At 30.2% G+C, this 72089-nt stretch overlaps 1 protein-coding gene across 1 annotated transcript; it reads right to left on the bottom strand.

The window, feature by feature from the left end:
* Nucleotides 1-18220: 18220 nt before the first annotated feature.
* LOC145270317 (uncharacterized) lies at nt 18221-31175 on the bottom strand. The gene is made up of 4 exons (XM_080125964.1): nt 31062-31175; nt 28299-30543; nt 26583-27113; nt 18221-18234 (listed from the first exon to the last, which is right to left on the bottom strand). The coding sequence occupies exons 1-4, from the start codon at nt 31173-31175 to the stop codon at nt 18221-18223; spliced, it is 2904 nt and encodes a 967-aa protein (XP_079982090.1).
* Between the last annotated feature and the right edge of the window lie 40914 nt (nt 31176-72089).

The raw sequence follows: 72089 nt of genomic DNA on the forward strand, positions 1-72089 counted from the left end.
AGCAGTCTTGAGAAAACCAACATTTGTAAAGAAGGCTTTGTCATGTTCTCAATTTATGTATTTATTTATATTATAATAAATAATTTTTATATTCAGATGAATTAGAGGTCAACAGATATATTTCCTCAAACAATTCTTGGATCTAATAATATTATTGAAGAATTGAAAAATATATAAGATAAAAACAGTATAAATACAAAGTAACGTGTATCGAATTAACTGTAGCTTTTTCAACCAAATCAGTCTCCCAATAAACAAGCACATATTAAGAAAACATTGTCAATATTTTTGTATTATTTTTCATGTTCATGTATCAGTTATAGTATGTGCTTGAAGAATGCAAAAGACGTTTATGTATTAAATACCTTTTGATGGACTTATTGTAATTTATTCTCATTACTGCATATATATATATGTTGTAATATATTAATATATCTTGTAATATATTAATATATATATATATTTATATATGTATCGTTCTATATTTATAGATAAATATATTGTTATCTAATATACCTTAATTTTACAATAGTAGTAAATTACAATAAGTTCGTCAAAAAGTACTGAATACACGTTTTGTCTTATTATTCATTTATTTATGACATATATTTATATATATTGTAATATATTAATATATATTGTAATATATTAATATGTATTGTAATATATTAATATATATTGTAATATATTAATATATATTGTAATATAATATGATTCTCTTCTCATATCTAAATCATAAAAACGCTAGATAGAATTTCAACACGACTATGTCTTCAAATAACACCCGTATGGACAGTGCGTAACAATAAACAGACATAATACTAATATTTGAATGCAATATGTATAAATATAAATGCTCTCTTTCACTAGCATATTAATAAAAAATGCAATAATTATTTTCAACAAGACTATATCTGCCTCAACACTTCAATTGACATGTCAAGTTAGGAAATTAATTACAATTAATTTTTTTAGATAAAATTATTCTTGATATATGAGTTTAATCCAATAATATTAACAACAATAAACAAATATAATATTAATATATTGACTTTCCTATAATTTTACAGATGTTGCTGATTGGATGCCATTGTTAAATTTTAATGGAGTGACATTTTCCTAATCATCATCCTATGGACAATTATTGCTTCACTTGAAAGTGTACAACGAAATCTGTTGGAAGATTTATTATACTGGACATACTGTGAAGTATTTGGGTGTTCTTATCTGACAAATCAAATTCAGTGAAACATGAAAACTCACACTGGGGAAAAGCCATATATTTGTGAAGTGTGTGGATATTCTGTTTTTCGAAAGTCAGACTTAGTCAAACATAAGAGAGCTCATACTAGGAATAAGCCACATGCTTGTGAAGTGTGTGAATATGCTTTTTCAAAGAAATCAAGTTTAGTGAGACATATGAGAACTCACACTGGGGAAAGGCCACATACTTGTGAAGTGTGTGGATATTCTTGTTCTGATCAATCAAGGTTAGTAAAACATAGAAGAACTCACACTGGAGAAAAGCCACACACTTGTGAAGTGTGTGAATATTCTTGTTCTGAAAAATCAAATTTAGTGAGACATATGAGAACTCACACTGGGGAAAAGCCACATACTTGTCAAGTGTGTGGATATTCTTGTTCCAATAAATCAAATTTAATGAAACATATGAGAACTCACACTGGCGAAAAGCCACATACTTGTAAAGAATGCGGGTATTCTTGTTCTGAAAAGTCAAGTTTAGTAAAGCATATGAGAATTCACACTGGAGAAAAGCCACACACTTGTGAGGTGTGTGGATATTCTTGTTCTGAAAAAGCAAGGTTAGTAATACACATGAGAACTCACACTGGGGAAAGGCCACATTCTTGTGAAGTGTGTGGGCATTCTTGTTCTGAAAAGTTCAGATTAGTAATACATATGAGAACTCACACTGGGGAAAAGCCACATGGTTGTGAAGTGTGTGGATATTCTTTTTCTCACAAGTCAACTTTACTGAAGCACATGAGAACTCACACTGGGGGAAAGTCATATATTTGTCTAGTGTGTGGATATTCTTGTTTTGAAAAGTCAGACTTAGTCAAACATAAGAGAACTCATACTGGGGAAAAGCCACATGTTTCAAATAAATCCAATTTAGTGAGACATATGAGAACTCATACTGGGGAAAAGCCATATACTTGTGAGCTGTGTGGATATTCTTGTTCTGATCAATCAAGTTTAGTAAAACATGAGAACTCACACTCGAGAAAAGCCACACACTTGTGAAGTGTGTGAATATTCCTGTTCTAAAAAATCAAATTTAGTGAGACATATGAGAATCCACAATGGGGAAGACTCGAATGCCTACTAGACACTATCCTCGAGTGTCTAATGTCTCTCTCTACAGGGGTTTGTTAGAACAATCTGGCATGAGGATACTTTTTCCATAGAAGTAAACCCTGACCAAATATTAAAAATCGCATAGTATTCGCTGCCCAAATAAGATCTCCTCACTATGGCTAACCCATATTAGCTTTTACGAGCAATGGTGTACTTTCTCTAAGTGATGTTACCTCAAGTAACAGCACGAAGCTGGATACTCCACCAGACTAGATAAACTCTTGTCCTGGAATTCAGTAAGAGCAAGAGACCAAAATAAAAGATATACTACAATGTATAAAAATGGTAAATTGGGGAGAGGAAACTTATTTTCTGAACTTCTTTATTAACTCATTGTTTGAGAAATAAAGAACTTACGTAGAACATTCGAATATCTATGTATCTCATATTGACTTCAAGTGTTAGCCAATGGTTGTGGGCGCCTTGATTTCTGAGAACTTTGACTGAAGTAAAATAAAACAAAAAAGGGAAAGGCCACATACTTGTGAAGTGTGTGGATATTCTTGTTCTAATAAATCAAATTTAATGAAACATGAGAACTCACACTGGCGAAGGATCAAGACCATCATAATCCTGGAAACAAAATAACCCAGCAGGGAAGTTCCTAGAGAAGCTGAACCAGCAGTAAATAGACAAAGGTTCTTCACTTCACAAGGGTTGGAGGCTTCCATTTGATGAGGAAAGACTTATTGTAGCCGGGCAAGATCAGAGCTTACTTACAAATGGATTTAAAAAAATAGCTGGCCTACAAACAATTGGCAAGTGTAGGTTTAGTGATTGAAAGCGCAAGCCATCTAATATCTGCATGCCCAATCTTATTGGCAGATTGCCATTATACTGCTCGTCACAACAAAGTATGCAAGTACCTACATTAGAAGATCTGTGGAGAGATGCAACTTGACAGATCGCCAAACATTTGGGAACATGAACCACCACCAATAACATCAAACAGAAATGTGACTATGTTCTATGACACCGACATACAGGCAGGCAGATACATAAAAGACAAGGCCATTAAACCAGATATTGTAATATGGAACAAGCCTGAAAGAACTGCACTCATTGTCGATGTCACAGTCCCAAATGATTTCGGTCTTAACAGAGATGAACGGGAAAAGACATTATACCGGTTGTGATAGGAACAACTGGCTTAATAAAAAAGAATCTCCATAAATACTTAGAAGCAATCCCTGGAAGACCAAGCTGTAATGAAATACAGATAGCAGCCATAAAGGTAACAGTATCTAATCTGAAAAGAGCTTTCGGATATAAATTTAATAGAATCAAGTGTAAGCTCCAAGAAAGGGACCCCTTGATCGCTTCAAACTAACAAAAGTAAAAAAAAGGGAAAAGCCATATTCTTGTGACGTGTGTGTGTGTGTGTTCTTAAAATTTGTTCTAGAAAATACATTTGGTGATTGTAGATTAAAAAGAACAAGCAGGGTGCAGGAGAAAGTGGTTCTGCATCAACAACCAATTGTTGCTTTACAAGATTATCAACAACCAATTGTTGCTTTACAAGATTATCAACAACCAATTGTTGTTTTACAAGATTATCAACAACCAATTGTTGCTTTACAAGATTATCAACAACCAATTGTTGTTTTACAAGATTATCAACAACCAATTGTTGTTTTACAAGATTATCAACAACCAATTGTTGTTTTACAAGGTTATCAACAACCAATTGTTGCTTTACGAGATTATCAACAACCAATTGTTGCTTTACAAGATTATCAATAACCAATTGTTGCTTTACAAGATTATCAACAACCAATTGTTGCTTTACAAGATTATCAACAACCAATTGTTGCTTTACAAGATTATCAACAACCAATTGTTGCTTTACAAGATTATCAACAACCAATTGTTGCTTTACAAGATTATCAACAACCAATTGTTGCTTTACAAGATTATCAACAACCAATTGTTGCTTTACAAGATTATCAACAACCAATTGTTGCTTTACAAGATTATCAACAACCAATTGTTGCTTTACAAGATTATCAACAACCAATTGTTGCTTTACAAGATTATCAACAACCAATTGTTGCTTTACAAGATTATCAACAACCAATTGTTGCTTTACAAGATTATCAACAACCAATTGTTGCTTTACAAGATTATCAACAACCAATTGTTGCTTTACAAGATTATCAACAACCAATTGTTGCTTTACAAGATTATCAACAACCAATTGTTGCTTTACAAGATTATCAACAACCGATTGTTGCTTTACAAGATTATCAACAACCAATTGTTGCTTTACAAGATTATCAACAACCAATTGTTGTTTTACAAGATTATCAACAACCAATTGTTTCTTTACAAGATTATCAACAACCAATTGTTGCTTTACAAGATTATCAACAACCAATTGTTTCTTTACAAGATTATCCACAATCAATTGTTGCTTTACAAGATTATCAACAACCAATTGTTGTTTTACAAGATTATCAACCGCCACACACAAGCTGAGCTATTCAACTGTCAACAGAGTTAATCAGGTGTTCTATTGTGTGTAATGTTTGGGTGTCGGAAATTAAATAATAAGATTAAAAAATGCCTTAAATATCATTTAACTTATATAGACTATTATGACAATTTTTATTTAACAGCATGTGTTTAATATGACGAGAAAGTTTTAGCGGCTAAAACATCGTTCAGATATAAATTTAGAGAAAATCAAGTGCTACAGAGAAATTATATCTCGAAATGACTTAAAAACAGTAAATAAGAAAGTAATATAATTGTTGCCCTATTTTTTACAAATATTAAATATTATAAAATCTTTTCAAAACCAATTGTATCAAAACTTTGAAAATAGACTATACTATATGTTGTGTGTCTTGCCTATACTTAATAAAAATTATTTAACATATTGTATAAAAACTTTCTCATAAAATCTGTTATTCTATGTTTTAGTTATTGATGGATCAACTGAAGATAAACTTGATAAAGTTTTAATATTTTGTACAAGTTGATAGGGTCAGCTCTTTTTTATAGAGTGAATTGTAGAGTCTTTTTGTTTGGTTGTTTATGTTTTTTGTAGTGTTGCTTTTATTATGTAGTGGATGTTGATACAATACTTTGATCCAATGCTAAACTGTAAAGCATTCTTTCGTTTCTCAGGTTTTGCCACTCAGTAATTGACGGATCGATCTACCTAATGTCTGGATGTTCAATTTTATTAGCAGATGGACATTACACTGTCTGCCACACCACAGTATGTAAATGCATTCATTGGAATATTTGTGGAGAGATGCAACTTGACACGTCGTTGAACACGAAATGAAAACATGACAATGTTATATTATGAAGGCATAGTAGTATAATATGAATTGTGACATTAATATATATATTGTAGTATTGTATGCATAAATATGTTTTCCTTCACAATATGATGTTATAACTGTGTTATATTATAAAGACATACAGGCCGGCAGATGATTATAGCCTTAATATAGCTGTACGGGATTTTTTTTTAAATATTAGAATCTAAATAATGATTTTAAGACATGGTTTCTGAACACACATTTTCCAGTTTATATAAGAGCATAAGGAAATACTTGGTATGAATAGAAAATAACAAAATAGTCAAGAGATCAAGTAGATATTAAATATAACAAAAGCAAATCTAAATACCAGGAATAACACAGAATGTTGATGATATTATGGGATTTATTTATAAAGAAAATTTTGCATATAGTATCTACCAAATTTCTGGATAAAGAAGCAAGCATCATTTCATGGAAATTATATCAGTTTTTCATCAATTTGTAGGTTTGGTAAGCAAGCTACACAATTATGGTTCATAAAAGGCAACACAAGCCTCATCTCCATAACAGTGACGAACTATTCCCTAGAAACTGTAAAAAATCTCGGTTGGAATGTATAAGATAATAAAATAGTGATTATATCGTTGGATTGATTTACAGTATAAAATCGATGTATAAAATACCAAAGGTTGAAGATATCGTTTGATTGATTTACAGTATAAATATCGATGCATAGAATAAAATACAAAAAAAAACTCGATGCATAAAATACCTATAAATTCCTGGATGAATAACTGGCATCATTTCATAGCAATTGAATCGGTTTTTCATCAATTTGTCGATTGGAAGCAAACATGTCTCATAAAAGGTGACACAACCCTCATCGCCATAAAAGTGAGATAATACTACTTAACAATAACAGCCGAATCTCCTGCAATATAAAAGTTCTTCATTCTGTCTGGAGTGTAATATAAAACGAACAAGCAGAATGCAGGATAAATTGTTTTCGTACCAACAAGTTTCTGATTAGCAAGATCATCATTACGGGTAAAAGGAAACCACATAAAGATGAAATGCAAACACGTGTGGACAGATAGATAGAAGAAATCTTTATAGAGGCACAAAGAAAAGGGGATTTTGGGATTTTCACAATCAAAGGCAGATAATCATAAGATTTGTTATTAGAATTTCAACACGAGTTGTCGAACTTTTAACATTGATATTATATTCTTTTCAATATTTTAATTATACTTTCCGCAGGATATTTTTTATTCTTATTTTATTATGAATAAATTCTATTATTTTCATAATAGATTTATTTCTATTGTCATGAAATAATTTTCCATTGCTTATTTTTGTTTTTGCCAATTTTTAAAAATATTGATCGGAAAAATTTATTGTTTTCTTTACGGATTTCATTAAACGAATTGCATAATTTAAAACAAAAAAGTGGAAAATTAAACATTCATAATTCCGGTTTTCATTGTCTGAATTGGAAGATCTGCTTTTTTTCTACATTGCAGAAATAATGAAGAGTTTTAATTTCTTTTTTGCTTTTTGGTATTCGTCAAAGCATTCTCTATTTAATGGTATACTGTCAACATTGGCGTTCTAAAAGAAAAATCTGTTCATTTTTGTTTCGAGATTTGCCTTTGTTTTTTTTCTATTCTTTTAAGTGTTTCATTGAATGTGCATACATTGCACTCAGACTGTTCATTTAAAGATAGTAAAAACTATGAGTGACATTCATGAATGTTTATAATTCTTGACTTGTAAAGCATCAACTGTTTCTACTCATCAGCAATACTGGCAGTCACTATTCTCAGTAGTTGTTTTCAATATGGATATCGAAGTTAACTTTAAATGAACATCTACTAATATCAAATACATGTGTATCAAAAGAAGACCCACAAAACATATGTAAATCCTCTGCCATAATGTATTAGGATATCGTCAGCCATAAATTGGGGGTTTATTGTGTTACTTTGATTAAGCATACAGGTTTCACAAGTTTTGCCAAGTTTCTCAATATCAGCGGCTAAATTTGGCCACCACACATCGCTGCATTATCATCGAAGCCGAGACCAATAAGAACAATAATTTTTTTTTTTATTTATATGAAAAAAAAATGAAAACTGATAAATTTGTTATAGGTTTATTCTTTTTATGAAGAACTCACAAATTTGTTATGTGTCTGTCATGAATATTAACGAGTAACAAATTAAAAGGAAAACACTAAAAATCAGAGTAAAAATAAGGAAATATTTATTTTAACATTAAGAAAATATATATTTACTTAAATAAAATTAAAAGAAAACAAAAATTAATTTAAATTAGTGTTAAAATAAGCAAATATTTATTTAAACAGTAAGAAAATATAAAAAATCTTTGTCTTTACTTCAATAAAATTAAATTGGCATCTACTAATATCAAATACAAGAAGACCCACAAAACCTGTATAAATTATTTACCATAGTGTATTAAAATACCTCCAGCCATGGATGGGAGACTTGCTGAGTTATTTTGAAAAAAGCATGCACGTTTCGCAAGCTTTGGATATCTTCAGTCAACTTTTTCAATATCAACTGCTAAATTTGACCACCACACATAGCTGCAAGCCTATATCCGTACGATCGTTGTACGTATTTAATGTAGTTACTTTGTGTCAACTGCATTCCATTCTTAAAATACAGCTTCATTTTGATGTAGTTGTTCTAGACACTCATGATGTATTGCTGAACTCGACTCAAAGTAATTTCTCTATTTTCGTTGTTACAACCGCAAATGTTAGTGAAGCGTGAATAAAATTCAAATGTATTCTGTTACTGGTGTCTGTGTCATCCTCCTCCTGATGACGACTAAAACAATCTGCATTTATATTGAGATCATTTACGATACTCTAACTTATAATTGTTGAATACTAGTAATATTGCATAAAGTTGACCCCTGACTGCAGCAAAAGAAGGAATCAATCAGTGTTCAGCAAACAATAATGACTTCTGGTCTGTAAACAAGGAAAAGTCGTTCTCATATAAATATGAATGTAATTTTGATCGCAAAAAACTGGGGCACACCATTCTGCCCCAGAAAGAGTTCATAACATGTATCATACTGTTTTCTCTATCGAAACCTTCAGTTGTGGAAATTATTTCAATCATCTTCCTTTCTTTCTTCTTTTCCTCTTACTTTTTTGTTTCCTCCCTTCCTTCCTTCCTTCCTTCCTGCTCCTTCCCTAGCTTTTATGCTCTTTTCCCCCTTTTTACGTTACGTGACTGCCTTATGCCCGTTGATTGGAAGGGACGTTTTCTGCGTCAAATTGGAGCACGTGCAGGACCTTTGAATTAATATCATCAGTTGAAAAAGGACATCGTCAAGAGAACAAAAAACAACGAACAGGTAGAACAAGACAGAGAAACGTGAATTCAATTATCGAGAAAAATATAATTCAGGATTAAGAAAAAAATTTGTCTCGAGAAGGTTTTCAAAGAAACGTAAAGACTAAAATATTCTGCCTTCATTGAATTTTAACCTTCGTGAAAAAAGGAACACGGAACGAGCCTACAGGCTACAGTGACTGATAACTATTAAAATAAGGACGGTTATTATTTAAAAAAAAAACTCATATTATTTCATTTCGGATAAAACACGTAGAAGCTTCCAATAAGTGCACCCCTTTCTCTCTCTTGCTCTCTCCCTATCTCTCTTCCTCTTTCTTTCCCTTCATACTCTCCTTTCAACAGTTACTACTAAAAGAAACCTTGTAAGCCAGATGGACATTTTTTGGCAGCCCTATCAGGTGACAAACTTTTCTTTCTGTCATTATATTTAATAAAATAGATTTATCATTTCTCCTTTTTTGTTGTTTCTTCCTTAATTGTGTTATACCTAACTTGTATTTAGCTACGAAGAATTACCTTCCACGGGAAGAAGTGGATAAAAATTTCCTCATCGTTTATAAGATATCACATCTCCTATTCTATATGGAATATGCTTAGATGGATCAAAATGAGTTAATAAAAGTGTGGTTTCTTAAATCACTTCGTTTATCCAGCAGCCCACACCAACGGGGCAGCTTTCCTGATTAAACAGTGAAATTATTCTAGTATTGTCGATAAATGACTGTGAGATAAAGTTAGGATTTTAATTCATCTTTAATTTCTATCCATAACAGTAAAACCACTCCTTAGAATAAGATTTCATCCACACACACTTTGCAAAAGCGGATGCTTTCAACCTCTTGTTTATTTCCCTTTTAAAATATTCGGGTGGCAATGTGCACACCAAATTGTACTTTGTTCATCTGATATAATCCATGTGAATCCATTAAGTATAACCCATTACACCACATAAACGTTTCAAAGTTCATTACTCAGCATAGACATTTCTACGTTCATTAAACATAAACCTTTAAGTATAGACATTTCTAAGTTCATTATTATAAGCTTGCTAAAAAAAGGAAAGCCGGATTACCCTAAAAATTATTACGATTTAAACGTCTCTGAAATGAGGATACTTTTATGAACAAAAATAAATCTACTAGAAATAAACTAGAAAGGGATTTAATTTGAACTCTGAATATTGGACGTCTATTAAGAACTTTCTTTCCATATATATATATATATATATATACCTATATATCTATAAAAGTGAACGTGTCTGTCTGTCTGTATACATTTCCCTACGCAATAACTCTGTCAATTTTTAGTCTATAGACTCGAAATTTGAAATACCGGGTACTGAGATTTGGGAAAACGATGTGACGGGTGTCAGCCAGAAATTTGGCTGTTAAGGGGTCAAATTTCAACGATTTGACCTTTAAGAACTTTACCAAACTCCTCCGACAATTTTGGGTCTAGACACTTGAAATTTTAGATATAGGTTCCTTGAACCAGGATCTAATTTAATAAAGTAATTTGAGCCCGAAACAATAAATTTTAAGGGGTCATAATAGGGGTCAAATTAAAAAATTACTCTTTTTTTTTTTTGCTCAGCATACACCTCCAAACACTCGGGCAACTCCGGGCTGAAATGCTAGTATATATATATATATATATATATATATATATATATATATATATATATATTCATTTCAAAAATGCTAATTTATAAAGATTTTCTTTATGAAACAGATGGACATATCTTGGCAGCGAATTACTAATTTCGTTTTATTAACCTCCCTTTCTTGGACGCTAAGTCCATGTTTAAATTGTTGTTTCCATTTCTTTTCTTCTTTGCTTGTTTCTTTAATTTATCACAGTTGTCAAGTTAACATGCTAAGTGGAAATGCACTTCATTGCACATAACAGAAATCATTCATGCAAATAAAAGTTTGGAAACAAACAAAAAACAAATGCAAAAAACAATCTCTGGCCCCCCTCTAAAATCTTTCACGAAAAACAGCCGTCTAGCTGAATCCACTGTGAAAAATGTCCTCCACTCTTTATCTGTGCCTAAATCAAAACGTGGATTCTATGAACAAAGCTTCTTTCTTAGAATTGCACGCCTATGGAACTCTGTTCCGTCTGCCTGCTTCCCACCTGACTACAACTTAGATGTCTTCAAGTCCAACGTTAACAAATTCCTAATGAACCACCCCCCTTAAGTAAACACTTCATCAAATCTCCCACTGACGTACTGTACTTGCAATAACTCTTATCCCTGAGTGGCTTCCGAGCCTTGATAAGTGGTGACCTCCGTGTAAAAAAAATGCAATACGTTCCATGCATTTTTTTATTTTTGTTTTTTTATAAGATAAAATTATGTTTTAGACAGAATATCTTCAATAGTATTTTTTTATTTTTCTGTGATATGTTCAATTATGATATTCGATTCGTAGAGAAGTAGACTCCATCCTGTGAGTCCTTGATTTTTATTAATCATCTTTTGTTGAACAGTTAAATGATTATGGTCAGTCTAGATTGGAATACGATGCAAAGTTACGCTGAAATAAAAGTCAAAGGGTTGCAAGGTTGGTAGCATTGCCAAACATTCTATTTCGATAGTAGTTTTTTTGGTAAGTTATTCATTTTTTATAGAAACTAGCAGGGCTACCCGGCGTTGCCCGGGACCGTATAAACAATGAAAAAACAAAAGCAGATATTGAACATATGTTTTATTCTTAGGGGAGAGGAATCTTTCAGGGTGAGAGAGAGAGAAGATAAAGAGTGTGAGAGAGAGGCAGAAGAGAAAGTTGTTCCATCCTCTTTCCCAAATTTGAATACTGTGCACGTTTGAACTCTCATCGTCGAGTTGATCCTCGAGTTGCCTATTGGCCTTGATTAGTGCTAATATAGAGAGAAGAGAAACAGGGTGAGAGAGAAGATAAAGAGTGTGAGAGAGAGGCAGAAGAGAAAGTTGTTCCATCCTCTTTCCCAAATTTGAATACTGTGCACGTTTGAACTCTCATCGTCGAGTTGATCCTCGAGTTACCTATTGGCCTTGATAAGTGCTAATAAAGAGAGAAGAGAAACAGGGGTAGAGAGAGAGAAGATAAAGAGTGTGAGAGAGAGGCAGAAGAGAAAGTTGTTCTATCCTCTTTCCCAAATTTCACTACTGTGCACGTTTGAACTCTCATCCTCGAGTTTATCCTCGAGTTGCCTATTGGCCTTGATAAGTGCTAATATAGAGAGAAGAGAAACAGGAGTAGAGAGAGAGAGAGAGAGAGAAGATAAAGAGTGTGAGAGAGAGGCAGAAGAGAAAGTTGTTCCATCCTCTTTTCCAGATTTCACTACTGTGCACATTTGAACTCTAATCGTCGAGTTTATCCTCGAGTTGCCTATTGGCCTTGATAAGTGCTATAGAGAAGTAGACTCTATCCTGTGAGTTTTTGATTTTTATTAATCATCTTTTGTTGAAAAGTTAAATGATTATGGTCAGTCTAGATTGGAATAGGATGCAAAGTTACGCTGAAATAAAAGTCAAAGGGTTGCAAGGTTGGTAGCATCGCCAAACATTCTATTTCGATAGTTTTTTTGGTAAGTTATTCATTTTTTATAGAAATGTCCAATGCTTTTGTTGATGACTTTACCATTTACTTGGGCGGGGATTTCAGCCAATTTAACATCAATTACATCGACTTGTAATTTGCTTTAGAAAAGATTAGATTCGACTTCATTCTATTGAAATGCTCACTGTAAATTTTATTCCAATTATCGTTCACAGCTATTTTAGGAAATTAGTGAGAGGGCTTGGAAAAAAAACAAAAAACAAATGCAAAAAAAACCAGCCGTCTAGCTGAATCCACTGTGAAAATCTTCCCCCACTCTTTATCTGTGCCTAAATCAAAACGCGGATTCCATGAACAAAGCTTCTTTCTTAGAATTGCACGCCTATGGAACTCTGTTCCGTCTGCCTGCTTCCCACCTGACTACAACTTGGTTGTCTTCAAGTCCAACATAAACAAATTCCTAATGAACCGCCTCCTTAAGTAAACACTTCATCAAATCTCCACACTAACGCACTGTACTTGCAATAACCCTTATCCCTGAGTGGCTCCCGGGCCTTGATAAGTGGTGACTACCGTGTAGAAAAATGCAATACGTTTCATGCATTTTTTATTTTTGTATTTTTACAAGATAAAATTATGTTTTCGACAGAACATCTTCAATAGAATTCTTTATTTTTCTGTGATATGTTCAATTATAATATTCGATTCATAGAGAAGTAGACTCTATCCTGTGAGTCCTAGATTTTTATTAATCATCTTTTGCTGAAAAGTTAAATGATTATGGTCAGTCTAGATTGGAATAGGATGCAAAGTTACACTGAAATAAAAGTCAAAGGGTTGCAAGGTTGGTAGCATTGCCAAACATTCTATTTCGATAGTTTTTTTTGGTAAGTTATTCATTTTTTATAGAAATGTCCAATGCTTTTGTTGATGACTTTACCATTTACTTGGGCGGGGATTTCAGCCAATTTAACATCAATTACATCGACTTGTAATTTGCTTTAGAAAAGATTAGATTCGACTTGATTCTATTGAAATGCTCACTGTAAATTTTATTCCACTTATCGTTCACAGCTATTTTAGGAAATTAGTGAGAGGACTTGATATTGACAAGAAATTTTAACCAAACTTCGACAGAATCTTACCATGCCAAGAAATATCAGCAGCTGAGTTTTTATTACTAATGACAGTATCTTTTACAATAGCTTCCATTATTTGCCGAGATATGCTTCGTCCGTCCCTGGCATATAGTATAGCAGACGTAATCCACTTGACATATAGTATAGAAGACATAATCCACTTGGCAGAATTCACATTTGCTTAAATTTACATACAGCTTCCCACAAAATTGTTTAATGATGTTTAAATGTTCATTGAAAGTTCTGCTATATACAATTACATCGTCTATGTAAACTCATCATCACCATCATCACAATCAATTGCATCGTTTATGTAAACTCATCATCACCATCATCACAATCAATTACATCGGCTATGTAAACTTCACATCCTTTAATAGTATTTTAATAGGGGAAGCATCATTTTATGAAATTTGGCATGGAAAATGTTTTTTTCATTTAACCACTTGCTCCTATCACAACTTGTATAACATTGATTTATAAAGGGTTCATGCCGTTTTGAAATTAGCCCTGATATTTGTTATCTTTTTCCATTCGGGTATATTAAGGCCATATTCATCGATAATGAGATCCGTTCTTTCAGGCTAGTTCCATATGCAAGTCTGGTTTAATGGTTCCTTATGCCAGTCTGGTTTAATGATTTCATATGCAATGTCATGTTTAATTGTTTCATATGCAACGTCTGGTTTAATTGTTTAATATGCAACGTCTGGTTTAATTGTTTAATATGCAACGTCTGGTTTAATTGTTTAATATGCAACGTCTGGTTTAATTGTTTAATATGCAACGTCTGGTTTAATTGTTTAATATGCAACGTTTGGTTTAATTGTTTAATATGCAACGTTTGGTTTAATGGTTTAATATGCAACGTTTGGTTTAATGGTTTAATATGCAACGTTTGGTTTAATTGTTTCATATGCAACGTCTGGTTTAATTGTTTAATATGCAACGTTTGGTTTAATTGTTTAATATGCAACGTTTGGTTTAATGGTTTCATGTGCAATGTCTGATTTAATGGTTTCATATGCAACGTTTGGTTTAATGGTTCCATATGCAACGTTTGGTTTAATGGTTCCATATGCAACGTCTGGTTTAATGGTTCCTTATGCCAGTCTGGTTTAATGATTTCATATGCAATGTCATGTTTAATTGTTTCATATGCAACGTCTGGTTTAATTGTTTAATATGCAACGTCTGGTTTAATTGTTTAATATGCAACGTTTGGTTTAATGGTTTCATGTGCAATGTCTGGTTTAATGGTTTCATATGCAACGTTTGGTTTAATGGTTCCATATGCAACGTCTGGTTTAATGGTTCCTTATGCCAGTCTGGTTTAATGATTTCAAAGGCAATGTCATGTTTAATTGTTTCATATGCAACGTCCGGTTTAATTGTTTAATATGCAACGTCTGGTTTAATGGTTTCATATGCAACGTTTGGTTTAATGGTTTCATGTGCAATGTCTGGTTTAAGGGTTTCATATGCAACGTCTTGTTTAATGGTTCCATATGCAACGTTTGGTTTAAGGGTTTCATATGCAACGTTTGGTTTAAGGGTTTCATGTGCAACGTCTGGTTTAATGGTTTCATATGCAACGTTTGGTTTAATGGTTTCATATGCAACGTTTGGTTTAAGGGTTTCATATGCAACGTTTGGTTTAATGGTTTCATGTGCAACGTGTGGTTTAATGGTTTCATGTTCAACGTCTGGTTTAATGGTTTCATATGCAACGTCTGGTTTAATGGTTTCATATGCACTGTATGGCTTAACGGCTTCATATGCAACGTCTCGTTCAATGGTTTCATGTGCAACGTCTCGTTTAATAATTTTATATGTAACGTCTGGTTTAACGGTTTCATATGCAACGTCTGATTTAATTGTTTCATTAATTTTTATTTCTTCGCCTGCATTTCTTTCAATTAGAACTTGATCACGTTTTCTTTCACTTTTTAAAATTTATTTTACTTTAGTAAGTTTTAAGATATCAAGTGATTCCCTCCTGGAGCTAACACTTGATTCTGTTATGATTTAAATTTATATCCGAGGGCTCTTTACTTCTCTCTTTTGTTTTATTTTACTTCAGTTAAAGTTCAAGAAATCAAGGGCCTCACAACCTGGGGCTAACACTTGAACTCTATACGAGATACATAAATATTCGAATGTTCCACTCAAGTTCTTTATTCCTCAAACACTGAGTTAATAAAGAAGTTGAGAACATAACTTTCCTCTCCCCAATTAACCATCTTCATATATTGTATTATATCTTTTATTTTGGTCTCTTGGTCTTACTGAATTTCAGGACAAGAATTTTTACTTTTTTTATTTTTCTTCCTTTGAAGATTGTAATGCTGGGTATGGGGCAGCCAAACCAGCTGCCAACATTGCCCCGCTTTTTTAATGAAACCAACCGAGAGTTCTTTTTAGTATCCTCGCTGTTCTCTTAAGTGCAATTGTCTGAATCTCTTTTGCATTTGGTTCACCAGAATATTAGTAAGGTAGGACTTCAGATTCTTCTTCATAAGTCCTGTGGCACCTATGATAACTGGTATGATCGATATCCCCTTTAGGTTCCAGTTTCTTTTAGTATCATACATGAGACCTTGGTATTTGGTCTATTTCTCTCTTTCAGCTCTGTTAAGCTCTGTTTTCCCCAGTGTGAGTTCTCCTATGTTTCACTAAGTTTGATTTTTCAGTAAAAGAATGTCCACACACTTCACAAGAATGTGGCTTTTCCCCAGTGTGAGTTCTCATATGTATTACTAAGTTTGATTTTTTAGAAAAAGAATATCCACAAACTTCACAAGAATGTGGCTTTTCCCCAGTGTGAGTTCTCATATGTATTACTAACATTGATTTTTTAGAACAAGAATATCCACAAACATAACAAGAATGTGGCTTTTCCCCAGTGTGAGTTCTCATATGTGTTACTAAATGTGATTTTTGAGAACAACAATATCCACACACTTCACAAGAATGTGGCTTTTCCCCACTGTGAGTTCTCATATGTTTCACTAAATGTGATTTTTCAGAACAACAATATCCACACACTTCACAAGCATGTGGCTTTTCCCCACTGTGAGTTCTCATATGTGTCACTAATCTTGATTTGTGAGAAAAAGAATATCCGCACACTTCACAAGAATGTGGCTTTTCCCCAGTGTGAGTTCTCATATGTCTCACTAACTTTGATTTTTCAGAACAAGAATACCCGCACACTTGACAAGAATGTGGTTTTTCCCCAGTGTGTGTTCTCATATGTGTCACTAAATGTGATTTTTGAGCACTAGAATATCCACACACTTCACAAGAATGTGACTTTTCCCCAGTGTGAGTACTCATATGTGTCACTAAATTTGATTTTTGAGAACAACAATATCCACACACTTCACAAGAATGTGGCTTTTCCCCACTGTGAGTTCTCATATGTCTCACTAATGTTGATTTGAGAGAAAAAGAATATCCGCACACTTCACAAGAATGTGGCTTTTCCATAGTGTGAGTTCTCCTATGCTTCACTAAGATAAATTTTTCCGTAAAAGAATGTCCACACACTTCACAAGAATGTGGCTTTTCTCCAGTATGAGTTCTAATATGTATAACTAATGTTGATGTTTTAGAAAAAGAATATGCACACACTTCACAAGAATGTGGCTTTTCCCTTTTCTTTTATTTATTTTACTTCAGTAAGTATTAAGAGATCAAGGGGCTCCCTCCTGGAGCTAACACTTGATTCTGTTATGATTTAAATTTATATCCGAGGGCTCTTTTAAGAATAGATGCTGTTCCCTTTATGGCTGCTATTTGTATTTCGTTACAGCTTGGTCTTCCAGGGATTGCTTCTAAGTATTTATGAAGATACTTTTTTATTAACCCAGTTGCTCCTATCATAACTGGTATACTGTTTGTTTCTTTCAGAGACAATGTGAGTTCTCATATGTATTACTAAATTCGATTTATTAGTAAAAGAATATCCACACACCTCACAAGAATGTGGCTTTTCCCCAGTCTGAGTTTTCATATGTATCACTAACTTTGATTTCAGAGAACAAGAAAATCCACATTCACAAGAATGTGGCTTTTCCCTTATTGGAGTTGTTGATGCAAGTCAGAGTTTATGCTAAACAAATTTCAGTTTGTATTATTCGTTTGATAAGAGATATTTCGTAGTGAAAAAGTTAAAATATTCTGTCTTGTAAGCAGATTTTTCTGAAATGTTAAATTCGATATCTTATGATTTATGAAATCATTAAACAACAATTTCATAAAATTAAATATGTGTGATGTTTTTATCACTATTTGCTAAACAATCCAGATAAAATAACTTTTCACACATGTATGTATAATAATGTTGTGTGCAGCTGTTTTTGTTGTCTGCCACGCAAGCAAATAATTGTATATAGACTAATAATAATAATTATGTATAGAATACTGTTTAAGGAGAAGGATGGTCACTTAATATTCAGTAAAAACATTCAACCAGGAACATCTGAAAATAAAAAAATAAATGAAATTTAATATTTTAATATCATTGGTTATTTTTATTGTGCCAACAAAACAAGAAATATAACTTAATAACACATTTAAAAATTACAGAAATAAACACTTAATTCAAATTCATATTCTTTAAATGTTAAATACTATTCATAGTATTGTGTAATAGATAAATGAATTATGCAATTAATAAAGTATAATAAACAATAATATATTAAGAATTTTAGGTATAATAAGCATACAACCACCATCGTTGCTACTGAACAAAAGACGTCAAATAACAGATCTTCATATGCGGACTGTTTCCAGGAGATTTAGTGTAAGACCTGGGTCGGTCCCACGCCAGCTGATCGTGTTATAATATTGTTTAAATGTTAATATATAAGGAATTATTCAATAAATCGAAATAAACAATAATATAGTAAGAATTTGTAGGAACAATAATACTATTGTTAATAATAAACTAATATATTGCTACTAATATACATGCAACTAGCATAGTTGCTACTGAAATTAATAAAAATATATTGCTAACCATAGAAATATAATAAACAATAATACAATAAAAGTGAATTTAAATACTCAGTAAATTAAAGTTAATAATACAAATCAATATATAATCTAGTTACTTAGCAATGAATACTAATATGGTCTTTTAAAATAGCTTTCGTTTTAAGTCATATGTGTGGAAATATAACCGCTTATTTATAATGTGTTTGATATTAAACTGAATATTTTCATAACATTACATATTTGTTAATACTAATAATAGCGAATTAAATACAACAGAATTGGGTTTTTATATTTTTTACTTTTATGTTTAGAAATCAACAGTTTTTCATTCAACGAATTATTTCACCGAACGTTTAATATTCATAATAATTTAATGCAACAGAATTGGGTTTTTATATTTTTTACTTTTATGTTTAGAAATCAACAGTTTTTCATTCAACGAATTATTTCACCGAACGTTTAATATTCATAATAATTTAATGCAACAGAATTGGGTTTTTATATTTTTTACTTTTATGTTTAGAAATCAACAGTTTTTCATTCAACGAATTATTTCATCGAACGTTTAATATTCATAATAATTTAATGCAACAAAATTGGGTTTTATATTTTTTACTTTTATGTTTAGAAATCAACAGTTTTTCATTCAACGAATTATTTCACCGAACGTTTAATATTCATAATAATTTAATGCAACAGAATTGGGTTTTTATATTTTTTACTTTTATGTTTAGAAATCAACAGTTTTTCATTCAACGAATTATTTCACCGAACGTTTAATATTCATAATAATTTAATGCAACAGAATTGGGTTTTTATATTTTTTTACTTTTATGTTTAGAAATCAACAGTTTTTCATTCAACGAATTATTTCACCGAACGTTTAATATTCATAATAATTTAATGCAACAGAATTGGGTTTTTATATTTTTTACTTTTATGTTTAGAAATCAACAGTTTTTCATTCAACGAATTATTTCACCGAACGTTTAATATTCATAATAATTTAATGCAACAGAATTGGGTTTTTATATTTTTTACTTTTATGTTTAGAAATCAACAGTTTTTCATTCAACGAATTATTTCACCGAACGTTTAATATTCATAATAATTTAATGCAACAGAATTGGGTTTTTATATTTTTTACTTTTATGTTTAGAAATCAACAGTTTTTCATTCAACGAATTATTTCACCGAACGTTTAATATTCATAATAATTTAATGCAACAGAATTGGGTTTTTATATTTTTTACTTTTATGTTTAGAAATCAACAGTTTTTCATTCAACGAATTATTTCACCGAACGTTTAATATTCATAATAATTTAATGCAACAGAATTGGGTTTTTATATTTTTTACTTTTATGTTTAGAAATCAACAGTTTTTCATTCAACGAATTATTTCACCGAACGTTTAATATTCATAATAATTTAATGCAACAGAATTGGGTTTTTATATTTTTTACTTTTATGTTTAGAAATCAACAGTTTTTCATTCAACGAATTATTTCACCGAACGTTTAATATTCATAATAATTTAATGCAACAGAATTGGGTTTTTATATTTTTCACTTTTATGTTTAGAAATCAACAGTTTTTCATACAACGAATTATTTCATTGAACGTTTAATATTCATAATAATTTAATGCAACAGAATTGGGTTCTTTTTTTACTTTTATTTTAAGAAATCCAAGTTTCTTCATTCATAACGAAGTCCCTGAACAGAGAATTGATGAAGATCAAGAAGTCAGACAAGTTAATCTTTGTTTCTGTATCTTGTCAATATTTAACGTACATTAACTGTCAGCCGTGTTTTGTGTAGACAGAGCGGCAAGCACTGCTGATTATAGTTAATTCATCCTTACAACCAGCTTGTTAACTACTTTAAATTATGTCTCCCTTTACTGTGGATGTTTTTTAGGGTTGTTACACCTAATGATTTATCTGCTGCAATCAATTTTGAATGTCGTTTATATAGTGCTGAGATGATATTAAGTAATAAAATTAACAGTGGATAAGCAAGTTTCATATTTAAAAATATATGATAATTCAATGAAGGCTGAATATCCATATTGTCATTAAATATCATCTTTATTGTTTGTATAGCAAATTTTGCCCGGATATTAAATTGAGGTTATGTAAATAAGAACTACCTGTCTTTAAACTTGAATCACAATTTTAATTATTTTTACAAGTTATGTTTTACAGAATAGTAAAAAAATTGTGCAAATTGCAAAAAAGTTATAAAGAAAAAAATGGATATAATTGTTATAACTTGATATAATGTTACATCTAAAATACCAGACGTCGTTAACAATAAAGTTAGCTAATGTGCAGCTTGACAAAGTCTAGTTCTCATTTTCAGCTGCCAATATCCATTTTGCATATTGTTTATGATGTTCACACCAGGTGGTATGACGTCATAAAATTCGTAATGGTGTAAGAGTTGTTTATAAAATAAGCCAATGGTATCTTTGATAATTTGTATTATGTGTAAGGCGTGTGTAACAACTCACCTGCCAAATCGATTGACCCTTAAAATGTTTATGTATTTTATCAATACTAATTCATCTTCTCATAATAATCAGACAATATATATATTGTGCGGTTTTACTTCATTGTTTGGTGAGCATTGGATTAGATAGGCTTACTTAACATTTCTGAGCTGGCACTATACATTTTGTGTGTGGTTTATAAAGTGCAGACTTAAGAGGTATAAAGTTATTTAATTAGAACTAGAGCACAAATTGTTTATGGGAGAGACTTTATAGAATTTTATGATCTCCACAGAATATGTTCTAAGAAAGTTCTGAAACATGTTGGATTTAAATTTGCGACCCCAGTTTTTAAGAGTTTGTAACAGTTGCTTTTTTTTTAAAGTTGCTTTTACATAATAATTAATATATTTTTTCAAGTTTAAGAAAAGTTTTAAATTATTATATTTTTTAGAGTCAATGAAAATTTTACGTTTGAAATGTTATATACCCACATTTCACTTATGTTTTTTTACAAAGGAATCACCATTTATCAAGGCCGAGATGTCACTCGAGGATAAGGGTCGATAAGCATACAGTGGTCAATGGAACACTGTCGTCATAATTGGTAGTGAAAATTTGGTATATTGGATTACTTAAGGGAAACGGCTCATTAAGAACTTGTTTAGGTTGGACTTGAAAATGACCATATCATAGTCAGCTGGAAAGCAGGCAAATAGAAGAGTTTCACAGGTGTGCATACTAAGAAAGAAACTTTGTTCATGGAATCTATGTTTATGTTTAGGCACAGATAAAGAGTGGTGGAAATTATTGATAATTTTTTTCAGCTAGACGAGTGTTTCTCATGAAAGTTTGGCGAGGGGCACTATAGACTGGAGCTCAGACGAGCACTTGCCATGAAAATAATGATAAAGCAGAGAGGGGCTGTGAGAATGAGTTTGCAGGGAAGAGAAAATGGCATCACCCACTAGACTATGAAGTCTACTTTTAATTCTGTTAAGACAAGGAACATGTGTTGGAATAGATACATTGAGATCATTGCCAAGACTGCTGCGAAGAACATGGGCTCTCTCTACCCTGCTAGAAAGTTACCTACACTTGAAAATATCCTATACCTCTACAAAGCTACCATTCGCCCATGTATGTAGTACTGATATGACATTTGGGTTGGTGCATCTGCTACTAGTCTATCGCTCCTGGGCAGGGTTCAAAAGAGAGTCACCAACCTGATTGATCTTGAACTTGCATCTAAGCTTCAGCTGCTGTTTCATCGACAAAATATTGTATCCCTCTGATTTTCTTATTTTACAAGTATTTTAATGGTGGATGTTCTGACGAACTACAAGCTGTTGTACCCCCTTAATGAAAATCCTCCCGACAAACCTGACAAGCAGCAAAGTCCCACCCCTACACAGTAGAGATCCTTAGATGTATGAAAGCCTTCTACTCTAATTGTTTCTTTCCCAGAACTGATAGACTTAAAAATTATCTTCTGGCTTCCTTCTTCCCCAACTGTACTGACATGCAGAAGTTCAAGTGTAATGTGAACTGACATCTTGCTGGCAAACTCCCCACGGAGTACCCCTCTAGCTTAAGTTCCTGATAGTAACCCCTACATCAAAGTGGCAATGTGTCTTGTTTAGGGTGAAAATGTAATAAATTTTATTTAATGGTAAACGCATACTTTTCCACTCAAAATGGCTGCCGACTGTGAAGTCCACTTGTATGGATTTTATTTTAAATGCAGAGAGTGATCCACAGACACACACACACACACATACATATATATATATATATATATATATATATATATATATATATATATATATATATGTATATGTATATATATATATATATATATATATATATACACACACATAAAATATGGGGTTCTAGTGCACTTACTGATCCGCGCTATTTTTTAAATCATATTTCCAAGTTTAATTAAAGTTTTATGATATTTTTTTTGTATTCAATTGTAAGGTTAAAGTATAGAATAAGTACAAAACACCCTCCCTTCCCATGTAAAGGATGGCTTTTAAAATAATAACGTTATTATTTCAGCACGGATCAATAAGTGCACTACTAGTACCAAATAAAACAATTAAATACCGAAAAAAGCAGTTTTTGTGTTTAGTAGTTTACCAATTCAACCAACTTCGAATCAAATTATTGTGTTTATGGTAAACATTAGGATTTTCGCAGAAATCACGTAAATTTTACTTAAATAAACATATTTTTATTTATGAAATCAATATTTTTATTGGATTGCAATAAAATTAAATCTTTTTTATGTTTAATATTATTTTAACAATCAATATTTTTGAGGGAGATTGCAAAAGAAAATGTTTCAGATTATTTTAAAAGTTATCGAATCGGATTTTTTTTAAAGCGTAAAAAAATAATTTACTTTTCATATTGGATTGCAATAAAAAAACAACAACTTATTTTCATATTTAAAATTATTTTACAGTTGTTGAATAATATTGTTGTGAAGTGAAAAAAATTAACTTACCTTCCATTCCAGGAATTTAATACGAAAAAAAAAAATCGTTTTTCTTTTGTGTCCAATACAGAAAATTTGTTTGTTAGGATTTTTTTAGTAAATTGATATAAATTTTGTTTTGTGTGTCCAATTCATTAAGAAATAAAATATATGAAAATATAAAATAATCAAAATTAAAAGATGAAAAATACGATTTAAACGTGAAATTATTTTAAGAGAAAATCAACTGCTAAAGAACAATCAATTTAAGGTCATCGTAATCCGGTGAAATTTTTATTTCGTTCCTTGTGTAAAAATTTCCGTTCATTAGTTGGAGTTTTTTTATTTAACGTTCTCTTCTTATTTCTATGAAGATATAAAAATAAGATTTCTTTTTTAAAGATTAAACATTTCATTATTATTTGCATTAATCGAACTACTGTTTACATCCAAGATGAGAACAGTAATCCGAATAATCTAAATAATCCAGATCATATGAAAATGCGAAACTGAATATTTCACATAAACAACTCAAATAAAAGGAAGGAATTGCACAAATGACAAAAATAGATTTGGATTTAAAAAGCAAACTATAACTACATGATTACATTATGAAATTTGAAACTTATTGTTATAAAAAAAAAGCAAACTATAACTACATGATTACATTATGAAATTTGAAACTTATTGTTATCAAAACCGATTCAATTATGATGAATTAACCTTTTTATTTCAAACTTAATTTGCTAATTAGCTTGATGCTAGACATACAATCAGCAAAGAAACTGTTTTCATATTAAAAGTTAAATAGCTAAATCCTTCGCAAAATCACAAACTATTAAAATACATTAATAATGAAAAAGTAGTACCTGTTTTTGGTTCATGTATGAAAAAAAACTGTTTTAGTATTTTGACTTTATTTTTAGAGTAGTTTATTTGACTGTCGAGCTTTGGACATGTTTTCATGATGAACAGTTTATGAGGCAAATGTTTGTATTTTAGTTTCAAGAACCGCGACATTTTAAATACATTTTTTTAGGTACTCTTGCATAATTTGACCCGAATTCTCGTGAATTCCCGTCAAGCATGGATCAGACGAGACCGGCAATCATTGTCGTAACCTTTCCGTGGCAATATATATATATATATATATATATATATATATATATATATATATATATATATATATATATATATATATATATATATATATATATATAGGCTAAAAGACTATTAGTCGCCTAGAGTTATGCCCCTTGGCCCGTGACGTATGAATCTTGTCCGCCATTGTTTCTCAGTGCAACGTTTACTACTAGACAATAAAGAACGCATTTTACACCACTTTCGAGTCTGTTTATCAATGCTTCCAAAGTATGTATTATCACGACATGGTGTCTGAAGTGGGATCCTCTAAAGAATCAAAGGAATAGTAACAATATTACCCTAAAAAAAAAAAAAAAAAAAAAAAAAACGAAAATTTTCGGGATCTAAAAAAAAAAATTAATACAAAAACACACGTGGTGTCGGTATTTTTCTCGCAATCGACGATGAATACATATTCGCAACTACCACCTCCAACAATCGATTGGAACACTTCAAATTTGGCCAAATCAATGGACCGATTTATCAGGCAAGTTCATTTATATTTCGACGGCCCAATGAAAGACGTAGATTCAGACACAAAGTTAAATTACTTGCTAATATGGTCTGGTATCGAGGGCCAGGAAATAAGTGACACTTTTCCCTTTCGACAGGGAGAAGAAAGGACATTGGATAAATATATCCAATTTTTTAAGGAATATGCGAATCCGCGATCGAACTTTCGTGTAGCTAGACACAGCCTACTAAAATGTAAACTATAGCGAATTCTTAATAGGATGCTATAAAAAAGGTATAATCAAGGACCTAGGTCTGAGGCTAAGAAATTTATCCTAACACATCAATGACAACTGGCTGAGAGAGAAAGAGAAAAAGAACGTCTTACCTCTTGCAACAGATGCCGTCGGTTGCGACCTCAGGTATTAGTCCTTGTAGTCCCGTAATAATTCTTTATCAATACAATAATTGATTGAGAAAGAAAAAACAAAGGAACTACCAAGACGGTGTCCCAATTGTAAATAGGAGAAGAAGAAAAAAAAAGAAAAGGAAAGAGAAGAAAAAGCAACAACTTCAGACACGGTGTGAACCGATTGTAAAGATGGGGGTAAAAAAAATAACACTCAAGCTAGTCAACCCATACAATTTTATAGAAGGTCTAGGGTCACATGATTTATCCATTAGTATAAAAAACAATCACAAAGGGAAAGACGCTTTCGCATCCATCTCTCAAAACCCGAGGTCATTGAAGGTAGGAAAGATTTTCTTATACACTCCCGTCTCAAGAGAAAAAAAAAATAAATAAAATAAATGAATAAATAAATAGTAAACAGTGAAGTTGTCTGAGTACATTCTAATACAAATAACTGTTAATTTTGGGTCCAAACACTCAAAATTCTAAATTTAGATTCCCGGGACATGGATCCAACTTGATAAATTGAACAAATCCAAGAAAAATAAGTTTTAAGGGGTCGAAACAAAAACCCCCCCAAAAAACTGAACCTTCAGCCAATCCCCGGTCCAAACATTCCAAACCAACATAAAGTGTATTCAGACATAGGGCAAGCTTCGTAATCGGTTTTTGTCAAAATTTGACTGCCAAGCCGGCTGAACTGCTAGTAAATAAATAAAAATAAAGGATAAAGAGAAAAGGAAGAAAAAAAAATGGGAGAGGTAAATAAATAATTACCTATTTTCTGAGAGTGGACTGTTAGTGAATTGAATGTAGGCAATTCCAACAGTACCAATTCTCACCCTCTGGGGGAACTTGCTGAATACCTACGCAGTTGAAATGGTACCATTGATTGCATTCATCACAGCATATCATTGGACTACCATTATCCGGTAGAACACATCCTGGGCAAATACATGCATGTTCAGCATCATTTAATAAATTATCCACCATCCTATCATGGGATAATGAAGGATCCTGGTTGAGGCAACTTCCACACCGCCAACTCTCCTCTTCTGGTGGAGGTCGATATAGACCAACACAGGAAAAATGGTACCAGTCATCACAGCAGTCACAACATATCATGGCACTGCCATTGTCTGGTTCACCACAATCAGGGCAAATCCAACCAAGCTCTGTGCCCTCTTCAATAGGGTCTTCAAGTACAGATGTACAGCCATTCAGATTGTCATCAGCATTCCCCATCAAGGAATCAAGTCCATCAATGGGTTCTTGAATAGACGACTCCAAGGAATAGAGGTGCTTCAGGGAATGAACTTGCAAGGAGCCATCTCCTCGTTTTATCTGAGCAGATCTCACCAATCCGTCATCTCCTGTAAATAGACGTGAGACCCTACCCAATGCCCAAAATGGTCGAGGTTTGTTAGGGAGTTTGATTGTGACTACATCTCCCACACAAACAACTGGTGAAGTCCCTCCTTGTTGTCTTTGGGCATGCTCTCTTATACTAAGCAGATAATCTTCGTACCAAATTTTCTTAAATCTTTTTAATGCATCATTCCTGCAATTTAAGGACTCTAAGAGTTGTTTCCGAGAGGGAGGTTCTAGTTGATAAATACCCTCCCCATCCATTCTCAAAATCAAACGAGGGTTTACTACAGGGCGTAAAAAGTGATTTGGACTTATTATTTCCAAACTTGAGTCAGATGAACTTCTGTAAGTCAAGGGACGGTCATTTATGGCATTTTGTACATCAGAAATAATTGTCAGGAGATCGAAATAATCATGACTAGCTCGTCCAATTAATTTATACAAGCAAGACTTGATGGTTTTAATCAGTCTTTCCCATACACCTCCATACCAAGGAGAATGTACAGGGATCTTAACATGCTTGATTTGGCATGTCCCCAATTTCTCCCTGAATTCACTGGAAGCAATCACCTCATGAATCATGTCACATCCAGCCACAAATGACTTAGCATTGTCACTATAAATATGCGAAGGAATCCCATAAATATTTGAAAATCGAATCAAGGCCATTAGGAATGAGTGAACAGACATATCCTCAATCAGTTCTAGATGAACTGACCGTACCTCCAAACAAGTAAAGACCAGGATATACATCTTCACCCTCTCCCCACCTCTCAGAACCCACAGATGACCCGTATAGTCTACTCCTGTGTGCAAAAATGGTCTTATCATATTCACCCGATGTTTAGGTAAATCAGTCATTTTGGGGTAGGTAAATGGAATAGAGTTAAATTTCTGGCACAAGGAGCATCCTGATAAAATTCTCTTTACCGCCTGCCTACCCTGGGGTATCCAGTACCCAGATAACCTGACCTTATTCAAGGTAGCAGGAACACCCAGATGCTTACACTGGTGGTGACAGTCCAATATTATGAGATTAGAAAGATGGTGATCCTTAGCAATAAGCAAGGGATTAACCATTTCGTATTCATATACAGAGACCTTCCCAATTCTTCCCTTGGATCGAATTAATCCTTCCTTATCCAAAAAAAGGTTTAGACTTCCCACTCTCGGTGGTATTGACCTACCTGAAGGATTTTGTAAGTATTCTAATTCCTCCCAGAAGGATTGTCTCTGCATTACTTTAATCAAGTGTGTCCGAGCCATCTTACCAGAGTCGGAGTCTCTTTTCCTCAACCTATTAATAAACTTGAACACACATGTGGTGACATTTAATAGTTTAGACAATGAAGAATATCTATCATATTGCACAACTGGCTCCTCCTGGCTGTGCGAAACAGCACAAACCATCGAAGATACAATCTTTTTGCTTTCTGGGCTCAAACAATTCAAAGGATTTTCAGGCCAAGAAATCGGTTGGTTTCTTAGCCAAGACGGTCCAGAAACCCAATATTCCAAATTGGCCCTCAGTTTAGAGGTAGGAATACCCCTGGTGATAAGGTCAGCGGGATTCTGTGCAGTAGGCACATATTTAAACTGAATGGCCACACCAAATTTAGACATCAATTCAGCCTCCCATAGACTAATGTCCTTCAATCTATTCATGGCAAAAACATTCTTGCTATTAGTCCGCCTTGTGACCAACCAGGATAATACTATTTGTGAATCAACTGCAAGAAATATCTTTTTGAAACTTACATTAGAATAGGCCTTCAACAAAGTCGGAAGGCACTTGATGGCCAAGAAGGCCGATAAAAGCTCCAGAGTTGGTAAACTCTTCGATTTAAGAGGCGCCACCTTTGCCTTGGAAAAAACCAGAGATGAAACCTTCCCCTGGACTGCATATGCTGCAAATCCATATGCCCTTTTGGATGCATCACAAAACAGAAATAATTCAGCTTCCCTCCCTTCATCAAGGGTTTTTCTAGGGAAGGTAACAGAACCAAGTTCTGACAATTCATGAGCGATGACTGCCCATTTGGATTGAAGTTCACTTGGCACAATTTCATCCCACTCAAAACCTAATTTCCACAACTCACTAACAAGAGTACGTGCCTGTATAGATACCGGCAAACATAATGAGAGTGGATCGAATATCCTTGATGCTTCAGACAGTATATGCCTTTTAGTTGCTGCCTCAGGGTTACAATTATAGGAAGCAATATTGATGGTATCAGCAAGAGGATCGTAACGATAACCTAATACCTTCTCCCAAGGACAGCTGTGACTCACAAGAGTACCATCTCTCCTCATTAAATCGTGTAATTCTGTATGATTAGAATTGCAAGATTGGAGTATGAATCCTCCTTCTTGCAATCTTTCTACTGCTCGTGTATACAAGCCCGTTAACTCATCCAAGGAATTGCTTGTTTTAATCAGATTATCTACATAAAAATTAGACTGTAACATCCCAGTGCAATCATCGAAAGGATAACGCCCAGCATGAAATTTTAGTATGCAATTCAAGATGAATGGGCTTGCACTAAACCCAAATAAGATTGTTGTGTAACGATAACACATTAGCTTATTATTTTTTCGCAGAAAGAAACAAAATTTATTCTTATCAGATTCACTAGATAATCGAATCATCAAGAATGCCTTCTTGATGTCTGCTAAAAATACATACCTATTTGTTCGGAAAAGCAGAGTTAAATCAAGCATGTCCCCTGTTAAGTTGATCCCAGGATAAGCAGCATCATTTAGAGAGACAGAGTTCTTAGTTTTAAAAGAACAGTTAAAAACTGGGCGAATTTTAGTTGTAGTTGTATGCTCGTCTTTGAACACAGGTCTATGTGGAACCCACACATAATGCTTGTATTCCTGAGGGGAGCATTCTAGGGGTTCAATTATCCCTTCTCTTTCTTGGTCTTCAAAAACCTTAATATACTCCTCATATAAGCCCTTCTTCTTTAAATTGAATACTACTCTGTCCAGCACCTTAAGTGCTATATGATGGTTAGATTGAACCTGAGATAACTTGTCCTTATGCCAAGGCAATTTAACCAAATAATGACCATCTTTATAAACTATGTTTTGCATGAATTCTTCCATCTTTTGATTGTCATAGTCAGAAACCGATTCTATGTCAGGCAGTCCCAAGGATTCTAGACTAAACATCCATTCCAAGCCCCGATCCACAGTGCTTCCTTCAAAAATGTCGGCAAATGGATCCACATAGGTCGGAACAGGATTCACAATACTATTAACCAAAGAATCGTTACAATAGTACTGCCTGTCAATTTCATAGCTCAAGGCTCCCGGAGTTATAGCAATCTTACTGATTTGGTTCTCATGCAAAAAATGTTTTGTATTTCCTATGGGGATAATGCCAGCGGATGTCTGCCAAGCCGCACCATTCATGCATCGTGTTATCTTCATGGGACGCATATATTGAATCAAATCAATTCCCATGAGACCCCACAATTGTACACTGCCACTCTCTATCTCTGCAGCAAAGGTATAATTCAGTTTTCTTAGGTTTTCCCAAACCAGAGGAAGGTCTGGTACTTTGTGAGACAGATTCAATTCGCAATCAATTAGAATAGGTAGTTGGGGGGCTACTCCCGGCAAGACCTCTACAACTGCAGTTAACTGCTTGAAAATGCGGCGTTTTCTCCCCACAAAGGTCACAACGTCCATGGCCACCTCCTCCCATGAGTCTGGATCGCACTTCAGGTGCTGAAGAACCCTTTCAGAGAAATATGACCTCTGACTGCCCGAGTCAATAAGGCAATTCAGAGAAACTGAGGAGGCTCCCCTTTTAATTGTGATGTTGACCATTGGCAGTAGGTTTTGAATGTCGCCAAGTTTTGTATTTATGCTAGTATTTATTTCTGTTTCCTCTAGCACAAATTGAGGACACATAGAAGCATAATGCCTCCGAGACTTACAATACCTGCAAGGGAATCTAAATCCCTTGACTCCTGGACAGGCTTTCTGATCATGGCTGGCAACTGTGCAGAATTCACACAATCCAAGTTGCCTACAGCGTTGCAGGCGCTCATTGTATGAGGGATAGGTAGTACACTGAGAACTAGTGTGTCCATTTCTTGCACAAAAATTGCAATAAGGAATCTTGTCTTCCAAGTCTAGGTCTGCGTGAAAACTTTGTAATGCAGAATTTTTAGGTGGGCTTCTCGTCCAAACAGCATTTGACCTTGGCTTAAACCGTGGAATCAGTTCTGTCTTAGGAGTTTAAATAGGTTTAATCCGGAGTAATGCTTTAATTACTTCGTGACTATACTGCAGTATGCAGTTCAAGCCAGGATATGGTGTGCTAGAGCCTCTAATGAGCTCTGCCTTTATCTCATCAGGGATCTTATCAAATAGGATATGAGCCACCAGACATCCACTTCCGGAGTCCTCAACTAAAAAATCATAACCATAGTCTGAATCTAACTCACCAAGTTCATACTGAACCTGGGAAAGATATTCCTTTAGTTGTTCATAAGACTTGTCCACCTTAGGTGTAGACTGCACTATTCTTTTAAAAATTTCTTCCCTAATGGCTTCTCTGTCCCAGTATTCCTCCTTTAAAATATTTATGGCCACATCATAATTATGGTCATTTTCTGACAGGTGATGGATCAGATGAAATGGCCGACCTATCACATATGCCTTAAGGCATATGAGTTTTTCCTTCTTTGAGCTCACTCCAGATGTGCAAAACTCAAAACGGGTTAGGAAATCCCGCAGGGCAAATTTATTGGTTTTATCAACGCCAGTAAATGTTGGACATGTTATTTTAGGCTTCGCTAATTCAATGCCAGATTGAGCTGGGGAAGGTAGAGTGGGAGGAGTTGAGGTTAGTAAAGGGGAATGGATCTCTGGAACCGGTAAGGAAGCATCTAACTGCGACAATAATTTATTCACCCTGGTTTTGTAAGTGAAACTGTCTGTCAAACAGCTCCTCATCTCAATCGATGGTGTCTCCTTCATTATTTTCTTGTCAATATGCAATAACTCTTGGAGCCACTGGAGAATGTCTCGTTTATGAAGTTCTAATACATCTCTCTCAAGAGGTTCAAGTCCACTAAGATTTTCTAGTGTTAAGTCTATCATCGTACGAGTGACTCTCTGATCTTCCAATAAGGATGACCGTGATGATTGTTCAACTTGTAAGGAATTCATTTTAATATAAAAAACAGTATCTGTTGCAATGTATAGCGAATTCTTAATAGGATGCTATAAAAAAGGTATAATCAAGGACCTAGGTCTGAGGCTAAGAAATTTATCCTAACACATCAATGACAACTGGCTGAGAGAGAAAGAGAAAAAGAACGTCTTACCTCTTGCAACAGATGCCGTCGGTTGCGACCTCAGGTATTAGTCCTTGTGGTCCCGTAATAATTCTTTATCAATACAATAATTGATTGAGAAAGAAAAAACAAAGGAACTACCAAGACGGTGTCCCAATTGTAAATAGGAGAAGAAGAAAAAAAAAGAAAAGGAAAGAGAAGAAAAAGCAACAACTTCAGACACGGTGTGAACCGATTGTAAAGATGGGGGTAAAAAAAATAACACTCAAGCTAGTCAACCCATACAATTTTATAGAAGGTCTAGGGTCACATGATTTATCCATTAGTATAAAAAACAATCACAAAGGGAAAGACGCTTTCGCATCCATCTCTCAAAACCCGAGGTCATTGAAGGTAGGAAAGATTTTCTTATAAAACAAAACGCGGATGAATCGGCACACGCATTTCTAAGTCGGCTGCGTCAGACAGCCAAACAGTGTGAATACGGTCGGACGGTGGAAGAGACCATTGTGTTGGACCTATTCATATTCGGTATTTATTTACAGTCTGCACAAAAGTCCCTAATAAAAGAAGGAAGCGATCTCACGATCGAGAAAGCACTCGGAATCGTCGAGACAGAAGAAGCCACGTGTAAACAAATGGAAGCATTACGTACAACAGCAGTAGAAGACAGCTCTACACTCGCAGTTAGAGCCAGACAGCCCAGTGGACCTACCACATGTGGTAATTGTGCCACAAAACACCATCAATATAAATGCCCAGCTAAAGGCAAATACTGCCTAAAATGCAATAAAAAGGGACACTTTGCTAAAGTTTGCCACTCTAAAATGGGAGACGAGGGGCACACACGCAGACAGTCATTCCAGCCACAGAGGAAATATAATAAGAATAAAATCCACATGGCAGCAGCACATATGGGTAGCAACGACGACAGTCCCACAGAGGAGCTGTACTTTCACACAGTAAAGGAATTACCGTTAGCGACCACAGAAGCTTTCACAAAACTGAAGATAGGCAACAGCAAAGCCCAAATAGAGGTTGACGCGAAAATCGACACAGGTGCAATGAGCAACCTGTTACCTAAACAGGTATTCAAGGAACTGAAAGGAGTACCACTGGAAAAATCAGCTATAAGGCTAATTGCGTTCGGAGGCTCAACGATAGACCAAGAAGGGACCTGTCGTTTAGGGGTCAGATCCCGCGACAAGTTCGTTAAAGCGACCTTTCACGTGGTGAAATCAAGAGACCCTATACTAATAGGACTCCAAACATCAAGAGAATTAGGGCTAGTCACCCTTAACTTGGCTATAAAAACGGACACGACTCATGTGACGGACAAAGCATCCCGGCCTACTCCCCCGCACGACATGAAACCGGTCCCCGTGCAGGAACCATGTACGATGGGAAACCTTGGAGAAAGGAGGAAAATCATTGAGGAATTTCCAGACGTATTCGACTCCATTGGTTGTCTGCCAGGTGAACACACCATCCATTTAAACCCCGAAGTACCACCAGTTGTCCACCCACCACGGCGAGTCCCAATATCCCTAAAAGGAAAGTTGAAATTGGAGTTGGACTCCTTAGAGGCCCAGGGAATAATTTCCCCTGTAAAGGACTCAACGCCCTGGGTAAACTCATTCGTCTGTACCACTAAAAGGAACGGATCGGTCAGGCTATGCCTCGACCCCCGAGACTTAAATAAAGCAGTGCACAGACCACACTATGCGACTCCGACATTCGAAGACATCACTGCGGAACTAGACAACGCTAGATGGTTCACAAAAGTCGATATCAAGTCCGGCTACTGGCATTTGAAACTGGACGAAAAGTCGAGACGTCTCACAACATTCATTACCCCACATGGCAGATACATGTACAACAGGTACCCCATGGGAGTCAAATCTGCCCAAGATGAGTTCCAAAGAGCCATGCAGGAAAACTTCGGAGACCTCGAAAATGTCCTATCCATATGCGACGACATAGTAGTGTACGGATTCGAGGAAGACGGCAGTGACCATGACAAGGCACTGAGGCAGCTAATGTTTAGAGCAAGGGAAAGAAACTGCAGGTTTAATTCAGAGAAATTTGTGGTGAAAACCTCCGAAATCCCTTTCTACGGCCACATAATCTCAAGAGACGGTGTCAAGCCAGATCCCCGGAAAATAGAGGCGATCTCACAGATGCAACCCCCCGAGGATGCAAAGCAGCTCACCAGCTTCCTAGGCCTGGTGAACTACTTGAACAAATTCTCTCCACGACTCGCGACACTGACAAAACCCCTACGTGAGTTAACATCGAAGAAGAATGACTTCACATGGTCTTCACAGGAGCAACAGGCATTCGAAGAAATCAAAAAAGAGATCGGAAATCATACGACACTCCGATACTTCGACCCTAAAGAACCAATAGTGCTACAGGTAGATGCGTCTTCAATGGGTATAGGCGCGGCTCTGCTACAAAACGACAGACCAGTAGCATTCGCGAGCAAAGCACTTTCCGGACCAGAAACACGCTACTCAAACATAGAGAGGGAGATGTTGGCTATCGTCTTTGCCCTGGAGAAATTTCACAGTTACGTTTGGGGCCACAAAACGACAATTCATACGGATCACAAGCCATTGGAGTCGATAGCATTGAAAAATCTAGCACAAGCACCCCCAAGACTGGCTAGAATGTTATTGAAGGTCGAGGGATATGATTTTACTGTAAAATATACCCCAGGAAAAACAGTTCCAATTGCAGACTGCTTGTCACGAGTAGCACCCAGACCCAGTGGGCACATTGAAGGGATCGATCTCAACGTCCATAACATGATCTCATACCTCAACTTTGCGCCGACGAGAGTTGAAGATATAAGAGTGGAAACATCCCAGGATCCACTCCTAAAGCAACTTGTAAGCATGGTATTGACCGGCTGGCCTTCCAACCGGGCTGACTGCCCAGGAATTCTCCTGCCATTCTGGAATTTCAGAGATGAGATTGGGGTCCAGGATGGAATTCTACTCAAGAGCCAGAGAATCATTATCCCAGTCTCGTTGCAAAGAGGCATACTGGAAGAGCTGCATGCTTCACACCAAGGAGTAGAGAGAACGAGGTTACGAGCGCGTTCAGCGGTGTACTGGATAGGGTTAAATAAGGACATAGAAGATATAGTCCGAGAGTGCCACACATGCCAGAAATACCAAGCCAGTATCCCGCCCGAATCAATACTCCAGCACGAAACCCCTACGTACCCCTGGCAGTACGTCAGCACAGACTTGTTCACATTGGCAGGGAAAGAATATCTGCTTGTGGCAGATCAGTACAGCCGAAACCCCTTCGTACGACGCCTTCCGTCCGCCTCATCAATATCCGTTATTAGAAGTATTAAGACGATATTTGAGGAACAAGGAGTGCCGGAAATCTTGTACTCGGACAATGGTCCACAATTTACAAGTAAAGATTTCAAGGATTTCGCCAGGACGTACAGCTTCCAACACAGGACATCGTCCCCACATTACCCCAAGTCTAACGGATTCGCCGAAAGAATGGTGGGAACATGCAAGAAAATGTTGACGAAGGCAGGGGAAACTGGTCAAGACAGCTACCTAGCAATGATGGCTTACAGAGCCACCGCACTATCATCAGACATTAAGTCCCCGGCAGAGTTACTCAACGGACGAAAAATACGGACACCCCTAGTATCCAAGCAACAACTTGGCGATGAGCAGACTAGGACAGCCATACAGAAACAGAAAGATCATTCTAAGGTCTGCTATGACAGGAAACATAACAGACACCACTCCCACCTACATGCAGGACAGAATGTCTATGTCCAGCAGGAAAAAGCAAAGATATGGGAGCCTGGAAAAATTCAGCGCTCCAGCGTGACACCCAGATCCTACATAGTTGAATCTGAGAACGGTAACACCTATAGAAGGAACAGGCAGTTCCTCAGACCAGCTGGGAGGAGACCAACAACCGCAAATAGATCCGACCAACCTCGCCCCAGCGACTCTCCACCGGATCCCACCCAGAAGGAAGGTCCCCCCCTAAACAAATCGAACAGCCGACCACCGAACAACACTCCAGCGGCACGCCTCACACCGGAACTGAGAAACTCACCCCCGAATTAAGAAGATCTCAGAGACGAGTGAATGCTCCTCAGAAACTGAACTTATAGGTTACACTAGCCTAAAAAAAGAGACAATACCATTACCCCAGAACAATGGAGACAAGCTAAATAATATATTAGAGACTATGATATCCCTTAATCAGATAAAGGCTAAATATCGCCCTTGGACTATATACATATATATGGAAGAGAAGGGATGTCATAATATAGGCTAAGAGACTATTAGTCGCCTAGAGTTATGCCCCTTGGCCCGTGACGTATGAATCTCGTCCGCCATTGTTTCTCAGTGCAACGTTTACTACTAGACAATAAAGAACGCATTTTACACCACCTTCGAGTCTGTTTATCAATGCTTCCAAAGTATGTATTATCACGACAATATATATATATATATATATATATGTATGTATGTATATATATATATATATATATATACATATATATATATATATATATATATGAAATAAAATGGAGGTGGAAGGACCTGGATACTAAACGTTTCGCCCGATTTATGCGGGCTTCTTCAAGAGGGATGATCATTGACGAGAGAGTCGGAGGATTGGGGCTATATATAATGATGGGGGAGAGCAGCGTGTTTTCCTTATGTAAATTAGATGTCATATATACATGTATATACATTTTATGAGAGAAGAACTAATTAGAGTAAACTAGTGTAGTGGATTACGTCTAAAAGATAAAATATCGTAGAGATTAAAAATTGTGTTTGGAAATATAGCGGTGATAGATTAAATAAATAAAATGACACGAGATTACGAAAGAATCTTTTTTTTTTTAAATTAGAAATAATTGAATTGGGATAAAATAGCGCAGTAACTTAAAAGATGGTATCTAAAATAAGAATAGGAGGTGATAAAATGGTGTCTAAAAATAGATAATGATAAAATACAGTAAATAAGTAAAATAAAAATAAAATTAATGAAATTACGAATTTTTTTTTTCGCGTTTAACCGGTGTCTAAGTTGTTTTCTTTAATAATTATTTTCGACAGAAAGGGAGCAACGTGGAAAAAACCTTTTCTTTGCTTAATTATATTGCTGGAATGGGAGATTATAGCTGACTCAATTAAACGTCGTGTGGATCTGTTATGTATGTGTTTAAGAAAGTTGCTTTGTTAAAATCAAAATGGTGGTCGTTTTCCATGATGTGACAAAATATGGCGTTGAGTGTATTGTTGTTTTTTACATCTCTTTTGTGTTCATATATTCTATTATTTAAATTGCGTTGAGTTTCTCCTACGTATATTCTTCCACAATTACATACATAACAGATCCACACGACGTTTAATATGTGTGTATATATATATATATATTTATGTATATATGTGTGTGCATATATGTGTGTATATACATGTATATATATGTATATATATATATATATTTATTCATATATGTGTATATATGTGTGTATATATATGTATACATATGTATGTGTATATATATATATATATATATGTATATATATATATACATACATATATATGTATATATATATATATATTTTATATACATATACATAATTTTATATAGATATACAGTTCTGGGGAAGAAACAATTAAAGTAGAAGGCTTTCATACATCTAGTGATCTCTACTATGAAGGGGTGGGATTTAGCTGCTTATCGGGTTTGTCACGGGTATTTTCGTTAAGGGGTACAAGAGCTTGTAGTTCGTCAGAACATCCACCATTAAAATACTTGTAAAACAAACGGATGGATGCAATATTGCGTCGATGGGACAGGGGCTGAAGCTTAGATGACAGTTCAGGATCTATCAAGTTGGTGACTCTCTTTTGAATCCTGCCCAGGAGCGAGAGACTAGTAGCAGATGCACCAACCCAAATGTAAATACGCCATACAGGGGCGAATGGTAGCTTTGTAGAGGTATTGGATATTTTCAAGTGTAAGTAACTTTCTAGCAGGTTAAAGAGAGCCCACCTTCTTTGCAGCAGTCTTGGAAATCATCTCGATGTATCTATTCCAACTTATGTTCCCTTCCTTTGACAGAGTTAAAAGTAGACTTCGTAGCCTAGTGGGTGATGTCATTTTCTCTTCCCTGCAAACTCTTTCTCGTAGCCTGTCTCTGCTTTATCATTATTTTCATGGTACGTGCTCATCTGAGTTTCAGTCTATAGCCCCGCTTGCCAAACTTTCACAAGAAACACTCGTCTAGCTGGAAAAATTATCAATAATTTCCCCCACTCTTAATCTATGTCTGAACATAAACATAGATTCCATGAACAAAGTTTCTTTCTTAGAATACAAACTTGTGGAACTCTTCCATTTGCCTGCTTTCCAGCTGACTATAATATCGTCATTTTCAAGTTCAACCGAAACATGTTCTTAATGATGCGTTTCCCTTAAGTAATCCAATTTACCAACAATTAAGACAACAGTGTTACATTGACTACTGTATGCTGATTAAACCCTATCCTCGAGTTGCATCTGGGCATTAATAATGGTGTCTCTTTTGTAAAAAACATCATAAGTCAAACGTAGCTATCTAAAATTTCAAATGTAAAATTTTCACTGACTCTAAAAAATATAATAATTTATTATGATTTCTTAAACTTGAAAAAATATATTAATTATTGTGTAAAAACAACTTTGAAAAAATAACAAATGTTACAAACTATTAAAAACTAGGGTCGCAAATGTAAATCCAACATGTTTCAGCATTTTATAAGAACATATTCTGTGAAGATCATAAAATTCTATAAATTCTATAAACAAAAAGGATAAACCACAAACAAAATGGATAATGCCAGCTCAGAAATGTTAGGTAAGCCTATCTTATCCAATGCTCACCAAACAATGAAGTACAACCGTACAATATATATATTGTCTGATTATTATGTAAAGATGAATTAGTATTGATACAACACACAAACATTTTAAGGGCCAATCGATTTGGCAGGTGAGTTGTTACACATAATACAATTTAATGTCCGGGTAAAGTCTGCTATACAAACAGTAAAGATGGTATTTAATGACAATATGGATACTCAGGCTTCATTGAATTAGCATATCTTTCAATATAGCACTTAAAAACATTGGATGTTAAAGGGAGAAACACTTTAAAGTCGTTAACAAATGATAATCATATTAAATCATATTTAATTCAATAAAAACTCAATAATAATGATACTCATATGAAATAATATTTAATTCAATAAAAAACTAAAAAATCATGAAAATCATAATTCAATACAAACTCAATGATAATCATATGAAATAATATTTAATTCAATAAAAAACTAAAAAATCATGAAAATCATAATTCAATACAAACTCAATAATAATGATAATCATATGAAATAATATTTAATTCAATAAAAAACTCAATAATAATGATGATCATATGAAATAATATTAAAAAATCATGAAAATCATAATTCAATACAAACTCAATAATAATGATAATCATATGAAATAATACTTAATTCAATAAAAACTCAATAATAATGATGATCATATGAAATAATATTTAATTAAATAAAAAAAACTCAATAATAATGATAATCATATTAAATCTTATTTTATTCAATAAAAACTCAATAATAATAATAATCATATGAAACTATATTTAATTCAATAAAAACTCAATAATAATGATAATTATATAAAATAATATTAAATTCAATAAAAACTCAATAATAATGAAAATTATATGAAATAATATTAAATTCAATAAAAAACTCAATAATAATGATAATCATATGAAATCATATGTAATTCAATAAAAACTCAATAATAATGATAATTATATGAAATAATATTTAATTAAATAAAAAACTCAATAGCAATGATTATCATATTAAATAATACTTCATTCAATAAAAAACTCAAAGATAATGATAATCATATGAAATATGTAATTCAATCAAAAAATCAATAATAATTATAATCATATTAAATACTTAATTCAATTAAAACTCAATAACAATGATAATAATATGAAATAATATTTCATTCAATAAAAAAACTCAATAATAATCATAATCATATGAAATAATATTAAATTCAATAAAAAACTTAATAATAATGATAATCATGAAATAATATTAAATTTATAAAAACTCAATAATAATGGTAATCATATTAAATAATATTTAATTAAACAAAAAAAATCAATAATAATGACAAGTTTGTGCTGTTTGACTTGTTGATCTAGTGTAAATTAATCCACTGTTCAGGTACCTCGTTATAATACATCATCATATTCCAGTATCTTTCACTTCAAAGCTGTAGACGTGGAGCTCTACTCTGTCCGTTTTCATTGCCTATAACAATTCACTATAAAATCTCTTAAAACTATATTCCTTAAAAATAGGAAACATAATTAACTTTTTAAATATAAAACTATTTTTATAGATTTATAATTAAATGTGCTGATCTTACATGTGATTAAGTTTTTAAAAATATGTTAAGCTGAATTAGAGATGAACAGATATTTGTCTTCATTGGTTTGGAATAATAGAATTGACACATTGAGGAATACACGAGAAGAAATAGAAAATGTAATTGTCCCAAGCAGAGAAAATATCAATCTATATGTGGTAGTTGTATTGTTATAACATGTTTAGTTAAAATCAAAATGATATAGGTTTAATGTTTTTGTATGTTAATAATAATTTAAATATTTTGTCTTACTAATATTAAATATAAAACATTAAACTCAGTTATAAGTTAAATGTCTATGATTACAAATGATTTTAACGTTCAGATGAATTAAGAATGAACAAATATTTAAAAATAAAACATTTCAACGCAAATGTTCACTAGTTTCGTCTTAAACAGTAGAAGCCTTACAAGCATAAACAAAGGAGAATGGTTGGATTTTGATGTTTGTGTGATTGGTTGGGAGTAAGTATGTTGGTGCAGAGTATATACTTGAGACTTTTTTAGAAGTCGAAGACAAATATGGTCTTGGTAGTTGCACGAAGCCATATTTGGCAACAAAACACAATACATATGGTAATCTTAGCTTTGTAAACGTATAGGATACTCTTATGTAATTTAACAAATTATTAAATAACAATTTTGTTTTAATCAATAGTTAAAGATTAAATATTAACTCGCTGATGAGTTAAAACACATGTAATAAAAACACTTTCTATGTTCAGTTAAGTTATCAATAAACGGATATCCTTAAACAATCTATAAAAAATAAACTCGCTTATAAGTTAAACGTCTATAATTGCAAATAATTTTAACGTTCAGATGAATTAAGAATGAACAAATATTTTCAGATAAAACATTCCAACCCCAATTTTCCCTATCTCCGTCTCAAACAATAGAAACCTTACAAGCATCAACAAAGGAGAATGGTTGGATTTTGATGTTTGTCCGATTGATCAGGAGTAAGTACGTTGGTGCAGAGCTTATACTTGAGACTTTTTTTAGAATTCTAAGACAAATATTGTCTTGGTAGTTGGCAAGAATAAACAATACATATGGTAATCTGTATTAGTATAGTATACTCTTATGTAATTTTTTAGCAAGGTTTAAGTAGCCTTTTTAATATCCTTTCTATGTTAATTGTGTATTAAAAAATTATTAAATAACAATTTTGTTTTAATCAATAGTTAAAGATTAAATATTTACTCGCTGATGAGTTAAACACATGTAGTAACAACAATTTCTATGTTCAAATGAATTAGCAATAAACGGATATCATTAAACAATATATAACTTTGAATAATATGCTTTAAATTTGAGAAATATATACGGAAAACAAGTAAAACTAATAAAAAAATAAATGTACAGATTTTACTGTAGATTTTTTCCAACCGAATTAGTTTCGTTTTTTGCATTAAATAAGTCTCTTTTAAGAAAGTGTTGAGAGTTTTATTGAATTTACATATTCCTATATCAATTATCCCTATATACAAATATTTATTACACCATTTTTAATATTAATATATATATATATATATATATATATATGTATATATATATATATATATATATATATATATATATATATATATATATATATATGCATTATATGCATTTACTTTAGGAGGGCAAGAAACAGACGTTTTCCGATGAACCTAGATATATTTATCTCATTATAACAATGACAAATATTACATCAATACTGTCACACACACACACACACACGCATGTACACATTTTCCTTAAAACAAAATACGTTTATAATGTATATATTCAATAAGCATAATATAAAAAAATTGTATAGATTTTACTGCAGGTTTCCCAACCGAATTTGTTACATTTTTGGCATTAAATAAGTCTCTTTACAGCAATTGTCGATTGTTTTGATAAATTTACTGATATTCGTGCATGTGCTATAGTAGAGCCAAAAACTCTGATGAACGTCGATATATTTCTCTCATAACAATGGTAAATATTACATGACCATTTTCACGTTGTATATAATGTATATATTCAATAAACATATCTTAAAATTGCAACGGTTTATTAAACTCATAACAATCGTAAATATTACATGACCATTTTCACGTTGTATATAATGTATATATTCAATAAACATATCTTAAAATTGCAACGGTTTATTAAAATCATAACAATCGTAAATATTACGTGACCATTTTCACGTTGTATATAATGTATATATTCAATAAACATATCTTAAAATTGCAACGGTTTATTAAACTCATAATAATCGTAAATATTACATGACCATTTTCACGTTGTATATAATGTATATATTCAATAAACATATCTTAAAATTGCAACGGTTTATTAAACTCATAACAATCGTAAATATTACATGACCATTTTCACGTTGTACATAATGTATATATTCAATTAACATATCTTAAAATTGCAACGGTTTATTTCTCTCATAACAATCGTAAATATTACATGACCATTTTCACGTTGTATATAATGTATATATTCAATAAACATATCTTAAAATTGCAACGGTTTATTTCTCTCATAACAATCGTACATATTACATGACGATTTTCACGTTGTATATAATGTATATATTCAATAAACATATCTTAAAATTGCAACGGTTTATTTCTCTCATAACAATCGTAAATATTACATGACCATTTTCACGTTGTATATAATGTATATATTCAATAAACATATCTTAAAATTGCAACGGTTTATTTCTCTCATAACAATCGTAAATATTACATGACCATTTTCACGTTGTATATAATGTATATATTCAATAAAGATATCTTAAAATTGCAACGGTTTATTTCTCTCATAACAATTGTAAATATTACATGACAATTTTCACGTTGTATATAATGTATATATTCAATAAAGATATCTTAAAATTGCAACGGTTTATTTCTCTCATAACAATCGTAAATATTACATGACCATTTTCACGTTGTATATAATGTATATATTCAATAAACATATCTTAAAATTGCAACGGTTTATTTCTCTCATAACAATGGTAAATATTACATGACCATTTTCACGTTGTATATAATGTATATATTCAATAAACATATCTTAAAATTGCAACGGTTTATTTCTCTCATAACAATGGTAAATATTACATGACCATTTTCACGTTGTATATAATGTATATATTCAATAAAGATATCTTAAAATTGCAACGGTTTATTTCTCTCATAACAATCGTAAATATTACATGACGATTTTCACGTTGTATATAATGTATATATTCAATAAAGATATCTTAAAATTGCAACGGTTTATTTCTCTCATAACAATGGTAAATATTACATGACCATTTTCACGTTGTATATAATGTATATATTCAATAAAGATATCTTAAAATTGCAACGGTTTATTTCTCTCATAACAATTGTAAATATTACATGACCATTTTCACGTTGTATATAATGTATATATTCAATAAAGATATCTTAAAATTGCAACGGTTTATTTCTCTCATAACAATTGTAAATATTACATGACCATTTTCACGTTGTATATAATGTATATATTCAATAAAGATATCTTAAAATTGCAACGGTTTATTTCTCTCATAACAATTGTAAATATTACATGACCATTTTCACGTTGTATATAATGTATATATTCAATAAAGATATCTTAAAATTGCAACGGTTTATTTCTCTCATAACAATTGTAAATATTACATGACCATTTTCACGTTGTATATAATGTATATATTCAATAAACATATCTTAAAATTGCAACGGTTTATTTCTCTCATAACAATTGTAAATATTACATGACGATTTTCACGTTGTATATAATGTATATATTCAATAAACATATCTTAAAATTGCAACGGTTTATTTCTCTCATAACAATCGTAAATATTACATGACCATTTTCACGTTGTATATAATGTATATATTCAATAAACATATCTTAAAATTGCAACGGTTTATTTCTCTCATAACAATCGTAAATATTACATGACGATTTTCACGTTGTATATAATGTATATATTCAATAAAGATATCTTAAAATTGCAACGGTTTATTACTCTCATAACAATCGTAAATATTACATGACGATTTTCACGTTGTATATAATGTATATATTCAATAAACATATCTTAAAATTGCAACGGTTTATTAAACTCAATAAAAATCGTACATATTACATGACCATTTTCACGTTGTATATAATGTATATATTCAATAAACATATCTTAAAATTGCAACGGTTTATTTCTCTCATAACAATCGTAAATATTACATGACGATTTTCACGTTGTATATAATGTATATATTCAATAAAGATATCTTAAAATTGCAACGGTTTATTAAACTCATAACAATGGTAAATATTACATGACCATTTTCACGTTGTATATAATGTATATATTCAATAAACATATCTTAAAATTGCAACGGTTTATTTCTCTCATAACAATTGTAAATATTACATGACCATTTTCACGTTGTATATAATGTATATATTCAATAAACATATCTTAAAATTGCAACGGTTTATTAAACTCATAACAATGGTAAATATTACATGACCATTTTCACGTTGTATATAATGTATATATTCAATAAACATATCTTAAAATTGCAACGGTTTATTTCTCTCATAACAATCGTAAATATTACATGACCATTTTCACGTTGTACATAATGTATATATTCAATAAACATATCTTAAAATTGCAACAGTTTATTTCTCTCATAACAATCGTAAATATTACATGGCCATTTTCACGTTGTATATAATGTATATATTCAATAAACATATCTTAAAATTGCAACTGGTTTATTTCTCTCATAACAATCGTAAATATTACATGACCATTTTCACGTTGTATATAATGTATATATTCAATAAACATATCTTAAAATTGCAACGGTTTATTTCTCTCATAACAATCGTAAATATTACATGACCATTTTCACGTTGTACATAATGTATATATTCAATAAACATATCTTAAAATTGCAACTGGTTTATTAAACTCATAACAATGGTAAATATTACATGACCATTTTCGCGTTGTATATAATGTATATATTCAATAAACATATCTTAAAATTGCAACGGTTTATTTCTCTCATAACAATGGTAAATATTACATGACCATTTTCACGTTGTATATAATGTATATATTCAATAAACATATCTTAAAATTGCAACGGTTTATTTCTCTCATGACAATCGTAAATATTACATGACCATTTTCACGTTGTATATAATGTATATATTCAATAAACATATCTTAAAATTGCAACGGTTTATTTCTCTCATAACAATGGTAAATATTACATGACCATTTTCACGTTGTATATAATGTATATATTCAATAAACATATCTTAAAATTGCAACGGTTTATTTCTCTCATAACAATCGTAAATATTACATGACCATTTTCACGTTGTATATAATGTATATATTCAATAAACATATCTTAAAATTGCAACGGTTTATTTCTCTCATAACAATGGTAAATATTACATGACCATTTTCACGTTGTATATAATGTATATATTCAATAAACATATATTAAAATTGCAATCGGTTTATTAAACTCATAACAATGGTAAATATTACATGACCATTTTCACGTTGTATATAATGTATATATTCAATAAACCTATCTTAAAATTGCAACGGTTTATTTCTCTCATAACAATGGTAAATATTACATGACCATTTTCACGTTGTATATAATGTATATATTCAATAAACATATCTTAAAATTGCAACGGTTTATAAAACTCAATAAAAATCATTTACATTTTCAGGGTATATGTAACTTTATTAAACATTAAATTCACATACATATTGTTTAAATTACTGCGTCTTACACTTGTTTCATTGCATAAACCATACAAATCATCAGACTTTTCATTCATCAAAGAAGAAAATGTTAAATTTTTTTCTTGGTTCAAAAAGGAAACGTACTTTTAAAGCGAATTAAAAAGGTTTAAAAGATATAAATATCCTAAATCAAGTAAAAAAAAAGTTAAGGAAAAGTAATTTTAAAACGAATTAAAAAGGTTTAAAAAAGACTAATAAATCTACTGGTTATAGATACAACATTAATATGCAGAACAAACAAGTTGTTTGTAGACTATGAGTTGAATTTTACAGGTAATATTTAAATGCTCAAGACCAGGGATTAATGAGCAATGCATTCAAGAAAATGGCAAGTATCAGTAATGTCAACAAATGCAGGTTCTGCCATACAGAATTGGAATGTGTGAGTCAGCATTAATATGCAGAAGAAAGAGAGAAGATTAGTTCGTAGATGATGAGTTGAATAGTTGAATTTCACAGGCCATATTTAAATTCATACTAAGCTTTCAAGATTAATACATTTAGATAATTTATACTATTAGAAGGTGAAAATGATTAGGATAAAAATCATAAAAATCTAAAAAATATACGAATAAATAAAATATGCAAAAAAAGTTGGATGAAATAATTCGTTGAATGCTAGTAACAATTTCTTGAATTTGAAAAAATTAAAAAATTATTTTAATAAAAACTAAAATAACTACAAAAATATATAAAATAATAAGAATATAATGTATATGGTATACGAATATGTATTACCAGAAATGAAATTCTGATAATCGATTATTACAATTGCTGATATTATTTGTATAATAAAATATGGGAATGATAATAATGCATTCAAAAGCGTTGGATGAAATAATTTGTTGAATGAAAAAACTGTTGATTTCTAAAATAAAAGTAAAAAAAAGAACCTAATTCTGTTGCATTAAATTCGCTATTATGAGTATTAAAAAAAATATGTAATGTTAGGAAAATATCCAGTTTAATATCAAACACATTATAAATAAGTGGCTATATTTCTACACATATGACTTAAAACGAAAGCTATTTTAAAAGACCATATTATTATCCATTGCTAAGTAACTAGATTATATATTCATTTGTATTATTAACTTGAATTTACTGAGTATTTAAATTCATTTTTATTGTATTATAAACTTATTATATTTTTATAATTACCAGTAGCAACTATAGTAGTTGTATGTTTATTGTTCCTATAAATTCTTACTATTTTTATTATTATCAGTAGTAAATTCTTACTACATTATTGTTTATTTTACTTAATTAATTGCATAATTCCTTTATCTATTACAAAATACTATGAATATTATTTTAAATCTTAACAATATATCTGTGAATTAAGTGTTTATTTCTGTGATTTTTAAATGTGTTATATAGTTATGTTTCTGGTTTTGTTGGCATAATTAAAATAAACAATGATATTAAAAATGTAAAATTTCATTTATTTTTTATTTGCAGACGTTCCTGCTTGAATGTTTTAATGAATATTAAGGGACCATCCTTCTTAAACAGTATTCTATATACACTTATTTCCTTACATGGATGACAAAAAAAACGGTAGCAGACAACTTTATTAGACATATATGTATGAAGAGTTTTTTCCTGGATTTTTTAGCAAATAGAGATAAGAACACATATTTAAATTTGTGAAATTTTTGTTTAATGTTTTTATAAATAATAGGACATCGAATTTTACATTTCAGAAAATATGCTGATTTAAATATAGAATATTTTAACTTTTACACTACGAAATATCTCTTATCAAACGAATGAAATTTCTTTAGCATAAAATCTAAACTATAAATATAACTTCCATAAAACTGGATATTTACACTACGAAATATCACTTATCCAACCAGTTAAGTGATAGAAATTGAAATTTCTTGACCATAAAATCAAACTTGCATCGACAACTCCAGATTAAAACTGAAAACGTCAGGATAAAATCTCATATTGCTTATAACTTGGTTGTGATAATTTGCGCCAGGAGCAATTTAATTAAATATGAATATACACATTACAGAAAAGCCACATTATTGTGAAGTGTGTGGCTATTCTTTTATTGAAAAATCAAAGTTAGTGATCCATATGAGAACTCACACTGAGGAAAAGCAACATTCTTGTGGAGTGTGTGGATATTCTTGTTCTCAAAAATCAGTATTACTGAAACATATGAGAACTCATACTGGTGAAAAGCCACATTCTTGCGGAGTGTGCGGCCATTCTTTTTCTGAAAAATCTAATTTAGTGTCACATATGAGATCTCACACTGGGGAAAAGCCACATTCTTGTGAAGTGTGCGGATATTCTTGTTCTCACAAATCATCATTAGTTACACATATGAGAACTCACACTGGGGAAAAGCCACATTCTTGTTACGTGTGTGGATATTCTTGTTTTAAAAATCATATTTAGTGAAGCATATGAGAACTCACACTGGGGAAAAGCCACATTCTTGTGAAGTGTGTGGACATTCTTATTCTCACAAATCATCATTAGTTACACATATGAGAATCCACACTGGGGAAAAGCCACATTCTTGTGAAGTGTGCGGATATTCTTGTTCTTCAAAAATCAACATTAGTGATACATATGAGAACTCACACTGGGGAAAAACCATATTCTTGTGAAGTATGTGGATATTCTTGTTCTCGCAAATCACATTTAGTATCACATATGAGAACTCACACTGGGGAAACTCCACATTCTTGTGAAGTGTGTGGATATTCTTGTTTGCAAAAATCATTATTAGTTACACATATGAGAACTCACGCTGAAGAGAATTGAATGCCTACTAGACAAAACCCCGGGTGTCTTCAGTTACACTGTACAGGGGTTTACCTGGGATTCTGATATGAGAATACTTTTAATTTTCAATTTAAAGTAAAACCTGATCAAATATTCGAATTTAAATTAAAATGAAAAATAAAACTAAATCAACAAACTGGCAGGATGTCGCCAAGGATAAAAAGATCCCATTTGCATGGCTAATCACGGGGTCATAGGAAAATAACGGCGCATCTTCTTCTAGGTATGTTGCCACAAATAACAACGCTAAGTTCGACACTCTACCACATCAGTCAAATTCTTGTCCTGTAATCAGGCTAGAGCAAACAAAGACTACGAGGAAAAGACAATGTAACCAAGTAAAGGAGTCTATTGCGGAAAAGAAAACAATTTTTATTGTTTCCTATACAAAACGTATGAGATATGGGGAGGAAAATGCTAAAGTATTTGAGGCCCAATTAAAATCGTCAACCTTACTAAAGAAGAAAACTTCACTAAGAACTTACTTTCAATTTTATCCCAAGTACATAAATATCTCTCAAAAGATGTTAGAGAGTCAATCAAGAAGAACGTTTTTAGTGAAGCAGCGATTGATTTTACCAAATAGAACATTGCATAATTTGCCCAAACCCAGTGGAGTAGAGAGAATTTGGTCAATGGAATATGCCAAAATAAAATATAAAAAACTAACAGAACGTTGTAAGCAATGGAAAAATATTTTTTAAACACCACTGTCCAGACGAGAAAGAGATTGAGAAGGAAAAGATAACATGTCAGAAGTCTTATTTTCTGAGGAACATTTTTTTCTGTGGAGCAAATATCCCAGCTAAAAGAAGATGTCCAGGAAATGACTAAAAACAATATTTGTCCAATCCGTAATCCCGTCCCTATACCCAAGATCTTGCAAACCCAACAGAAAGACACTACAAGAAATTCTCACCTGACACAGCTCCCTGAGACAATGCCAACAAGTCCAAGTCTTAGATGTCTACCAAAAACAAATCATAAATATACCCGACGTGTCACTGCAACTAATAATGCAACATCTTCCCAGGAATCACTCCCAGCAGACCCAACACAATTTAAACATGGGCAGACATACCAACAGTATGTCCCACTGTAACATGTGACACTGGACGCGCACCAGTTGGACCTAGAGGGAGAGCTGGCATCCAGGATAGAAGTGGCACGAAGTCTGACTGTTGAAGATCAGCCAAGACTGATAAAAATTCAAATGAATAAAGCCTACAAGATGCTTGTTTCAAAAGTCCATTATGCCTTCACAAGAATCTCTGCCATTTATGCACCATTGAGTTAAATAAATCATACAACATACGGAGCAGCATGGTTTATTCAGTTAAAACTCTTACACCAACACCAAGATAGTAAAAATGGAAACATGAAGACTAAATCATATAACCCAGCCAAGAAACGAAAACTGTAACAAGAAATAGATAAAATCCGAAAGGAAACTGCCCAGATATCTGCATTCGTGTCGTGTGAAACCCCAGGTGAATAAGTTTAAAACTTACTATTCCCTCCAAAACCCAGTGCAGATGTCAGAAAATTAGGCTGACATAAAAGCCTTAGCTGCACAAAAAACCCCACAACTTTAAAGCAAAAAGTATAAATAGACTTTTGCAACAAACCCAATAATTGTTTATAGCAACCTCGTTAGAGAATAAATAAAGGTTAGCTTCCCATCAACTCCAGCAGATGTTGAACACTTCTGGAGGCCACTCTATGGGGGACACTAAAGTACGTAAAGAAAACAATTGGATAAATAATACTACTGCTAGTGCTCTCATGTTGAAGTCCTCGACTGTCTTTTGGCGAATCTCTTACATTGTCAGATTATTCACTGATGTTATTTCATCCAACACTGGCTTACTTGTTGGTGCTGATGAAAGCATATCTGCTAATGAGATATCTTTCTCTGGCTTATATTGAAGTATGTAATTGTATTGCTGTGCCCGTAGCAGGAGGTTCTGTAGCCGTTTTAGTGCTGTTGATCGTGGCTTTTTGCTGATTGAGACGAGGGGTTTGTGGTCAGTCAAAACTACCACTTCTATTTGTTGAGTATAGTGGTGGAATTTTTCTAGACCATATACAACTGCCAGCATCTACTTCTCAATTTGTGCATATGTGTGTGTTCGTCCACTGATATACATGCAAACGCAACTGGTTTGTCAACTTGTGTTAGCGCTGCTCCTAACCCATACTCACATGCATCATTCTCCAGCGTCACTTTCTTGTGGGGGTCGTAGTATGTAAGAATGGGTGAGTTCGTGATTGTTTCTCTTACAGTCTTGAAAGGTGCTTGTTGGGAATCTGACGATGTCCACGAAACAGAGTGTAAACATATGCAGAGTGGCTGAAATGACCTCAAACTACAGTCAAGGAATGCGACTAGATACAGCCCAGGTGATGAGGGTACGTAAAACCAGTTGAGTGAAGGAACCTGTCTCCAAAAGAACATGTCTTTTGTGGTTATACACACGTGCCTAAACACAGCAGATCGCAAACCGGGGCATGCATGCAGCAAGAAAGACGACGCGAAAACAGGGACACACCACACGAACAAATGAAAACAAGAAGATCGTTGCACCTCAACCACAAGTATATCAATTAGACACATCATCATCAGAGAAGGATGAAGATTACACCTACTAGGTGAATACAATAAAACCGCCAAAGACAAAACAGTAAAATGAGGTCAAATGCCTTATGCTTTTTAATAAAAAAGTTCTTTTTCAGATTGAGACAGGGACATCTATAATTACTCTCACTGAAAAGTTTTCCAAGAGGATGAAATCCTATAAAGAGGTCTCATCAATGTTGAGCAAGTCGTTGATGAAATCCTATAAAGAGGTCTCATCAATGTTGAACAAGTCGTTGATGAAATCCTATAAAGAGGTCTCATCAATGTTGAACAAGTCGTTGATGAAACAACTCGTTGTAGATCATCAAGATATTGGCATGTTGAGCTCGATGATGCATCCACCTTTCAGAATGCTTTGACCAATACTGTTGGCGTCGGTTATATTTGGCTTGAACTCCTCAGCAAACATATTCAACAGAAAGCTGAATGAACAATTTCAAGTCATACAGGGAGTAGTTATTGTAGATGATCTAGTAATTTATTGGAAATTCGAAAAAGAACATAACAGGCGGCTCCCCAAATTATTCCAGAAATGGTAAACAATAGGAGTAAAACGTAATCCAGAAAAACTAGAGACCCAACTAAACGGGATCTCTTTCATGGGCATCATATCACCAAAAATTCGACCTAGAAAAAGTGAGGCCTATCATGCACTTGTTTAACGTTGGCAAAAAGTGTTGATTCTAATGGTTTTTTTATTTAAATCAATATTTGTTTTACTTAAGCTGAGTTTAAACGTTTAAAACCGTAAAAACTTTTTTCAACCCAATAATTTTCCCCCACCTTTAGAAGACTAGTATGTAAGTAGCCTCGTACAAAGGCAAATAAAAATTATTTTATACAATTTTCTTTTTGATTTTAATACTGCATATAACATGATTCTTGTTCTTTTCTCAAAAAAGAAAAACTATTTGCTTGTTTTATTTTGTTTTTATTTTAACTCCAAACTCTCTTTTGCATTCATGGTTGGTATTTTTGGATTATTAAAAATATCAATAAATTTAGTGCATTCGTATATACAAACAACTATCAAGTTTAATCCGAAATTTTTATGGAAAAAAGTTTTTGATTGTGTTCTTTTAAAACTATTTTTTCAATAAGAATACCCGTTTATGATACATCAAATTGCAATTAAACGAAATTATTACAATTCGTGTCATCCATAATTTTTGTGAAATTTATTCTATTTCAATAAGCATACCCTTTTATGATACATCAAATTGCAATTAAACAAAATTAAATTTTTCAATGCATTTTTGGTAATATGCCATATAAATGTCTTATTTTTTTATTTTTAGATAAACTTTTTTCGGTGGAGTTTAAAAGAAGTACTTTCAGGCAATGTGTTCTTGGCCATTGCTATTAGTGGTAGAGAAGGTTTCTTGTAGTTATTGAAGGAAACAAGCTTAGTCTTCGCAGCATTGAATTTAGCCATCCATTTTTGTCCCCATTCCACTACAGAGGTCATTTTCTAGTGTTTCTGCCATTTCCTTGGATATGTGTTCATTTGTTTTCCCCTCATATCTGTTATAGAGAGTGGTGTCATCGGCAATATACCCATCTCCGAAACAATATTATCAGGGAGGTCATTTATGAATAGCAGGAATAATAGAGGTCCAAGGATAGATCCCTGAGGTACTCCCGCATTTATGTCATATTGTTTAGATGTACGATCGTCGAGGACAACTTTGATTTTTCTATTACTTAAGAAGGATTTAATTACATTATGAGTTCTTTAATTGATTCCATATGATCTCATTTTCCTTAGAAGACCATCGTGCCATACCTGTCAAACCCCTTAGATATATCAAGGGTTACCGCTCTACCATCCCCTGTTTTGTCCAATGAGCGGTATATACGTTCAAAGACTACAGTTAAGATATCTGCTGTTGAATGGGCTTACAATTCGTGTCATCCATAATTTTAGTGAAATTTATTCTATTTAAATAAGCATACCTTTTTATGATACATCAAATTGCAATTAAACAAAATTATGACAATTCGTGTAATCCATAATTTTTTGTGAAAATTCTTCTATTAAAATAAGCATACCCTTTTATGATACATCAAATTGCAATTAAACGAAATTAAATTTTTCAATGCATTTTTGGTAATATGCCATATAAATGTCTTTTTATTTTTTATTTTCAGATAAACATTTTTTCGGTGATTGTAGCTATACATGGATTAGACAGAAGTATTTGGCTGTCTGAAATCTCAAACTAATAAATATGTGACTGATTTTTTTATATTTATTTTTAATAAGAATAAAACATGCAATTTAGTATCAGTTCAAAGTTAAATCAGCTTAAGATTATCATGAAAAACGTGTTCTAAGAGATTCATTATATAATAAGAAGTCAGTTTACCATAAAAAACGTGTTCTAAGAGATTCGTTGTGTAATAGGATCACGACTAAGATCAACTTCCTATGACAAATAGTACAATTATGTCTATTCATAGACTGCTACAATCTTAAACTGATATCAACATAAAAATGTATATTTACTGATTTTACAATGAAAATCTCATCAATTTTCTTATACAAACGAGAAGTTTCCATTATTGGTTTAGATGAACGATTAAAAATCGAACAGCATGAACAAATTATTATTCATCCTTAAAAGTTCAATCTTTGATAAATAAAGAAACAAAGTTATACAGTGATGAAATAATTTTATTTTCAAACTTTCGAAGTTATTCAACCGAGAAATAGTTATAAAAATAGAATTGAAAAAATACAAAAATTTACCAAACAATTAAAACATGACAATGAAATTAGAAAGCATGTAGAATATCGATGGTATCAACCAGAACCATTAATATATGTGTGACATTTGTTGGCATGTAGTATGCTGTCGTTTTCTTCAATGCCAATGTATTTCTAGGGTTCCTGCTCTTCTAGATCTCTGATGTCAGTGTTTTCATTCCTCGTATATATCTTTTTTCCAGTTCTGAGCTGCATATTCTTGGTATAGATCTTTTTCTGAGCATACACTTGGCTCATTCATCTCGGCCAAACTTCATTCTGATGACATTGGAGAAGTGTTATTCAGTGCATCTATTTCTATATAAAAAAATAAGAGACGTTTACATAAGAGATGATTGTCTTTCCTCCTTGTGACTTCGTAGTATGGTTGTTTTCCACACCGGATGGATCTTGCATATTTCAAGGCACCAAAGTAATAATGACTGTCAAATGCCTTATGGTTATCGATCCATAAAATGTGATTCACACTTGAACTCTATATGAGATACATACATATTCGAATATTCATTTGGAATTCTTTATCTCTAAAAACACTGAGTTAGTTAAGGAATTGAGAACATAATTTTCCTCCCCCAACTAACCATTTTTATATGTTGTCGTATATCTTTAATTTTGGTCTCTTGGTCTTACTGGATTCCGGGACAAGAATTCATCTAGTCTAGTTGAGTATTCAGCTTTATGCTATTACTTTGCGTAACATTTGGAGATGGAGCTCCGTTCTTCATAAAAGATAATGTGAGTTAGCCAGTATGGGTAGATCTTATTTGGGCAGAAAATACTATGTGATTTTGAATATTTAGTCAGTGTTTACTTCTATAGAAATAGTATCCTCATGCCATGTTGTTCTGACAAACTTATGTTCAGAAAGAACTTAGATACTCAAGGATAGTGTCTAGTAGGCATTCGAGTTCTCTTTTTACTGCTTTTGTTTATCCTTTTTCTTCTAGGGTGGTTGGGACATCCAACCAAATGTCTGAGATTTACCCCTAATTTAGTGAGTCAATCCAAGAGATCTCTTTAGCCGTCATTTTCAGTGCATTTGTTTTTATCTCACTTGCACTTGGTTCATCGGATATAGTTGCTAAGTACTTTTTAAAGTGTTTTTCATGAGCCCAATTGTGGCTATGATGACTGATATTATTGAAACTTTATTTAGTCTCCAATATCGTTTCATGTCATACATAAGTCCTTGATACTTTGTTATCTTTCCCTCTCAGCTCTGTTACGCTCTGTATACACCGACCTCTTTTATGGTCGCTTTTTATTTGCTCTGTCCCAAATGACTAGATCTGGTTTAGCGGCTGCGTTTTCTAGATATGTACCAGCAGGAATTATGTAGCAATAGTGGATGGTGTAGGTTTCATTCCCAACAGTTCGCTCGGGTATTTTTTTACTACACTGAACGTTTAGTTTCTTACATATTTTCCAATGAAGGTATTTGCAAACTCAATTATGGCGATCTGGACGAAGGTTATTATAATAACCATCTCCGAGTGGGATTTTGCGACTAGAGATCAGGTGGTCCACACTCTCAACCTCAGTGTTGCAGAACTTGCTTATATTGATTAAATCACTCATCTTTTTAAAGGGGTTCGTCATGAGGCCCTAGTCTTGTGCAGTAAATGTGAACCCCTTTCTCTCTCTCTCTCTCTCTCTCTCTCTCTAAATCGCAATGAAGGGAACCATGTCTATCAATATATTCTTGGGATAGTTACGTTATTAGGAATGTTGCCCGTTTAAGGTTGGCCATTCTTCTGTTTTAATTCTCATTTGTGGGGTAGTCCTTTCCTAAATGAATAGCAAGTATGGACGTTGTAATACTTTCTTGATTCTCTAGATGATCTTTAATTTTCATCAGGTATGGGTAACAGGAATTTAATATGTACTAGCCTATGCTGACAATTGTAGCTATATGGTTAACTTCTGAGAGTCCCATAACTCCTTCTCGTCTAAGTATGTACAATCAAAGCATGCACTGGTTTCAAGAAATTACTCGGTGCAAGCTTAACATTTTCCGTGTCTTTGTGTCAAGCCAATTTATATCTGAATAATGCTACACTGGCATGACAAGTTAATTAATTGTTCTAACTTTATTCTTGTTAGTAACTTGGGTTTTACAAATTTTCCTTACCCGGCGTAAATATTCTTGGCTAAACTTCTCTCTTATATTGTCATGCTGGATGGACTCATTTTCATCAATGCCGAGGTATTTGCATTGTTTTTGATTTTACCACGTTCATCGAGCTGTATGTTTCAGTGGATGTCCTCTTGCCAACTTTCAGATTATATTAAGCACACTAATCCATCCCTTTTGACGTCATTGGAAAACGTGTGGACAACTTTTAATAGATGACATAACTCCGTGTCTGAGCAGTCATCAATGGGAAATAAATAGTTTATTATCTTGTGTGATTCCTTTTGGCTACTGTAGTTTAGATTATAAGAACCTTGGCAGTTCTTTGGGAGCTTACTGAGAGGCTCAATTGCCAAGCAAAATAGTAGAGGAGATAAACTTTCTCCTTTGAAGATTCCATTATTTTATTAGTATCCAGGAAGTGGGTGCACTACCAAATGCTTCCTGAAAATCTACCCATGCCATGTTAAGATTCCTTTTTCTTTCCTGCAATTTTCCAAAATGGTCTTGTTGATGAGCAATTTATCTTTGGTTTCCAGGCAGGTTTTTTTCCTGCATCCTGTTTGTTCTTCTTCAAGATAATCTCCGGATGTGAAAAGATGTTCATAAACGTTATCAACTATCAATCCAGTGAATAGCTTGTAAGTCGTGGCCAGGCAGTTTATTGGGCGATATTTGCTAGGGTTTTTGGTTTCTGTGCTTGTATTGGCTTTTTATTAGCCGGGTTGGTGTCGGTTCATAAGCTTTAAACATTCTGGTGAAGCATCTGCTATAATGATCGTGTAGTAATGTAAACTGTTTTAACCAGAAATTGGATATGTTGTCAATGCCAGGTTTTTTTTGTTTTGCAACTCGTGCCAGCTTTCATCCAATTTTATCTGGTGTTTTTTTCTGTAGAAAGTTGAACTCTATATGAGATAATAGATATTTGAATGTTCCATTAAAGTTTTTTATCTTTAGTGTGAGTTCTCATATGTCTGATTAAATTTGATTTATCAGAAAAAACATATCCACAAACTTGACAAGAATGTGGCTTTTCACCAGTGTGAGTTCGCATATGTATGGCTAAATTACATTTAGCAGAAAACGATTTTCCACAAACTTGACAAGAATGTGGCTTTTCACCAGTGTGAGTTCTCATGTGTATAACTAGGACTGATTTTCGGGAATAAGAATTTCCACAGACTTTACAGGAATGTGGCTTTTCCCCAGTGTGAGTTCTCATATGTGTCATTAGGTCTGATTTTGCAGAAAAAGAATGTCCACACACTTCACATGAGTGTGGCTTTTCACCTGTGTGAGTACTCATATGTTTCACTATCGCTGATTTTTGAGAAGAAGAATATCCACATACTTTACAAGAATGAGGCTTTTCCCCAGTGTGAGTTCTTATATGCATAACTAATGCTGATTTTTGAGAAAAAGAATATCCACACACTTCACAAGAATGTGGCTTTTCCCCAGTGTGAGTTCTCATATGTCTCACTAACTTTGATTTTTCAGAACAAGAATATCTACACATATCACAAGAAAGTGGCTTTTCACTAGTGTGAGATGCCATATGTCTCACTAACCCGGATTTATATAAAAAAGAATGCCCACAAACTTCACAAGCATGCGGCTTTTCCATAGCGTGAGTTTTTATACACCTCACTAAATGTGATTCTCGAGAAATTTGCTTTTTATAACGTCGGACTTGCACGTTTGTCTAAAATTGACCTGGAATAAGATTATTAACTGAGTTCTAAATAATATACTTTTTATCATTGTTTTCTAAATTCACAGATGTTTAAGCAAATTCGTGAACAGACACATACCATTCCCAGAAAATATCATTTATTTTACATGCTTAAGATATATTTATGGTGCTACGGTTTCTCATATTATATACAATCTAGTTTTTTTTGGCAAAGACATATTTTCTGCCATTTGTGATTTGATCTGTTCCTTTTGATTCATTTGAACATAAAACACAAATTTCAGAAACAAAATCTTCCAGAATTTGTTAAATAACAGAATCCCGAGAAATACATTTCCAAACAATGACTTTGTTTCTCCACGTATAATTCAAAAATTTTTACAGAATATTGTTTAACGATTATGGTGATCTATTTAGATTCAATATAGGCGTTCAGGCAGGAACATCTGTAAATACAAAAGATATATGAAATTCAATATTTTAAGTATCACCATTAACATATTAAAGTTTTGTTTTTTGTTCTTGTTGCCAATCTTAATAGATTGAACTCATGAAATCTAGATTATTCTTATAGAAATATAAATAGGACACATAAGAAAAATATTTTCTTGAAAAAGAACGAGTCGATACAGACGTTCTTAAGTGTAGAGAAAATTAAACATAGAATTACATATGATTATAAAGAAACGTTTTAGTTTTATGCATATTTTATTGAATTAAATAGAATTACATATGATTATAAAGAAACGTTTAAGTTTTAGGCATATTTTATTGAATTAAATAGAATTACATATGATTATAAAGAAACGTTTTAGTTTTAGGCATATTTTATTGAATTAAATAGAATTACATATGATTATAAAGTAACGTTTAAGTTTTAGGCATATTTTATTGAATTAAATAGAATTACATATGATTATAAAGAAACGTTTTAGTTTTAGGCATATTTTATTGAATTAAATAGAATTACATATGATTATAAAGAAACGTTTTAGTTTTAGGCATATTTTATTGAATTAAATAGAATTACATATGATTATAAAGAAACGTTTTAGTTTTAGGCATATTTAATTGAATTAAATAGAATTACATATGATTATAAAGAAACGTTTAAGTTTTAGGCATATTTTATTGAATTAAATAGAATTACATATGATTATAAAGAAACGTTTTAGTTTTAGGCATATTTTATTGAATTAAATAGAATTACATATGATTATAAAGAAACGTTTTAGTTTTATGCATATTTTATTGAATTAAATAGAATTACATATGATTATAAAGAAACGTTTTAGTTTTATGCATATTTTATTGAATTAAATAGAATTACATATGATTATAAAGAAACGTTTAAGTTTTAGGCATATTTTATTGAATTAAATAGAATTACATATGATTATAAAGAAACGTTTTAGTTTTAGGCATATTTTATTGAATTAAATAGAATTACATATGATTATAAAGAAACGTTTAAGTTTTAGGTATATTTTATTGAATTAAACAGAATTACATATGATTATAAAGAAACGTTTTAGTTTTAGGCATATTTTATTGAATTAAATAGAATTACATATGATTATAAAGAAACGTTTAAGTTTTAGGCATATTTTATTGAATTAAATAGAATTACATATGATTATAAAGAAACGTTTTAGTTTTAGGCATATTTTATTGAATTAAATAGAATTACATATGATTATAAAGAAACGTTTAAGTTTTAGGCATATTTTATTGAATTAAATAGAATTACATATGATTATAAAGAAACGTTTTAGTTTTAGGCATATTTTATTGAATTAAATAGAATTACATATGATTATAAAGAAACGTTTTAGTTTTAGGCATATGTTATTGAATTAAATAGAATTACATATGATTATAAAGAAACGTTTAAGTTTTAGGCATATTTTATTGAATCAAATAGAATTACATATGATTATAAAGAAACGTTTAAGTTTTAGGCATATTTTATTGAATTAAATAGAATTACATATGATTATAAAGAAACGTTTTAGTTTTAGGCATATTTTATTGAATTAAATAGAATTACATATGATTATAAAGAAACGTTTTAGTTTTAGGCATATTTTATTGAATTAAATAGAATTATATATGATTATCAAGAAACGTTTTAGTTTTAGGCATATTTTATTGAATTAAATAGAATTACATATGATTATAAAGAAACGTTTTAGTTTTAGGCATATTTTATTGAATTAAATAGAATTACATATGATTATAAAGAAACGTTTTAGTTTTAGGCATATTTTATTGAATTAAATAGAATTACATATGATTATAAAGAAACGTTTTAGTTTTAGGCATATTTTATTGAATTAAATAGAATTACATATGATTATAAAGAAACGTTTAAGTTTTAGGCATATTTTATTGAATTAAATAGAATTACATATGATTCTCAAGTAACGTTTTAGTTTTAGGCATATTTTATTGAATTAAATAGAATTACATATGATTATAAAGAAACGTTTTAGTTTATTGCATATTTTATTGAATTAAATAGAATTACATATGATTATAAAGAAACGTTTAAGTTTTAGGCATATTTTATTGAATTAAATAGAATTACATATGATTATAAAGAAACGTTTTAGTTTTAGGCATATTTTATTGAATTAAATAGAATTACATATGATTATAAAGAAACGTTTTAGTTTTAGGCATATTTTATTGAATTAAATAGAATTACATATGATTATAAAGAAACGTTTTAGTTTTAGGCATATTTTATTGAATTAAATAGAATTACATATGATTATAAAGAAACGTTTTAGTTTTAGGCATATTTTATTGAATTAAATAGAATTACATATGATTATCAAGAAACGTTTAAGTTTTAGGCATATTTTATTGAATTAAATAGAATTACATATGATTATAAAGAAACGTTTTAGTTTTAGGTATATTTTATTGAATTAAATAGAATTACATATGATTATAAAGAAACGTTTTAGTTTTAGGTATATTTTATTGAATTAAATAGAATTACATATGATTATAAAGAAACGTTTAAGTTTTAGGCATATTTTATTGAATTAAATAGAATTACATATGATTATCAAGAAACGTTTTAGTTTTAGGCATATTTAATTGAATTAAATAGAATTACATATGATTATAAAGAAACGTTTTAGTTTTAGGCATATTTTATTAAATTAAATAGAATTACATATGATTCTCAAGAAACGTTTTAGTTTTAGGCGTATTTTATTGAATTAAATAGAATTACATATGATTCTCAAGAAACGTTTTGGTTTTAGGCATATTTTATTGAATTAAATAGAATTACATATGATTATCAAGAAACGTTTTAATTTTAGGCATATTTTATTGAATTAAATAGAATTTCATATGATTTTAAAGAAACGTTTTAGTTTTAGGTATATTTCATTGAATTAAATAGAATTACATATGATTATCAAGAAACGTTTTAGTTTTAGGCATATTTTATTGAATTAAATAGAATTATATATGATTATAAAGAAACGTTTTTGTTTTAGGCGTATTTTATTGAATTAAATAGAATTACATATGATTATAAAGAAACGTTTAAGTTTTAGGCACATTTTATTGAATTAAATAGAATTACATATGATTATAAAGAAACGTTTAAGGTTTAGGCATATTTTATTGAATTAAATAGAATTACATATGATTATAAAGAAACGTTTAAGTTTTAGAATATGTTATTGAATTAAATAGAATTACATATGATTATAAAGAAACGTTTTAGTTTTAGGCATATTTTATTGAATTAAATAGAATTACATATGATTATAAAGAAACGTTTAAGTTTTAGGCATATTTTATTGAATTAAATAGAATTACATATGATTATAAAGAAACGTTTAAGTTTTAGGCATATTTTATTGAATTAAATAGAATTACATATGATTATAAAGAAACGTTTAAGTTTTAGGCATATTTTATTGAATTAAATAGAATTACATATGATTATAAAGAAACGTTTAAGTTTTAGGTATATTTTATTGAATTAAATAGAATTACATATGATTATAAAGAAACGTTTAAGTTTTAGGCATATTTTATTGAATTAAATAGAATTACATATGATTATAAAGAAACGTTTTAGTTTTAGGCATATTTTATTGAATTAAATAGAATTACATATGATTATAAAGAAACGTTTAAGTTTTAGGTATATTTTATTGAATTAAATAGAATTACATATGATTATAAAGAAACGTTTAAGTTTAAGGCATATTTTATTGAATTAAATAGAATTACATATGATTATCAAGAAACGTTTTAGTTTTAGGCATATTTTATTGAATTAAATAGAATTACATATGATTATAAAGAAACGTTTAAGTTTTAGAATATTTTATTGAATTAAATAGAATTATATATGATTATAAAGAAATGTTTAAGTTTTAGGCATATTTTATTGAATTAAATAGAATTACATATGATTATAAAGAAACGTTTTAGTTTTAGAATATGTTATTGAATTAAATAGAATTACATATGATTATCAAGAAACGTTTTAGTTTTAGGCATATTTTATTGAATTAAATAGAATTATATATGATTATAAAGAAACGTTTAAGTTTTAGGCATATTTTATTGAATTAAATAGAATTACATATGATTCTCAAGAAACGTTTTAGTTTTAGGCATATTTTATTGAATTAAATAGAATTATATATGATTATAAAGAAACGTTTTAGTTTTAGGCATATTTTATTGAATTAAATAGAATTACATATGATTATCAAGAAACGTTTTAGTTTTAGGCATATTTTATTGAATTAAATAGAATTATATATGATTATAAAGAAACGTTTTAGTTTTAGGCATATTTTATTGAATTAAATAGAATTACATATGATTATAAAGAAACGTTTTAGTTTTAGGCATATTTTATTGAATTAAATAGAATTACATATGATTATCAAGAAACGTTTTAGTTTTAGGCATATTTTATTGAATTAAATAGAATTATATATGATTATAAAGAAATGTTTAAGTTTTAGGCATATTTTATTGAATTAAATAGAATTACATATGATTATAAAGAAACGTTTTAGTTTTAGAATATGTTATTGAATTAAATAGAATTACATATGATTATCAAGAAACGTTTTAGTTTTAGGAATATTTTATTGAATTAAATAGAATTATATATGATTATAAAGAAACGTTTTAGTTTTAGAATATGTTATTGAATTAAATAGAATTACATATGATTATCAAGAAACGTTTTAGTTTTAGGAATATTTTATTGAATTAAATAGAATTATATATGATTATAAAGAAACGTTTTAGTTTTAGGCATATTTTATTGAATTAAATAGAATTACATATGATTATCAAGAAACGTTTTAGTTTTAGGCATATTTTATTGAATTAAATAGAATTATATATGATTATAAAGAAACGTTTTAGTTTTAGGCATATTTTATTGAATTAAATAGAATTACATATGATTATAAAGAAACGTTTAATTTTAGGCATATTTTATTGAATTAAATAGAATTACATATGATTATAAAGAAATGTTTAAGTTTTAGGCATATTTTATTGAATTAAATAGAATTACATATGATTATAAAGAAACGTTTTAGTTTTAGAATATGTTATTGAATTAAATAGAATTACATATGATTATAAAGAAACGTTTTAGTTTTAGGCATATTTTATTGAATTAAATAGAATTACATATGATTATAAAGAAACGTTTTAGTTTTAGAATATGTTATTGAATTAAATAGAATTACATATGATTATCAAGAAACGTTTTAGTTTTAGGCATATTTTATTGAATTAAATAGAATTATATATGATTATAAAGAAATGTTTAAGTTTTAGGCATATTTTATTGAATTAAATAGAATTACATATGATTATAAAGAAACGTTTAATTTTAGGCATATTTTATTGAATTAAATAGAATTACATATGATTATAAAGAAACGTTTTAGTTTTAGGAATATTTTATTGAATTAAATAGAATTACATATGATTATAAAGAAACGTTTTAGTTTTAGAATATGTTATTGAATTAAATAGAATTACATATGATTATAAAGAAACGTTTAAGTTTTAGAATATGTTATTGAATTAAATAGAATTACATATGATTATAAAGAAACGTTTAAGTTTTAGGCATATTTTATTGAATTAAATAGAATTACATATGATTATAAAGAAACGTTTAATTTTAGGCATATTTTATTGAATTAAATAGAATTACATATGATTATAAAGAAACGTTTTAGTTTTAGGAATATTTTATTGAATTAAATAGAATTACATATGATTATAAAGAAACGTTTTAGTTTTAGAATATGTTATTGAATTAAATAGAATTACATATGATTATAAAGAAACGTTTAAGTTTTAGAATATGTTATTGAATTAAATAGAATTATATATGATTATAAAGAAACGTTTAAGTTTTAGGCATATTTTATTGAATTAAATAGAATTATATATGATTATAAAGAAACGTTTTAGTTTTAGGCATATTTTATTGAATTAAATAGAATTACATATGATTATAAAGAAACGTTTTAGTTTTAGAATATGTTATTGAATTAAATAGAATTACATATGATTATAAAGAAACGTTTAAGTTTTAGGCATATTTTATTGAATTAAATAGAATTACATATGATTATAAAGAAACGTTTAAGTTTTAGAATATGTTATTGAATTAAATAGAATTACATATGATTATAAAGAAACGTTTTAGTTTTAGAATATGTTATTGAATTAAATAGAATTACATATGATTATAAAGAAACGTTTAAGTTTTAGAATATGTTATTGAATTAAATAGAATTACATATGATTATCAAGAAACGTTTTAGTTTTAGGCATATTTTATTGAATTAAATAGAATTACATATGATTATAAAGAAACGTTTAAGTTTTAGAATATTTTATTGAATTAAATAGAATTACATATGATTATAAAGAAACGTTTTAGTTTTAGGCATATTTTATTGAATTAAATAGAATTACATATGATTATAAAGAAACGTTTAAGTTTTAGAATATTTTATTGAATTAAATAGAATTACATATGATTATAAAGAAACGTTTTAGTTTTAGAATATGTTATTGAATTAAATAGAATTACATATGATTATAAAGAAACGTTTAAGTTTTAGGCATATTTTATTGAATTAAATAGAATTACATATGATTATAAAGAAACGTTTAAGTTTTAGAATATTTTATTGAATTAAATAGAATTACATATGATTATAAAGAAACGTTTTAGTTTTAGAATATGTTATTGAATTAAATAGAATTACATATGATTATAAAGAAACGTTTAAGTTTTAGGCATATTTTATTGAATTAAATAGAATTACATATGATTATAAAGAAACGTTTAAGTTTTAGAATATTTTATTGAATTAAATAGAATTACATATGATTATAAAGAAACGTTTTAGTTTTAGGCATATTTTATTGAATTAAATAGAATTACATATGATTAATAAAGAAACGTTTAAGTTTTAGAATATTTTATTGAATTAAATAGAATTACATATGATTATAAAGAAACGTTTTAGTTTTAGAATATGTTATTGAATTAAATAGAATTACATATGATTATAAAGAAACGTTTAAGTTTTAGGCATATTTTATTGAATTAAATAGAATTACATATGATTATAAAGAAACGTTTAAGTTTTAGAATATTTTATTGAATTAAATAGAATTACATATGATTATAAAGAAACGTTTTAGTTTTAGAATATGTTATTGAATTAAATAGAATTACATATGATTATAAAGAAACGTTTAAGTTTTAGGCATATTTTATTGAATTAAATAGAATTACATATGATTATAAAGAAACGTTTAAGTTTTAGAATATTTTATTGAATTAAATAGAATTACATATGATTATAAAGAAACGTTTTAGTTTTAGGCATATTTTATTGAATTAAATAGAATTACATATGATTATAAAGAAACGTTTAAGTTTTAGAATATGTTATTGAATTAAATAGAATTACATATGATTATAAAGAAACGTTTTAGTTTTAGGCATATTTTATTGAATTAAATAGAATTACATATGATTATAAAGAAACGTTTTAGTTTTAGAATATGTTATTGAATTAAATAGAATTACATATGATTATCAAGAAACGTTTTAGTTTTAGGCATATTTTATTGAATTAAATAGAATTATATATGATTATAAAGAAATGTTTAAGTTTTAGGCATATTTTATTGAATTAAATAGAATTACATATGATTATAAAGAAACGTTTAATTTTAGGCATATTTTATTGAATTAAATAGAATTACATATGATTATAAAGAAACGTTTTAGTTTTAGGAATATTTTATTGAATTAAATAGAATTACATATGATTATAAAGAAACGTTTTAGTTTTAGAATATGTTATTGAATTAAATAGAATTACATATGATTATAAAGAAACGTTTAAGTTTTAGAATATGTTATTGAATTAAATAGAATTACATATGATTATAAAGAAACGTTTAAGTTTTAGAATATGTTATTGAATTAAATAGAATTATATATGATTATAAAGAAACGTTTAAGTTTTAGGCATATTTTATTGAATTAAATAGAATTATATATGATTATAAAGAAACGTTTTAGTTTTAGGCATATTTTATTGAATTAAATAGAATTACATATGATTATAAAGAAACGTTTTAGTTTTAGAATATGTTATTGAATTAAATAGAATTACATATGATTATAAAGAAACGTTTTAGTTTTAGGCATATTTTATTGAATTAAATAGAATTACATATGATTATAAAGAAACGTTTAAGTTTTAGGCATATTTTATTGAATTAAATAGAATTACATATGATTATAAAGAAACGTTTAAGTTTTAGAATATGTTATTGAATTAAATAGAATTACATATGATTATAAAGAAACGTTTAAGTTTTAGAATATTTTATTGAATTAAATAGAATTACATATGATTATAAAGAAACGTTTTAGTTTTAGAATATGTTATTGAATTAAATAGAATTACATATGATTATAAAGAAACGTTTAAGTTTTAGGTATATTTTATTGAATTAAATAGAATTACATATGATTATAAAGAAACGTTTAAGTTTTAGAATATGTTATTGAATTAAATAGAATTACATATGATTATAAAGAAACGTTTTAGTTTTAGGCATATTTTATTGAATTAAATAGAATTACATATGATTATAAAGAAACGTTTAAGTTTTAGAATATGTTATTGAATTAAATAGAATTACATATGATTATAAAGAAACGTTTAAGTTTTAGGCATATTTTATTGAATTAAATAGAATTACATATGATTATAAAGAAACGTTTAAGTTTTAGAATATGTTATTGAATTAAATAGAATTACATATGATTATAAAGAAACGTTTTAGTTTTAGGCATATTTTATTGAATTAAATAGAATTACATATGATTATAAAGAAACGTTTTAGTTTTAGAATATGTTATTGAATTAAATAGAATTACATATGATTATCAAGAAACGTTTTAGTTTTAGGCATATTTTATTGAATTAAATAGAATTATATATGATTATAAAGAAATGTTTAAGTTTTAGGCATATTTTATTGAATTAAATAGAATTACATATGATTATAAAGAAACGTTTAATTTTAGGCATATTTTATTGAATTAAATAGAATTACATATGATTATAAAGAAACGTTTTAGTTTTAGGAATATTTTATTGAATTAAATAGAATTACATATGATTATAAAGAAACGTTTTAGTTTTAGAATATGTTATTGAATTAAATAGAATTACATATGATTATAAAGAAACGTTTAAGTTTTAGAATATGTTATTGAATTAAATAGAATTACATATGATTATAAAGAAACGTTTAAGTTTTAGAATATGTTATTGAATTAAATAGAATTATATATGATTATAAAGAAACGTTTAAGTTTTAGGCATATTTTATTGAATTAAATAGAATTATATATGATTATAAAGAAACGTTTTAGTTTTAGGCATATTTTATTGAATTAAATAGAATTACATATGATTATAAAGAAACGTTTTAGTTTTAGAATATGTTATTGAATTAAATAGAATTACATATGATTATAAAGAAACGTTTAAGTTTTAGGCATATTTTATTGAATTAAATAGAATTACATATGATTATAAAGAAACGTTTTAGTTTTAGAATATGTTATTGAATTAAATAGAATTACATATGATTATAAAGAAACGTTTAAGTTTTAGAATATGTTATTGAATTAAATAGAATTACATATGATTATAAAGAAACGTTTTAGTTTTAGGCATATTTTATTGAATTAAATAGAATTACATATGATTATAAAGAAACGTTTAAGTTTTAGGCATATTTTATTGAATTAAATAGAATTACATATGATTATAAAGAAACGTTTAAGTTTTAGGCATATTTTATTGAATTAAATAGAATTACATATGATTATAAAGAAACGTTTAAGTTTTAGAATATGTTATTGAATTAAATAGAATTACATATGATTATAAAGAAACGTTTTAGTTTTAGGCATATTTTATTGAATTAAATAGAATTACATATGATTATAAAGAAACGTTTTAGTTTTATGCATATTTTATTGAATTAAATAGAATTACATATGATTATAAAGAAACGTTTAAGTTTTAGAATATGTTATTGAATTAAATAGAATTACATATGATTATAAAGAAACGTTTTAGTTTTAGGCATATTTTATTGAATTAAATAGAATTACATATGATTATAAAGAAACGTTTTAGTTTTATGCATATTTTATTGAATTAAATAGAATTACATATGATTATAAAGAAACGTTTAAGTTTTAGAATATGTTATTGAATTAAATAGAATTACATATGATTATAAAGAAACGTTTAAGTTTTAGAATATGTTATTGAATTAAATAGAATTACATATGATTATAAAGAAACGTTTAAGTTTTAGAATATGTTATTGAATTAAATAGAATTATATATGATTATAAAGAAACGTTTAAGTTTTAGGCATATTTTATTGAATTAAATAGAATTATATATGATTATAAAGAAACGTTTAAGTTTTAGGCATATTTTATTGAATTAAATAGAATTACATATGATTATAAAGAAACGTTTAAGTTTTAGAATATTTTATTGAATTAAATAGAATTACATATGATTATAAAGAAACGTTTTAGTTTTAGGCATATTTTATTGAATTAAATAGAATTACATATGATTATAAAGAAACGTTTTAGTTTTATGCATATTTTATTGAATTAAATAGAATTACATATGATTATAAAGAAACGTTTAAGTTTTAGAATATGTTATTGAATTAAATAGAATTACATATGATTATAAAGAAACGTTTAAGTTTTAGAATATGTTATTGAATTAAATAGAATTACATATGATTATAAAGAAACGTTTTAGTTTTAGAATATGTTATTGAATTAAATAGAATTACATATGATTATAAAGAAACGTTTTAGTTTTATGCATATTTTATTGAATTAAATAGAATTACATATGATTATAAAGAAACGTTTAAGTTTTAGAATATGTTATTGAATTAAATAGAATTATATATGATTATAAAGAAACGTTTAAGTTTTAGGCATATTTTATTGAATTAAATAGAATTATATATGATTATAAAGAAACGTTTAAGTTTTAGGCATATTTTATTGAATTAAATAGAATTACATATGATTATAAAGAAACGTTTAAGTTTTAGAATATTTTATTGAATTAAATAGAATTACATATGATTATAAAGAAACGTTTTAGTTTTAGAATATGTTATTGAATTAAATAGAATTACATATGATTATAAAGAAACGTTTAAGTTTTAGAATATGTTATTGAATTAAATAGAATTACATATGATTATAAAGAAACGTTTAAGTTTTAGGCATATTTTATTGAATTAAATAGAATTACATATGATTATAAAGAAACGTTTTAGTTTTAGAATATGTTATTGAATTAAATAGAATTACATATGATTATAAAGAAACGTTTAAGTTTTAGGCATATTTTATTGAATTAAATAGAATTACATATGATTATAAAGAAACGTTTTAGTTTTAGAATATGTTATTGAATTAAATAGAATTACATATGATTATAAAGAAACGTTTAAGTTTTAGGCATATTTTATTGAATTAAATAGAATTACATATGATTATAAAGAAACGTTTTAGTTTTAGAATATGTTATTGAATTAAATAGAATTACATATGATTATAAAGAAACGTTTTAGTTTTATGCATATTTTATTGAATTAAATAGAATTACATATGATTATAAAGAAACGTTTAAGTTTTAGAATATGTTATTGAATTAAATAGAATTATATATGATTATAAAGAAACGTTTAAGTTTTAGGCATATTTTATTGAATTAAATAGAATTACATATGATTATAAAGAAACGTTTTAGTTTTAGAATATGTTATTGAATTAAATAGAATTACATATGATTATAAAGAAACGTTTTAGTTTTAGAATATGTTATTGAATTAAATAGAATTACATATGATTATAAAGAAACGTTTTAGTTTTAGGCATATTTTATTGAATTAAATAGAATTACATATGATTATAAAGAAACGTTTTAGTTTTAGAATATGTTATTGAATTAAATAGAATTACATATGATTATAAAGAAACGTTTAAGTTTTAGAATATGTTATTGAATTAAATAGAATTACATATGATTATAAAGAAACGTTTAAGTTTTAGAATATGTTATTGAATTAAATAGAATTACATATGATTATAAAGAAACGTTTAAGTTTTAGAATATGTTATTGAATTAAATAGAATTATATATGATTATAAAGAAACGTTTAAGTTTTAGGCATATTTTATTGAATTAAATAGAATTATATATGATTATAAAGAAACGTTTAAGTTTTAGGCATATTTTATTGAATTAAATAGAATTACATATGATTATAAAGAAACGTTTAAGTTTTAGAATATTTTATTGAATTAAATAGAATTACATATGATTATAAAGAAACGTTTAGTTTTAGGCATATTTTATTGAATTAAATAGAATTACATATGATTATAAAGAAACGTTTTAGTTTTATGCATATTTTATTGAATTAAATAGAATTACATATGATTATAAAGAAACGTTTAAGTTTTAGAATATGTTATTGAATTAAATAGAATTACATATGATTATAAAGAAAC

Source organism: Euprymna scolopes, chromosome 46 (genome assembly GCF_053919585.1).
Source record: "Euprymna scolopes isolate OS-2025 chromosome 46, ASM5391958v1, whole genome shotgun sequence".
In the NCBI taxonomy this organism is placed as follows: domain Eukaryota; kingdom Metazoa; phylum Mollusca; class Cephalopoda; order Sepiida; family Sepiolidae; genus Euprymna; species Euprymna scolopes.

What these genes read in the sequence shown, in the direction of transcription:
- LOC145270317 (XM_080125964.1), bottom strand. Translation starts at nt 31,175, where the DNA reads ATGAGCGCCTGCAACGCTGTAGGCAACTTGGATTGTGTGAATTCTGCA. An exon ending in TAGATTCCCTTGCAGGTATT is followed by an intron (nt 30,544 to 31,061) that starts GTAAGTCTCGGA and finishes CGTCCCATGAAG; the next exon opens with ATAACACGATGCATGAATGG. An exon ending in ATACTTACAAAATCCTTCAG is followed by an intron (nt 27,114 to 28,298) that starts GTAGGTCAATAC and finishes GTCTATTTACAG; the next exon opens with GAGATGACGGATTGGTGAGA.